Genomic DNA, 72,089 nt, shown 5'->3' with positions numbered 1-72,089 from the left:
GAGAAGGGAAAGTAGGCTACCAGATTTCAGAGAAGTCAATGTTAATATATTCTTTATGTTAAGTTTCCCTATTTTTAAAAATCTTTCCTGCATAAAAAATTCTGTTTGACCTGCTGAGTTCTCTGGATTTAGTTGGGTATGTGGGTTACTGAAAATGAGAAAGAAAATCAAGGTTCATGCCATTGGGTTGAAGGATGTTGGGAAGGAACGTCATGTTGCCCCAGGTTAGGTTTGGCTTCACCCTGCGAATGAATGAGACAGACAACAGACTTGGTGTTGTAGGAACTTTTGGGAGAGATGGGTAGAGGAAGCTCAAATTTAGACCACTAGACAGAGCACTGGTGTTTGATGGGCAGTCGATTACAGCATCTGCAGTTTTTGTGCTTCTCTGTTTTTCCTTCCAGATAACTCCTTGGCAACTTGTGCCCTTTGCACAGGGCGACTTTCTCCTGCACACAATTCAATTTGGAAGCCTCTGCAGAATCCCCTCAGAAAGGCATCCATCACTGGAGCAGCAGCTTATTCCTTGCTTATGCTGCTCCCTACATGAAACAGTGACTTTTCAAGGGCTACTCCTTGAAGGCAGAGCTATAAAGAATGGAGCTACCAATGCAGGAAGTTTGACTTAGATCACCTTCTACTCCTGAAGCAGACTAACATCACTTGTGTGGGCCTGCTAATTCTCTTTTCCAGGCCAATGAACACTGCAAGCTCTTTTCTAGAACTTTTGGCAACACTAGAAGGGAGATAGTCAACATCAGAGTTCTTGTCCAATGTGCACTTACAAGATGCTGAGATGTGCTTTTATATTGAGTATGGTAACATTTTGCAAGCTGCTTCTCTAATTGCATTAATTGCACTTCCTGCTATCCTTAATTATGGCTCATCTTTCCTGGATAGCACACAAAGCTAAGCTTTCATTGTATCTTGGTACACAGGGCAATGAACAGTTCAAGTGTTCATTGCATCCCATTGGCCTAATGATCAATGAGATGGAGACAAGAAGGTGAGCATGGGCTAAAGGGGAATACGTTGTCATGCCAGAGTGACATGATCCCAGGAATTTCTCACTTTTTCTCTGTTCCTGGTTTAAGTAAAACTAAAAAAAAACTATTTTATAGCCTTAATAAACTCAAACTGGAATCCTAATGACTTCCTTGTCATTATGCTCTGTAAAAATGCATAGAAATCCAACTGATCTATTGCTTTGAAACAGAAAACAAACTTGTCAGTTCAAATCTGGTGTGGAGGAAGAGAGAGATCTTCGGGTCCAGGTCCTAGATCCCTCAAGGATCCCATGCAAGTTGACAGGTTAGTTAAGAAGGCATGATGTGTGTTGGCCTTCATTAGTCAGGGGATTGAGTTCAAAAGTTGCAAATTAATGTCATAATTCCATAAAACTTTGGTTGGGCCACACTTAGAGCATTGTGTTCCATTCTGATTCTCTCATTATAGGAAGGATGTGAAAGCTTTTAAGAAGAAGTTGAGGAGATTAACCAGGATGTTGCTGGATTGGAGAACATGTCTAAATGAGCTAGGGATTCTCTCTTTGGAGTGGAGGAGGATGAGTGGCAATTTAATATAGGTGTTTAAGAAGATGAAAGGCATTAATAGAGTGGACATCCAGCATTGTTTTCCCACAGCAGCAATGGCCAATACCAATGGATATTTGTTTAAGGTGAGTGGAGGAAAATTTATGGGAGCTGCCAGAGGTTTATTTTTTGTTTGCACAGAGAGTGGTGGGTGCCTGGAATGGCTTTTCTGGGGGTGTTGGTGGTGGAGGCTGGTGCATAGGGATATTTAAAAGATTCTTAGATAGGATGCAGGAAAAATGGATGTAAGAAAAATGGAGAACTGTGGGCTTTGAGGGAGGGAAGGCTTAGATTGTTGTGGAGTAGGTTTATGTAGGTCGACACAACATCATGGGCTGAAAGTCCTCTACTGTACTTTACTGTTTTATTCCATTTAAACAAAGCCATGTTGGGACATGATTTAGAGGAAATGTCTCTGGTTCATTTTGTTTATAGTTTTATAGAAAATTGTGGAGAGACAAAGTTCATGTTGAAGGTGGGTTGAAGTAATGAAATTAATCAAATGAAAAAAATTGTTGGCATGTAATAGGGAGCCTGAAACTTGTTTGTTACATGATAATGGTGAGGAAAAAGACACATGGTGTCTTAGCTGAGCCAAATGATGGCCAGGAAATGTGTCCTTCCCCATTTAAAGGATGATACTTGCCAAGTGGTTGGAGACAAGCAACAGGCCATGATTCTGATCCATGAGCTTTCTGTTCCATATTGACCCCTGGAGTTAAGTTGCCCAATATCAACTTCCTGTCCCTGCTGCAACATTAGTTGAACATCCCACCAGTAAACATATTGTTGCAATCCCCACCCTGACCACTGCAGCTCTGGGTCCTGAGGTCTATGGATCTGGGCTACTGATCCAGGACCCAAGCATCCAATCCCAATCTCTAACATCCTCTTTTGACCCTTCAATTCCACTCCAATATTCTGATCAGTTATTATTCTGAAGTCATGATGCTTCTCCCTAGGATCTCAATATCGCCCTCAAAATCTGATGATTGCTCCAAAGAACTAGTAACCTCCACACCAACTCCACCACTATTAATTATAACTTAGCTCCACCATTCCATACCCAGACATTCATTCATGGTCCAACTTCAGAGAATGTAATTCTTCAATCACTACTGTCATCTTAGTTGACCAAGGTCCAACTTCTAGGTTTTGATTGCAAGATACTAATTTTGGACCACATATAAATCTTTTATTTGTGTATCACCTCTCAGCTTCTTTCTCTCCTTCCCTCCACTATAATTTGCCTGCCAGCCTGTGCTCCTTTCCCTCCACACCCCTTATTTGGGCCAATGGTGTCCTGGCAACCTTCAACAATATAGATGATCAAATTGCTGGCTGTGGGAGCTGATTCTAATCACAAAACCAGTGATATTGTCTCAAAGTATCTAATGTGCTGCAAAATTGCTTTGGGATGTTGTGGTGGGAGAACAAGTTTGAAGGATCCAAAGACAATCCTGGACACGTGTTAATACTAAATGGTGAACTTTGTTTACACGCGACTCAAATATTCCATAGCAATGCTCTGATACAAGTTAAATGAACTATAATTTAAGGGTTCAAATAAACAGCACCTCCCACCCCGCTCCCAACTATCAGGCACAACACACCAATTAACAAGGTTATATATGCAAGGATCGACAACGAGGTAGACAACAGACTCGCCAAGGCAAATAGCGCCTTTGGAAGACTGCACAAAAGAGTCTGGAAAAACAACCAACTGAAAAACCTCACAAAGATAAGCGTATACAGAGCCGTTGTCATACCCACACTCCTGTTCGGCTCCGAATCATGGGTCCTCTACCGGCATCACCTACGGCTCCTAGAACGCTTCCACCAGCGTTGTCTCCGCTCCATCCTCAACATTCATTGGAGCGCTTTCATCCCTAACGTTGAAGTACTCGAGATGGCAGAGGTCGACAGCATCGAGTCCACGCTGCTGAAGATCCAGCTGCGCTGGGTAGGTCGCGTCTCCAGAATGGAGGACCATCGCCTTCCCAAGATCGTGTTCTATGGCGAGCTCTCCACTGGCCACCGTGACAGAGGTGCACCAAAGAAAAGGTACAAGGACTGCCTAAAGAAATCTCTTGGTGCCTGCCACATTGACCACCGCCAGTGGGCTGATATCGCCTCAAACCGTGCATCTTGGCACCTCACAGTTTGGCGGGCAGCAACCTCCTTTGAAGAAGACCACAGAGCCCACCTCACTGACAAAAGGCAAAGGAGGAAAAACCCAACACCCAACCCCAACTAACCAATTTTCCCCTGCAACCGCTGCAACCGTGTCTGCCTGTCCCGCATCGGACTTGTCAGCCACCAACGAGCCTGCAGCTGACGTGGACATTTTACCCCGTCCATAAATCTTCATCCGCGAAGCCAAGCCAAAGAAAAAAAAAGCAGCCTGTGAGAGATAAGTAAAACTGATATAAAAATATGAAGATGAGGAGTATAAAGTTAGTTTGAATAAGATAAGGGTCTTCTAGCCTTAGACAGAATTACCAAGTTCTGCATATAAGAAGGTTGTAGCCCTGAGTGTCGGGAAGGTGTGAATTAGAACAAAGGCAGGTTTGTGAATAAGGACAATGACATGATGGGACACAGACAGGATACCCCCTGGTCCTCCAAGTTCAGACAGGATTGCCTAATGCCAAACTCATCCAGGAGGCATAAGAATGTAAGGGGGAGGGTACTTCTATACTGAAATCAACTGTATAAAAGTTGGGTGAGCCCCAGTGTATGTGTGTATTCCCAGGGTAAGGGGAAGCACCCAACTTTGCATTGTTGTATAATAAATGTTCTTTGTTCTTAATTTTTGTCTCGAGCAAATTCTGTGAACGTATTCCTGTTTGACCACTGCCAGTGGGCTGATCTCGCCTCCAACTGTGCATCTTGGCGCCTCACTGTTCGGCGGGCAGCAACCTCCTTTGAAGAAGACCGCAGAGCCCACCTCACTGACAAAAGACAAAGGAGGAAAAACCCAACACCCAACCCCAACCAACCAATTTTCCCTTGCAACCGCTGCAACCGTGCCTGCCTGCCCTGCATCGGACTTATCAGTCACCAACGAGCCTGCAGCAGATGTAGACCTACCCCTCCATAAATCTTCGTCCGCAAAGCTAAGCCAAAGATTCCTGTTTCTCACAAGCCCATGAGACATGCCATGAGGCTGCAAGCCTCCATTACAGATCTTACACCCTGCAGTCTCCTGCTCTGAGTCATCTCCTGCTCTCAGCAAAGTATAATCAAACAGAAGCTATAATCCTTAAGGCATTGCTAATTGCATTGCAACAATGACCACTATCATTACACCCTTCCCAGGTGCATGGCCACAAATAGCCCCCACCCTTCACTGGCACACACCTTACAATTCATCCTCCAGTGTTGCCCTCGGCTCACAATCTGTAATGAAGCTGAAGGATGGTTCCAAAGGAAAAAAGAGCTGGCTCATGTGCTGGGTTTTTATCCTGCATTGGGCTAGGTGGCCCGGGTAGGCCCATCATGGGTCCTCTACCGGCACCACCTACGGCTCCTAGAACGCTTCCACCAGCGTTGTCTCCGCTCCATCCTCAACATCCATTGGAGCGCTTACATCCCTAACATCGAAGTACTCGAGATGGCAGAGGTCGACAGCATCGAGTCCACGCTGCTGAAGATCCAGCTGCGCTGGATGGGTCACGTCTCCAGAATGGAGGACCATCGCCTTCCCAAGATCGTGTTATATGGCGAGCTCTCCACTGGCCACCGTGACAGAGGTGCACCAAAGAAAAGGTACAAGGACTGCCTAAAGAAATCTCTTGGTGCCTGCCACATTGACTACCGCCAGTGGGCTGATAACGCCTCAAACCGTGCATCTTGGCGCCTCACAGTTTGGCGGGCAGCAACCTCCTTTGAAGAAGACCGCAGAGCCCACCTCACTGACAAAAGGCAAAGGAGGAAAAACCCAACACCCAACCCCAACCAACCAATTTTCCCCTGCAACCGCTGCAATCGTGTCTGCCTGTCCCGCATCGGACTTGTCAGCCACAAACGAGCCTGCAGCTGACGTGGACTTTTTACCCCCTCCATAAATCTTCGTCCGCGAAGCCAAGCCAAAGAAGAAGGACCAATGGGAAAGTGCTTTAACCTGTTAAGTGGGTCTGACATTGATTGACAGGGATTGGTATTCCTGTGTGGGTGGTCAGATGACCCTTCAGTTTGCAAGGACATGGAGGCTGACTTTTGGCCTGATCAGCTGCCTGTCCGACCTGTTTATTTCTTTTCTACTTTAGATGGGGCCATTGAATATAGTGAATATGGTGCCTTTAATTTAAAAAAAATGCTTTTGTGTGTGTTAATCTTGTGGTCCTCCCAGTTTTGCAGTGTTGATATTATACTTAATAAAGACCAAATAATTATTCCACAGATGCCAGATACATTTTGTGGAATATGTAAAACAACCAGAACATTTCTATTAACATAGTACATCCTTCATATTTCCTATAGTTTTCTGGCTGGATATGAAATTACTTTAAATGATTGACAGGTTTGAATGAATTGTTTTTGTTATAAATATCCCTTAATTAAATGGGCCCCCTAACCTATTTATTGCTAATGCATTTTCTCCAAACCTGGCAGACTTGAAATTGTACTCAACTCGAGCAAGGTTAAGTGTAATTCAAGAGGAAACTCAAAATCAATTAATATGAAAATTGAAGAAGAAATAAGGGGAAGCTATTTGCTGTGGTGTATTTGGATTTGCAGAGACTTTCAGAAGTATTTCAAGAGTCTTTTAGGGCAGCAGAGTTGGCATAGTGGTGAGCGCAACACTATTGCAGCTCCAGCTTACAGTACCCAGGTTCGAATCCACCGCTGTTGGTAAGGAGATTGTTCATTCTTCCAATGTCCGCAGGAATTTTCTTTGGGTGTTACAGTTTCCTCCCACCTTCCAAAACATACGGTGTTTTGTAGGTTAATTGGAATATTTGGTGGCATGTGCTTGTGTGCCAGAAGGGCCTGCTACCATGCGCGTATGTCTGTAAAAGAAAGGTCATTTGGAGGAGACATGCTAAAAATTTGAGGGCAATGGAATTATGGGTAATGCCTGACCTGGATTGAGAGTCAGTTTTTGGACGGAAAATATAATAAACAAATCATTAGTAGATTGACAGGTTGTGATGAGTGGAGTCAGTTCTTGGCCCCAACATTCATAATCAATACAGATTTAGCTGAAATGGCATGTTTTGGAATATGATGATGACATTGAAGAAGGGATTGTGAGTGGGAATAAGAGCCAAAAGAGATTACAAGGGGATCTGGACAAACCAAGTGAGTGTGCAGGAACAGATGGAATATAACATAGAAAAATGTAAAGTGAACATAATTGAAATAGGATGTTTATCATATTGTCAAATTATTCGAGAGAGTGAACTGTTGCAAAGCATCAGGTCCTGATGGCATATCTGGCAAAATACATAAAATCTGTGCCAACCAATTAGCCAGAGTGTTCACAGACATTTTCAATCTCTCACTGCCGCAGTCGGAACTTCCCACCTGCTTCAAATGGGCATCAATCATCCAGCTGCCAAAGAAGAGCAGACTGAGCTGCCTCAATGACTAGCATGAGTAACACTCACATGTACTGTGATGAAATGCTTGAGAGGTTGGTCTTGGTCAGAGTGAACTTGTACCTAAGTAAAGGTCTGGACCCACTGCGATTTGCTTACCATCGCAATCATTCCACAGCAGTCAAAATATCACTGGCTCCCCACTCAGCTCTGGATCACCTAGACAACAGCAACTCGTACATATGGCTACTCTTCATCGACTATAGCTCAGCCTTTAACACCATTTTTCCTCAGTGTTGGTCACCAAGCTCCAAACTGGGGCTCTCCACCCACTCTGCAACTGGATCCTTGACTTGCTCATCAGAAGACCACAGTCAGTACTAATTGGAAACAATGTCTCCTCACTGACGATCAACACTGGCGCACCTTGAGGGTGAATGCTTAGCCCACTGCACTACTCACTATACACCCATGACTGTGAGGCCAGGCACAGTTCCAATGCTATCTGCAAATTTGCTGATGACACCACGGTTGTCGGCAGATTCACACACAGCATACTGGAGCGAGATCAATCAGCTAGTTGAGTGGTGACACAACAACGTTGCACTCAATGTTAGCAAAACCAAAGGGATAATTGTGGACTTCAGGAATATGGTGATATGCTATTACACCACTAGGTCACCAGGGGCCACCATCTGACGAACTTGTTGGCCAATTGGAGCTCATGCTCCTCCATTCTGACCTAGGCTTGCACAAAGGCAAGACCTAGCTGTATATATTAGTCTATTAAAACTAGCGTTTAACTTGCACTCTGTCTCGTGTGATTGATGCTAGTCACCATCAATTTAATAGACTAATATACAACCAGGATGGAAACTACTTCTGCCCTCGCCCACCCTCCCGACTCCACCAAAACCCAACTTAAGGACCTGGAAATGGAGATGGCTCCCACACATGTGCAACCGAGTACGGACCAGACAGAGAGCTGTGGGACCAAAATCGTGGGGGAGAGAGGGACTCACCCAGCAACCGTGGACTATGAGAGGGACAGAAGTATCCTGGAGCAGGTAAAGAGCGGCCAAGAGCCACACCTGTTAGTTAATTCACCGGAACTGGGACCGGCCATGCAACCTCCCGAGTTCCTGATTTATAATCAAGGATCGTGACAAGCGCAGGCAGAAGGCATATGGCAAGTCGCCCTTTCCTGATCATGATCTACTGCGTGGACGGGTTGCTACCCCTGAGACACCCTCAGCTAACTCCGATTCCCCAGAGGGGGCACAGACTTCCCCAGGACCAAGTGGCCGCATGGGGAAGGGATCAGGTTTAGTATGTGCCCGGCCCCCCCCAGCCACTGAATCAGAGGCTTAGGTTCAGCCAAGTGCTGAGGCCAGACAGGCTGGATAGAACTCGACCCCAGAACCCCTGGAGCAAGCACACACTTTGACCGGTGGCAGAGGTGTTTTTTTTAAATTATGTGGTGGTTGATGGGGCGTCAGAGGAAGAGATGTTAATGGTACTGCTAGCTCAGCTGGGGAATCATCCATACTCCCTTATACAGGATGCTAAGTCCTATCAAGAGGCTATGAGCACCTTGCAGAGACATCAGAATAAAGGGCACAGCGAGCTCCACTCCAGACACAGGCTCATAGCAAGTCGGGGAGTCTGTTAGAGATTTCATCCTCTCCATGAAAGACTTAGCAAGGGCATGTACTTTTAAAGCAGTATCAGCCCAAGAGTATGCGGATGACCTCATAAGGGACAGGATCGTAGCTGGCGTCAGATCTACAGAAATCAGACAAAGGCTGTTGGAAAAAGGGATAGTCAGACTGGAAGAGGCAGAGACTATTGCAGAGGCTCTGGAGGACTCTAGGAGAGAACTGGAAGAGTATACACTGTTCAACTCGTTACCCTGTCACAAGGAGAAGAATGCAAGTGATCAAGGGCAGCACATGGCAGCAGCAGCTCCACCAGAGCGTTCCAAGTGCCTTTTTTGCAGGCAGTCCAAGCACCCAAGAGCTCTCTGCCCAGCTACAAAAAAGGACTGTTCAAAATCTTGAGAGGACATTATGCAAAAGCCTGCAGAAGCCCCAAGGCTTCAGCTAAAGCCCTTTCTCATGCAAATGAGAGGCGGGAAAGCTCTTCTTCTTCTTCCTCCTCAGGTAGACAGTGTGGTGGTATGTTATTTTACACCATTAGGTCACCAGGGACTACCACCTGACGACCTTGTACATATAAACTGGTGGCAGCTCATTCTCATTCATTCTGGCCTAGGTTTGCACAGAGACAAGGCCTAGCTGTATATATTAGCCTATTAAAACTAATGTTTTACTTGCACTCTACCTCGTGTGGTTGATGCTAGTTGCCATGATTTAATAGGCTAATATATATCCAGAATGGATGTTACTTCTGCCCTGGCCCACACTCCCAACTCCTCTGAGGCCCAGCTTAGGAACCAAGAAATGGGGATGACGCCCGTGCACATGCCGCCAAGTGTGGACTGGACGGAGAGCTGCAGGACCGAAATTGCAGGAGATAGAGGGACTCACCCAGTGGTCATCATGGACTACGAGAGGGACCAAAGTATCCCAGAGCAGGTAAAGAGCAGCCAAGAGCACCGCCTGTTAGCTAATTCACCGGGACTGGGACTGGCCATGCAACCCACTGGGTTCCTAGTTTATAACCAAGGATCGCATCAAGCGTGAGTGGAGGGTGTACGACAAGTCGCCCTCCTGATCACAATTTATCGCCAGGACTGTGGGGATGGAATACTACCCCCGAGACACCCCCAACTATCCCCGATCCCCCAGAGGGGTCTATGTTTCCGCAGGATCGGGTGGCCACGTGGGAGAGGGATCAGGCTCGGTACACCCCCACCCCCCCAGCCACCGAATCAGAGGCTTAGGTTTACCCGTGCTGAGGCCCGACAGACTAGAGCTGGACCCCAGAACCCCCAGGGCAAGCATGTACTTCGGCCGATGGCAGAGATGTTTTTGAAATTTTGAAGGAGCGTCAGAAGAGGAGATGCAAATGCTACTGTTAGCTCAGCTGGGGGTTCACCTGTACTCGCTTATACAAGACGCTAAATCGTACCAAGAGGCGATGAGCACCCTACAGAGATATTATAATAGAGGGAACAGTGAGCTATACTCTAGGCAATGGCTTATGACCAGGTTGCAGCAGGCAGGGGAGTCTGTTAGAGATTTTATATGCTCTGAAAGACTTAGCAAGGCCCTATACTTTTAAGGCAGTATCACCCTAAGTGTATGCGGATGACCTTGTAAGGGACAGGATGGCGGCTGGTGTCAGATCTACAGAAATCAGACAAAGGCTGGAAAAGGGGATAGTTAAGCTGAAAGAGGCAGAGACTATTGCAAAGGCTCTGGAGGACACTAGGAGAGAACTAGAAGAGTACTCACTGCTGGACACGGTAGCCCCTCACAGGGAGAGGAATATGAGTGCTCAAGGGCAGCACATAGCAGCAGCAGCCCCAATGGGCAGCTCAAGCACCCCAGACCTCACTACCTGACTAGGGAAAAAGACTGTTCAAAGTGTGGAAAGAGAGGACATTATACGAAAGTCTGTCGAAGCCTCAAGGCTCCTGCCAAAGGCGGGAAAACTCTTCTTCTTCCTCCTCAGGCAGGTAGAAGCAGAGTGCCATGTGCTGTCGGCCATCTTGGGCATAGGACGCCAGACAGAGGACATCACTATCGGGGGATGAATATGATACAGAGTGCTTCTACGACCAGGATGCCGAGTACTACCAGAACGGAGAACATGCCATGCTGGTCTCTCTGCGTTTGAATCAGGTGAGTCCACACAATTTATCGGATGCTACTGTTAGTATTAAAATTAATGGGTCAAAAGTAAATTGCTTGATGGATAGTGGGAGTACTGAAAGTTTCATAGACCAGGGGCTGGTAGAATGCCTTGCTCTAAACACGTACCCAAGTGACCACCAGATTTTATTAGTGTCCAGCAGACACATAGCTCAAGTAAAATATTTCTTCATGGTCACACTGGCAAGACAGGGCACAGAGTACGAAGAATTTAAGTTGCTAGTTCTCCCACGCCTCTGTGCCACCATCCTTGTGGGGTTGGACTTCCAGGGCCAATTGAAAAGCATCATGACAGTACACAATGGGCCCCTTCCTCCACTGCTCCTTAAGAACAGGCAACACTAGCCTGACAGCCTTGAACATAGAACCACCCCCACTTTTCACGCACCTCACTCCCAACTGCACCCCAGTGGGCACCAAGAGCAGGAGGTACAGCCCGAGGGACAGAGATTTAATTAGAGCAGAAGTCCGCAGACTCCTACCGGAGGGCGTTATAGAAAAGAGCTTCAGCCCCTGGAGAGCACAAGTTGTTTTAGTGAGGTCAGGGGATCAGACGATCAACAAGTTTACGCAGCGGGATGCCTACCCACTACCACGTATTGCGGACGTGGTAAACAGCAATGCTCAGTAGAAAGTGTTCTCCACTATAGACCTCAAGGCAGCGTACCACCAGTTGCCCATTAGAGAGAGCGACCTCATATACACAGCGTTTGAGGTAGATGGCAGGTTGTATTAGTTTCTCCGTTTCCCCTTCGGCATCACCAACGGATGTCCCTGTTCCAGCGGGAACTGGACTGGATTGTAGATGAGTACCAACTCCAGGCTGTGTTCCCATACCTTGACAATGTTACGATTTGCAGCCACTCACAAGCTGTCCATGATATTAACCTTAAACATTATTTTTTCAGGTAGCAGAGGAATGCAATCTAACTTATAATAGGGAAAAATGCATCTTCAGCACTAGGAAACTGGCCATCCTGGGATATGTGGTACAGAACGGGGAAATCAGCCTGGACCCTGCCCACATCCGCCCGCTTCTAGACCACCCAATTCCACACTCACAGAAAACCTTAAAGAGATGTTTGGGATTTTTTGCATATTATGCACTGTGGGTCCCCAACTCTGCCGGCAGGACTTGCCCACTCATAAAAGCCTCATCTTTCCCTCTCTGCCCAGCAGCTATCAAAGCCTTCACAGATATTAGGGACCTGATTGCAAAAGCAATGCTGCAGTCCATAGATGAGACAATCCTGTTCCAAGTGGAGACTGATGCCTCAGATGTAGCACTAGATGCCACACTGAACCAGGAGGGGCGACCGGTAGCCTTTTTCTTGCGGATCCTACATGTAAGACACTCGGAAGTGGAGAAGGAGGCTCAAGCCATTGTGGAAGCGATAAGGCACTGGAGACATTACCTGGCATGTAAATGCTTCACCCTCATCACGGACCAATAATCTGTGGCTTTTATGTTCGACAACCAGAATAGGGAGAAGATAAAAAATGATAAAATCTTGAGCTGGTGGATAGAAATGTCTACGAAAAATTACGACGTTCTATACAGTCCTGGGAGGCTCAATGAACCCCCAGATGCGCTGTCCAGGGGCACCTGCGCGGCCCTCAACCACAGGTTCCAACTGCAGAGTTTGCACAATGAACTAGGCCACCCAGGAGTCGCTAGACTCCTCCACTTCATAAGGACCCAAAATCTCCCATTCTTGGTAGAGGAAGTAAGGACAGTAAACAAGACCTGTCTCATCTGTGCGGAACGCAAACCGCAGTTTTACTGGCCGGATAAAGCCACATTGATAAAAGCTACTAGACTTTTCGAGTGCCTCAGCCTCGACTTTAAAGGCCCGCTCCCTTCCTATGACAGGAACGTCTATTTCCTTAATGCCATAGACGAATACTCACGCTTCCCTTTTGCAATCCCATGCCCCGACGTATCGGCAGCCATGGTAATAAAGTGCCTGCAATCCATTTCCAGCATGTGTGGGTACTTCAGCTATATACACAGGGGTGCCACCTTTATGAGTGCCAAAGTCCAGCAGTACCTTCGGGATAGAGACATCGCCACCAGCCGCACCACAAGCTACAATCCCAGGGGTATTGGGCAAGCAGAAAGGGAAAATGCCACTATCTGGAAAACTGTCCTGTTGACCTTAAAGGCAAAAGACCTACCCGTGTCAAGATGGCAAGATGTGTTACCGGAGGATTTACATTCTATACACTTGCTGTTGTGTACCGCCACCAACATGACATCACATGACCGAATGTTATCTTTTTTGAGGAAAGCCATGATGGGCATGGTCCTGCCTAGATGGTTGATGACACCGGGACCGGCAGTCCTCCAGAAGTACTGCAGGCCCCACAAAACAGACCCACTGATGGAGCGAATGGAATTGAGGCACGTGAACCCCCACTACACATTCGTCACATTCAGGGAAGGACGAGAAGACTCGGTGGCCACCAGGGACTTTGCACTGGCCGGAATAATGGATGATGTGGGAGAGTCGCAAACCCCTACAGATCAGCACAAAGGATGACAGAGACCAGGACAGCCAACCATCATGTCACCCCAAAGGGCCCTGCCGAACAATACACCCCCAACAACCAGTACTCATACGGAAAGCCCTACACCCCCCTCAGTATACTCCCACCCTGCAAACGACAGGAAGCCCTACATAACCACAGCATACTCCTACCCAATGTCAGGACCCTCTGCCAATACCCTCTGCCAATACCCTCCACTCCCCCTGCCCCAGTACCCTAAAGGTCCAGGAGAAAAAGGAAAGCCTGTCAGATACTGGACTTATGAACTTACGGGCTGGGGGGGTGGGGGGGAAGTCAAAATCTTTTAAGAGGGTGTGAATGTGGTGATACGTTATTGTACCACTAGGTCACCAGGGGACACCACCTGACAACCTTGTAAATATAAGCCGATTGGAGCTCATGCTCCTTCATTCTGACCTAGGCTTGCACAGAAGCAAGACCTAGCCGTACTTTTTTTTCTTCTTTGGCTTGGCTTCGCGGACAAAGATTTATGGAGGGGTAAATGTCCACGTCAGCTGCAGGCTCATTTGTGGCTGAGAAGTCCGATGCGGGACAGGCAGACACGGTTGCAGCGGTTGCAGGGGAAAATTGGTTGGTTGGGGTTGGGTGTTGGGTTTTTCCTCTGGCTTTTGTCAGTGAGGTGGGCTCTGCGGTCTTCTTCAAAGGAGGTTGCTGCCCGCCGAACTGTGAGGCGCCAAGATGCACGGTTTGAGGTGATATCAGCCCACTGGCAGTGGTCAATGTGGCAGGCACAAAGAGATTTCTTTAGGCAATCCTTGTACCTCTTCTTTGGTGCACCTCTGTCACGGTGGCCAGTGGAGAGCTCGCCATATAACACGATCTTGGGAAGGCGATGGTCCTCCATTCTGGAGACGTGACCTACCCAGCGCAGTTGGATCTTCAGCAGCGTGGACTCGATGCTGTCGGCCTCTGCCATCTCGAGTACTTCGATGTTAGGGATGAAGTCGCTCCAATGAATGGTGAGGATGGAGTGGAGACAACGCTGGTGGAAACGTTCTCGGAGCTGTAGGTGATGCCAGTAGAGGACCCATGATTCGGAGCCGAACAGGAGTGTGGGTATGACAACAGCTCTGTGTACGCTAATCTTTGTGAGGTTTTTCAGTTGGTTGTTTTTCCATACTCTTTTGTGTAGTCTTCCAAAGGCGCTATTTGCCTTGGCGAGTCTGTTGTCTATCTCGTTGTCAATCCTTGCATCCGATGAAATGGTGCAGCCGAGATAGATAAACTGGTTGACCGTTTTGAGTTTTGTGTGCCCGATGGAGATGTGGGGGGGCTGGTAGTCATGGTGGGGAGCTAGCTGATGGAGGACCTCCGTTTTCTTCAGGCTGACTTCCAGGCCAAACATTTTGGCAGTTTCCGCAAAACAGGACGTCAAGCGCTGAAGATCTGGCTCTGAATGGGCAACTAAAGCGGCATTGTCTGCAAAGAGTAGCTCATGGACAAGTTTCTCTTGTGTCTTGGTGTGAGCTTGCAGGTGCCTCAGATTGAAGAGACTGCCATCCGTGCGGTACCGGATGTAAACAGCGTCTTCATTGTTGAGGTCTTTCATGGCTTGGTTCAGCATCATGCTGAAGAAGATTTAAAAGAGGGTTGGTGTGAGAACGCAGCCTTGCTTCACGCCATTGTTAATGGAGAAGGGTTCAGAGAGCTCCTTGCTGTATCTGACCCGACCTTGTTGGTTTTCGTGCAGTTGGATAACCATGTTGAGGAACTTTGGGGGGCATCCGAGGCGCTCTAGTATTTGCCAAAGCCCTTTCCTGCTCACGGTGTCGAAGGCTTTGGTGAGGTCAACAAAGGTGATGTAGAGTCCTTTGTTTTGTTCTCTGCACTTTTCTTGGAGCTGTCTGAGGGCAAAGACCATGTCAGTAGTTCCTCTGTTTGCGCGAAAGCCGCACTGTGATTCCGGGAGAACATTCTTGGCGACACTAGGTATTATTCTATTTTGGAGAATCCTAGCAAAGATTTTGCCTGCAATGGAGAGCAGCGTGATTCCCCTGTAGTTTGAGCAGTCTGATTTCTCGCCTTTGTTTTTGTACAGGGTGACGATGATGGCATCACGAAGGTCCTGAGGCAGCTTTCCTTGGTCCCAGCAGAGCTTGAATATATATTAGTCTATTAAAACTAGCGTTTAACTTGCGCTGTGTCTCGTGTGATTGATGCTAGTCACCATCAAGGAGGAAGTCAGGAGAACACAACTCAGTCCTCACTGAGGGGTCAGCAGTGGAGAGGATCAAGAACTTCAAATTCCTCGGTATGAATATCTCCAAGGATCTGTCCTGGAGCCTCCTTGTCATATGTAGAAGGTTCGCCTGTGGCTATACCACTGTGAGGAGTCCGAGGAGATTCGATATGTCTCTGAAGACTCTCAAAAATTTCTACAAGTAGACAGCGGAAAGCATTCTGGCTGGTTGCGCCACTGTCTGGTATGGAGGTACCAAAGCTCAGGACAAGACAAAACTCACTCAGTCTGCGACATCATGGGCATCAGTCTTCACTCCAACGAGCACATCTACAAGAGGCGGTGCTTTAAGAAGGCAATCTCTATCCTCAAGGACCCTCACCACTCAGCCCATGCCCTCTTCTCTCAGCTACCATCTGGACAAAGGTACAGGATCCTGAAGGCAAGCCCTTAGGGGCACAAGGACAGCTTCTTCCCATCTGCCGTCAGATTCCTGAATTAGCAATGAACCACTGACGCTGCCTGACTTGGACTCTTTCTTTTTCTTGCACTATTTTAAATTTTTTCATAAAGTGATTTAATTAAATGTTTGCACCATGATGCTGTCACAAAACAACAAATTCCGTGACATGTTCATGACAATATATTTAGATTCTGATACCGAATGAGTGGTGCTGATGTTCAAAGAAACCTAGGTGAGCTTGCACTTGGATCACTGAAAGGCAACATGCAGGCACACCCTTAATTAGGAAGAGAAATAATATGTTAGCATTTGCTTTAAGAGTTTATAGTTTTGGGAAGGCAATTTCAAAGTTTATTTCATACTTCTGGTCTCCTCTCTGAGGAGAGGATAGCTTGGAGGTTGTGAAGTGAAGGCTCACAATGCTGATTCCAGGGGTGGTGTGTGAATAAAGGAAGATTAAGTAGAGGAGGCTGCATTTTACGGAATTTGGGTGAATGAGAGGAGATCTCATTGAAACATCCAAAATGTTTGCAAAGTTTGATGTTAAATGCAGGCAAGATATATCCCCTTGATGGGGCGTCTCAGACAAGGGGTCACAGTTTCAGAATAAGGAGCAAGCTGCTTTGCGATGAGAAGAACTTCTTTAACTCGGGGGTCTAGTTCATTCAAAATATAGATTACTAGACATTAAAGGAATCAAGTGATATAGAGATTGTACTAAAAAAAACAGTGAGGAGGGAGCTCTTGATGAATGGTAGAGCAGTATCATTGAACCAGAGGTGTGTACTTCTGTTCACATTCAATGTTATTATGGTACTACCACTACGTGTATAGATGTATGTATGTGCTGGTCAGTCCCCTGAACCTGTGACTTCTCCCTCCCAGATATCCCCATAAAGGCTATTACGCCCAAACCCCTCCCTCAGTACCTGTTTTGGAACCGGGCCAGCAATGTGCAAGTTGTGCTGATACTTTAAGGTGATTAAAGCCTAATCATCACAATTCTCTTTCTTATTGTGATTGATTGGTAGAACAATTATACCCTTGGGTTCTCTTTGAAACATAGACATCAATCGGCTGCATCAAAAACTGCAACATATCTATATTGCACTAGCTCACAAGTTCACCCGGGGATTTGAAGGCGAAAGCAGTCCCCCACCCATGACACTTGCCAGTCTGAAGAGTAAGTTACCTCTGATTGCTCTTGACCTTGTTTGACAGCTGTTGGTAGCTCTGTTGAATTCTGTACATGTGACAAAAACAGTTCAGTTCAGTTCAATTAACCCAACATTTCCAATGCAGGAAACACACCAGTTTCTTGCTTCAGTAACTGTATGCAGCTTACCATGCTATTCTTTGGCTTGTATATGTAGCCGAATTGCATGGAGAGAGCAAAGGGGAACAGGTTTGAAAGAAATCAAAACTAAGAAGTTAAATATTAAAACTGCTATATTGCCAATTTTTTTTACAAGAACAAGAACAAGTTCTTGTTCTTCCTTCTGGTGTCTTGACCCCATCTTGGACCATACCTGTGCAGATTCGTGGAAATGTGCAGGAAACCTTTTTGGCAGTTCTTGAGTTCATTTAGTGATTTCCCTTTGAGAGTCTTTCACTTCTTCATGCAAACGAAAGTGACAGAGCTCATGCAGAAGATAAAATGAATAGCCTCAGCTTGTATCAGGCGCAAGTTGAACTGTGCAGGGTGGCAGCATCTGCCACATTCATGCAAGCAAAGAAAAAAACATGACATGAAGGTAAAAGAAAAATCAATATTCTCACATTCCAAAGACATAGGCAGTTAGTACAGGGTTAATTGGTCACATGGATATATTTAGGCACCCTGGTAAGGTCTGTTACCATGCTGTATCCCAAAATTAAAAATGTTTTGTTTCTGCCACTGCATGCTTTGTGGTAAATATTGAGCTTTGAAAATGTAATCATTAAGTTGTGTTGAAATGGAAAAACAGGGACGAAGAACAGAAAAATATAAACAGGATTAAACGTGGCTGACAAGATTACAGAAATATCTTGCTATTATTTGCTTCTTATTAAATAGGAAAAAAAAGTGCAAAATGGGGAAAAAAAAGTGGAAAAATAAATTACTATGTGAGGGAGAAAAACAATTACATCCAACAAGGCTGAGAAAGCTGTCCTCCTAAGGAAAGGAAATGCAAAGCAACTAAACACAGGAAAAATATCAAGCAGCAAATGCAGGCAGCAAGAGAGACACGTCATCCCAGTAGTTGTCACCGAGTTGCTTCCATTTCAAACCATTTTCAGTGCTTGATAATTCACTCCATTGACTGTGCCACGATCATAAGTCAGACACTGCACTTTCTGAGAAACATTTTTCAATACGGCCTGTTTAATTCCAACCTGAAGATGAATTTCAATCCTGAAGGCAATGCATTTCTCTGCCATTTCTATCATTTGACTTTGGAATTGTTTTCCCTGACCCACCGTGGTCCCCTACATGTGACTGAAAATCGAATAATGTTCATAGTAAAACATAAACATGAAATACTTGAGAAACACAAGAACTGGAGATGGTAGAATCTCAAGGAAATAATGAGAATGTGGAGGGATTCAAAATGTATCAATTTCTCTCCATGGATGATGCCTGATCTGCTGAGTCCCTCCAGCTTTTCTTTGTTTGAACACAAAACATTTGCTTTAATTTGTTTTTTCTCACAAAGTTAATGGCATCAAATTACACGTATGTAGTGGCTTTAGTATGGAGCATCGTTAAAGAATTGTAGTCACATGGGAGATGATAACAAAGTTGGGATGGTGGGAAGTTCTGCATGTTTCAAGGGTTGGGGGGGTGAGGTCAGAATGGATCACGTGAGTGGAGAAGTCAAGGTGGTTAATGTGATAACAAGGGCATCATATTTTGCTTGAATGAAATCCATTTAAGACTCTGATAACAGGAGGAAAGAAACTGTACATGAAGCTGGAGGTTTGTGTTTATACACATGCATAGAATGGGGGGGGGAAAAGAGAGCATGGGTTCGGTCCTTTAATATGTTGGCAGCTCTCGTGAAGCAGCAAGAGGTGTAGGATGGAAGGGAGATTGTTTTGTATGATGGCATGAGCCATGTTCACAGCTCTCTGTAGGTTCTGGCATTCTTGGGCAAAGCATTTCCAAAACTGTGCTGTGGTGTATCTGCACAGAATACTTTCTGCACACTGATAATGCTGAAGTCAAAAATGATATCAACATTTCAGCCATCACAGTGATGGGAGGTCATGTGGCTGTAGTTACAGGAGATCATGGGGGCTGCGGAGGCTATAGAAGGCCATGGGCTCTGGTTACAGGAGGTCATGGGGCTGTAAAGGTTACAGGAAATTGTGGGGCTGTGGTTATGTGAGGTTGTGGGACTGTGGAGGTTACAGGAGGTTGAGGGGCTTTAGAAGTTACAAGGTGGCATCAGGAGAATCAGCAAAATTGCATCTAATATTCTGTCTTTTCATTCAGGGAATTAGAAAGTGAGGTTGCAACACATGGCTTGTACTGAGGTCAGGTGATATTTTTGTTATAATGAAATTGGAAGGAGGAGCTGTTCGGGCTAAAGTGCTTTTGATACAAAACTGACATTCCATTTTCAAAGAATAATCAATTTTTAAATATTTGGTTTTGGAAAGGAATTAGATATATTGAAGATTGTTATGTAGGTAGAAGTTTAATGACATTTGATCAATTAAAAAATAAATATAGGATACAAAATAATATCCTTTTTTGTTCTTATAAATTATGGGCTTATTTGTGAGATAAACTGGGTTCAACAGTGCCATTACCAAAATATTGATATATTAAGAAATTTATTTTGGCTCTGTATACTTTATTGCAGAAGGGAATTATTAAAAATAAGCTCAGACAGCATTGGGAGACAGATTTAAATGTTACTATTGATGAAGTAAATTGGTTAGAGTTTTGTTGGGACAGTAATAACAAATACCATAAATGATAGATATAGGTTAGTTCAATACAATATTTTTTACATTAGTTATATTTCATCCCACAATAACTAAATAAACTGAAATCAGATCTATCTGATCAGTATTTTGGATGTGGTCAGGAGGTAGGTAGTTTTTTACATTCTACTTGGTCATGCTCCAAAGTGAGACTCTTTTGGTCAAATTTGGTGTTGTTGCGGTGCTATGGTGGCAGTACAACTCCCAGAAGGCATTGAACCAGCCATGTGATGTCAATGCATGATGACATCAGCGTGGTCGAGTGCGTGATTCACTCTAGAAACGCCTTGTGCGGTTTTTTTGTCAGGCCCATTGTGATTCCAGTGGCCACAATGGCGACCCCAACAGTCCAAAAACATATTTTTGGACAAACGTGGACTCTGCAGCCATTACTGTAAAGCTGCCACCTTTCTGGACAGCTGAACCCAAAATGTGGTTCCAAGAGAATGAAGCGCAGTTTCAATTTGCAAGGTTGAACCAGACACCACTTGTTATTACCATCTCGTCAGTGCCCTGGACCAGACAGTCGCTGGTGACTTCCTATGGGATCCACCACATACCAGCAAGTATGACACTTTGAAAGCACTGTTATTACATATATATGGTATGTCCCATAGGGAAAGGGCAGCCAAACCACTACATTTCGATGGGTTGGGAGACCATGCCCCTTCAGAACTAATGGATGAAATGCTGTCCCTAGCAGCCGGTGAAAGGCCCAATATGTTATTAGAGTGTCTCTTTTTAGAGCTAATGCCAGATGATATTAGGCTCTTGTTATCCAAGTGTTAATTTGAAGACCCAAGGGCTGTAGCGGCAGAGGAGGACATTCTATGGCTGGCTAAAAAACACAGCGAGGAAAAACAAGTCTGCTCAACCAACCCCTCTGATATTGACATCGTGTCATACTCTAGAGCTCTTAGAACATCACTCCCTTCAAGCAGACAACACCCCAAGACAAGTAAGCAGGACACCTTGTCTTGGTGTTATTACCACAGGCATAGGGGAGTAAATGCCCGCAAGTGCCTTCCACCCTGCTCCTATGCAGGAAATGCCCAGGCCAACCACCAATAAGGGCTTCAGCAGTTGGTGAGAAACCTGCAAGCCTAATATCCCAGCAAAAAATTCTGGTTAACACGGATTCAGAAGTAACTGTATCTCCACCTATTGGTTTTGACACACGCCATCCTCTCCCGGACCTGCAACTATGAACAGTTAACAGTTCCAACATCCCGACCTTTGCATGGTGCAGATTTTCTTTGGACTCATTCATTCCTCGTCGACTTAAAAGAGCGTCAGCTAATAGATGGAACTACTTTTCAGGCTATCCCTCTGGCAGATGCTATATCCCTGCTCTGCACCTTCAAACATTAAATAAACCAATGGATGAATTCTCCAAGCTGTTAAAAGATTTCCCTGAGATTACTACTCTACAATGTTTTGCCTCCACTGCAAAGCACAGTGTTACTCACCGCATTTGTACTATCCATGCTAAAGTGCGCCACTTGCCTCGAGAGAAGCTGCATTTAGCTAGGAAGAGTTTGCCAAGGTTGAGGAACTAGGCATAATTTGTGGGGCTGATAGTCCCTGGGCATCTCCATTACATATGGTCCTGAAACACAATAGAGATTGGCGACCATGTGGAGATTACAGGAGGCTTAACAATGCCACAATTCCTGATCGTTATTCAATACCTCATTGTAGTGAACTGAGATTCACTGGTAGTGTGTTGTACTTATGGCCAGCTCTGCCCCCATCTGCTCACATATAACACTGGTTTCCCGTCTAAACCCAGAACCCTTCTGAAGACTACTGTGAGACCCTACCCATAGCTATGTTGATAAAACATTTGTTCACCCTCCAGTCGTGAGAGCTTTTATTCACGCTACAATTTTATTAGCTTATTCCCTAAGAATGGAAGTGCTACTCAAACCAGGCATGCTGCTAATAGACCCTCTGTCCCTTGATATGGCTGAGGAATTCACATACTAGGCCTACCTGAATGTGACCAGAGATGTCATCCACACTGATGAACTCAGGAGGTCCACATTCATTTCAAGGGTAGGAAAGAAAAGGTATGCAGTCATCAGGGACTGCACTACATATGATTCTGCCATTGAGGCTTTGAAGGCTCGGTATCTGAAGTCACAAAATGAGGCCCTAGCAAGGCATTGACTCGCTCTACATTGCCAATGGCCGGGAGAGACAGTCGATGACTACCTGCTGGATCTGTGGATGCTTGCCAAGAAGTGCAGGTACAAAGCGACTATAGGCTGCATTCATGAAGAAGAACAGATCCTGGACACTCTAGTCACGGGGGTCCCCTCAAGGAACAAGAGGCAGTGACTACTCGAGTCGGGTAAGAGGGACCTGACTAGTCATTTTGAATTGGCCAAATCATTGGAAAAGGGCAAGCTCGAGAATGACGACCTCAAAGCCAGTGAGCTCGCTCACCCAGGTGACAGTTTCCAAAGACTGGTTTCTCCGCTACTCCAGCCCTAATGGCTTGGCTGCCGTTTCCTGCGCTAGGGAGAACTCACATGCTTTTTCTGCAGCAAGAGCCAGGATCCCCAATCTCATTGCCCGGCTAAAGACTCTGTTTGTTCCAGCTGTGGCAAGAAAGGGCACTGGGCGAGGATTTGCCATGCGAGGGGATGCCCGGGAAGTCTGCAGCCTGCACCGCTCCCAGATCTGATTCCAGCCCCAAGCCATCTGCTCCGAATTCACCCGAACCCACTTGCTGCACTACACGCCGATGGAGGGTGGCTGTGAGGAAATGGCACGAAAAGGCTCGGCAGACATCTTGCTGTGACCCAAATTCAAACTCGGCTTCATCATAGTCAGAGTAAGAAGGAGGGCGGCCATCTTATCCATGCAGGGCAACCCAGGACAGTGGGGTCCACTTTAGTGAGGAGTATGGAGTCTCCAGGGACCTAGCCTCAATGGTTCTAGATCAGGACAGAGCTCACCAGCTCAGCAACTCTATTCCACTAAATGCCTAATTGACACGGGCTCTACTGAAAGCTTCATAGACTAACGGACTGTGCAAAAATACAACCTGAAGATGTATCCTTCCAATTATCACATAGTCCTTGCATCTCATTCACGTTCTACACATATTCAACAACATTGTATAGTACATCTGTCGTTTAAAGGGGGGATTTCTGTAAGATTCACCTGTGTGTACTTGGTAAATTGTGTGCTCTGATGTTGTTGGACCTGGATTCCTGTGTCACCTTAAAAACATGACCTTGGAGTATTCTGGTCCCCTCCCCCCCCCCCCATAACAGATTGGAATAGAGGGCCCCTAAAATCTGAACCCACATGCAGCCTCTCCACACTGAATATTGACCCCCCACCTCCCCGAATTTGACCCCAGACAGCAAACGTATTGCTACCAAGAGCAGGAGGTAGAGCACAGCAAACCGAGATTTCATAATATCTCTGCTCAACAAAGGTATCATTGAACCTAGCACCAGGCCATGGAGAGCACAAATGGTAGTGGTAAAGGGGGAAAACAAGTCCAGGCCAGTAATTGACTATAGCCAAACTATTAATCGGTACACACTCCTGGATGCATACTTACGCCTCGCATTTTTGACATGGTGAATGATATTCCGTAGTATCGGATCTATTCGACCTTTGACCTGAAAGCTGCTTATCACCAGCTGTCAATCTGTTCCGAGGACCATCCATATACGGCATTTGAGGCTAACGGTCATCTCTATCAATTCCGGAGGGTCCCTTTCGGTATTACTAACAGGGTTTCTATCTTCCAGAGGCAGATGGACAGAATGGTGGATGAGTATGGGTTGAAGGCTACCTTCCCCTACCTCAATAATGGCACCATTTGTGGCCATACCTTGGAAGACCATGATGCCAACCTCCAGAGCTTTCTCCATGTGGTGAAAGCCCTGAACCTCACTAATAACTCTTTCAAGTTTGTGTTCAGGACTAAACATCTGGCTAACCTGGGCTACTTGGTAGAGAATTGCATCATCAGCCTTGACTCCAAAAGGATGTGCCCCCTGATAGAGCTCCCAATTCCCAGGACCTCAAAGGCTTTGAGGAGATGCCTGGGATTTTTCTCATTTTACACCCAGTGCATCCCTCAATACGCTGATAAGATTTGCCTTCTCTTAAATGCCACTAATTTCCCCCTCTCGGCTGAAGCTCAAACGGCTTTTAACTACCTCGGAAATCGCATTGCAAAAGACACCATGCACGCAATGGACAAGAATGTACCTTTTGTTAGGTCTGCTTTGTTCATGAATGAGTGAGACAAACACCAGACTGAGCCGAAATCAGGGTTCTTTGTTCTTTATTACCGGATTGTAACACTTGCGACTAACAATGTTAGTCGGAGAATGCATTCTGCCGTTATCAGCAAAATGGTGATTTTTATACCCTTGGATACATGCTTAGAACATCATCATATCATTACTTGTCAAATGACTAAAACTGTTGCTATCCTTTCCCTGCTAGCTTCCTGCCTCTCAATCCATCAATGTCTCTCTTATCTTGTAAGTACAAGGATGCATTCACATCTTGTTACAGCCCTGCACAGGGTAACTCCTTACACATTCCCATCTCATGATGTTTTACCTTACACTTTCCAAATGGAAAACAATGCTTTGGATGTCGCCCTGGCCACTACGCTCAACCAGGCAGGCAGGTAAGTAACATTCTCCTCTCGGACATTGCAAGTCCACAAGTTCTGGAACTCCTCTGTGGAAATGGAGGATCAAGCCATTGCAGTAGCCGTGAGGCACTGGAGACACTACCTGGCTGGTAGGAAACTTACGCTCCTCACTGACCAGCGCTCGGTCGCATTCATGTTTAGCAATGTCAAGAGGAGCAAAATCAAGAATGACAAGATTGCTAGGTGGAGGATCGAGCTCTCCACATACAATTATGACATTGCCTATCAGCCAGGAGCCCTTAATGACCCTCCAGATGCCTTATCCAGAGGAAGCTGTGCCTCTGCACACACCAGCCATCTGCAGCCTATGCATAATGAGCTCTGCCACCCAGGGTTACCCGCATGGCTCATTTTGTCAAGGTGCGCAATCTGCCCTACTTCATGGAAGATGTCAAGGAAATGACCAGGTCTTGCCAGGTCTGCATGGAGTGCAAGCCACACTTATATCGCCTGGCAAAGGTGCACCTGATCAAGTCATCCAGGCCCTTCAAAAGGCTCAGTGTCAATTTTAAGGGACATCTCCCCTTCATGAACAGGAACACTTTCTTGTCTCATTGATGAGTACTCCTACTTCCTGTTCACCATTCTATGTTCAGACAGCCCACTCGTCAGTCATAAAGGCCCTAGAATCCATTTTTGCCATGTTTGAGTATCTTGGCTATATTCATAGCGTCCAGGGCTCATCCTTTATGAATGACGAGCTACAGCAGTGCCTACTAGCAAAGGAGAACTTGTGGCACCAGGTTCCTATTCTAGATTCTTACTTTTCTTATGTTTTCTTAATATTTCATTTCTTTTTTTTCTTTTGGGGTTAGTTTAGTGGGGGGAGGGGTTTGGGAGATTGGGGATTTTATCGTCATGCAATAGATTGGACATTAATATTTGATTGTTATATTTTGCACTCAGATATTATTACATATATGGAAAACTTTTAAATAAATTAAAAAAAAAAGTGAGATCTTTGTTGCAGTCTTCAAACATCTCGTCAAAGTGCATTTTCCATGGCATAGAACTCTGCATTGATTTTAAAAAATTTCTTTCTGAAATAATGTCATAGAATATCAACCTCACTTCTGGCAATGTTTTATTTCTACGCCTCACATTATCTATCTGTTTTTGTCAGAGATTGATGGAAAGTGAAATGTGCGTGCTAACTCCAAAAGACATTTGATCTTTAAAAGTTTCTGAAGTAATCTTCAAACACTGGTAAAAATGGTATCCGAAATGCTGATCACAAGGAAAGAACGTACATTTGAAATCTTGAATGACGTTCATAAAATTGCTTACAACATGTATTATTAAGAAATGTACTTGTCAATTATGAGGACTGCCTATTGCTGCGTCATACATGAGGCAATCCCCTACAATGCAATGATGACATGTCTGAATGAAGAATGATTTGACCCATGAATCATGTTGAAATTTATTTATTTATTAACCATTGACAGATGCTAAAAGTCTTTCAGATGTGAAAATCTATTAGTTCTTGTCTACCACCATGAAATGCAATCTGTCAGTCTGCCTAATTTCTCTTATATTCTCTAATTTATGTTGACAGCCATATTGAATAAATAGTAATTTTATTTTCTGAGGTTAGTCCTTCAAACCATGATAGATCGTTTTAAAAATTTTGAAGAATGATTTACCAATTTGCTGCACTCATGCAATATATTGAAAGGATAATTCATCACTATATTTTCATTTTAATTTTAAAATAAATAACTTCCACGGTTACAAATCACTTTAACTTGTGATGACATGGTTCAAAGCGTTATTAATTTCTGGGAAATGCTTAGTCCAGATCCTCAGTATCCTTATGACCTGGCATTGTAAAGGCTCTGGGGAGATTCTGCATTTATTGGTGATGTGTGAATATTCTTTATTGTTTGTGCTGACAACTGGTACAAGAAGTGATCGGAAATCTAATTTTAAAAAAATGTTGAGATTGACTGTTACCCATACATGTTCCAGTATGTGGTTCTTTCACTTTATTCCACCCTAACCTTAATATACCACCCTCCGATGTCCGATGTCCCACTTTGAAACCCTGCCAGAACGGTTATCAAAATACTTCAGCTAACATCCTTGGGAGCGGGGTGGGGTGGTAGTATAATCTGTCTCCCCTCTAATCTTCTCAATTCATCTTTTGATCAATATTCTCCATTACCTCTCCACTGTCATCCAGTAGGACTATATAATCCATCTTTTAAAAAAAATCACATCTTTCTATTCCCGGACTGGGAAAAAAAAAGTGATCCATTGTCAGCCGATTTCAGAAACACATTGCTGCTTGTCTTTTGCTCACATTCCTTGAACTCCAAACCAAACAGTACTGTGAAATGATGTTTAGCACCCCGCAACACTTTCAGGGGTAATTAAGGATGGAAATTAAAAGATGGCATTGTCAGGGCTTCCTTATACCATGTTAAATTACTGTGATTTCCCTTGGAGACCAAGTCAAAATTTGTTTATGCTCTTATTGGATTTCCAGAGGTCAATTGATCAGATGCCACAAAAAGCTGAGGGGTTACCTTTGAGGTATAAAAGATCATGAGGGACATAGATAAAGTAGAGTCAATGTCTTTTCCCCAGGATACGGGAGATTTAAAAATCTATAGTTGAGGTTTAAGGTGAGAGGGAAAAAAAAAAACTATTTTCCTTCAGCTTAGACTGTATATGAAATGAGCTGCCAGAGGATGGGGATAATTATGACACTTAAAAAACCAGAAAATCATGAGTGGAATAGATCAGGTTAACCTGCAATCTTTGGCCCAGAGTCAGGGAAATCAGCAACCACAGGAGATAGATTTAAGGTGAGGGTGTAGAGATTTAATAGGACCCTGTGAGGTAGCTACTTTGCAGAGGCTGGTGGATGTATGGAACGAGCTGCTAGAAGAGGTGGCTGGTACTATTGCAATGTTTAAGACAAAATTGGACAGATTTTGGATGGATAGGATGAGTTTAAAGGGATATGGACCAAACCCAGGCAGATGGGAGTAGTGAGGACGGGACATTTTGGTCAGCATGGGCAAGTTGCACCAATGGGCCTGTTTCCGCACTGTCTGACTTTGACATAATTAGCACCAAATGTGAATTTAAAGCTTTTATTTTCTCCCACCTTAAGAGAAAGGAATGCTTTTAGTAGCAGTAATTATGAATTCTCTGAAGTGGAGCATTCAAAATAAATTCTGAAAGTTCAAGTTCATTGGCACGTTATGGAGTAAAACACGAAAGTCTGCGGACGTCGAGATTAAAGTAAAAACACAAAGCTGGTGACACTCAGCTGGTCAAACAGTGCACTTAATGTAGCAAAGATAAAGATACATAACCAATGTTTTGGGCCTAAACGCTGCATCAAGGTACGAACAAAATGTTGGCATGCGCTCCCGCTGTGGCCTTTTCTACATTAGAGAGATTGGACGCAGACTGGGAGATCACTTCGCCAAACACCTTCACTCCATCCACGTCAATGACAGAGACCTCTTAGTGGCCAATCATTTCAATTCTGTGCCCCACTTCCAAACTGACATGCCTGTCCATGTCTCATACACTGCTAAACCAACACCATCTGTAAATTGGAGGAGCGACACCTAATATTCCATCAGGGCCCTCTCCATCCAGAAGCATTAACATCAACTTCTCTGGTTTCTGTTGGAATATCCCCCATTCTCCCTCTCTTTCCTATCCCTATCTTTTTTCCTCCAGCTCCACACTCCATTCTCTCTCCATACACAGAGCCATCTCCCCTCCCCTATTTGCTGTTGTGCCCTCCCTCCCTTACCCACCTGTTAGCTCTTGCCCGTGGGCCTATGCTCCTCCCAATGCCCCTGTCACCACCATTCAGGTGTATGCCTACATTTTGCTCATACCTTGATGATGGTCTCAGGCCTGTGGCTTAGCCAGGATTTGACACTAGGGGGAGCAGGAGCACATACAAATAGTGTCATGACCATGGCTGTACACGGGCACACACATTTGCAACCAATGCACCATGGAAATTAATGTGCGCAAATCCACGACGCATACAATTTTAAATTCATTGTACATTTTTATTTTGTATTTAACAAAGCTAAGACAATATCCTCTTTCATCTAGGTTTCATTCTATCAAAGCTCAGGGTACCTTTGGGAACCTAGCCCCCTCTGCTCTAACCCCTATCCCTCCTCACTCTCTCCCGCCTAAAGTCCCACTCTCATCCTTCCAAAACCCACTCAGCTCCTCATCCATCCCTTCCTTCTCTCTCTCCAGCCCCTTCATTCTCTTTTCCCTTCCCTTCTTTTCATATCCTCCCTCTACCTCTCCCTTCCACTCTTCGCTGCCAACTCACCCACCTCTCCTCCCTCCCCAACCCACCCACCCCTCCTCCATCCTTTTCTCCCACCAAGCACACCTACACATGACCAAATGTCACAAGAAAAATACAATCTTTCTCTCGGTACTAGAACACAAAAAGATATAATGTGACAAATTTAGTCTTGATTACAGTAAATCTTCAGCTATGGTACTACAGCTGATCACCCAAATCCAGTACCTGCCTTGGCTAAATACACCTTATTCTCAGGGTATTTTTTCTGAGCCAGATACACTTTACCTAATGACTGATGTGTTTGATAATAACCCTCAATGCTGTGGGCTGCCAGAACCTTGATTGCCTTCACGTTCCTGTTTCGCCAGGACGGCAGGACTAGCGTCATCAGTCCTGGGAAGCAACATCTCCCAATCTGATCCCACAGACCATTCCCCACCATTCCAATGGAACACAGGATGCCCTCTCATTGCACGCTGGCGTCTGTCTCGCAGCTCGCCTTGGAGCTGTCCTTCAGAAAGCTTTCAAAAGCTCCACTGAGTCCTTTGTCAAACGGCTCACTTATGGCTGACTTTGTGCTTCAATAAGATGTCGGGCTGGAATTGGTACCAAATGTTGATAATGAAATTCACTTTTGTTTGTCGATGCCTGAAAAGTGTGATCAGGCACAACTGAAGCTGCTTCATTTGGTCCTGAGGGCGAGCTTGCCTGCAGCTGGAGTTGGTGTTACCAGTGTGTCTGGTTAAATTTTTTTTGGTAATAAGCAAGCACAGTTTTCCACAGAGCCCGCAATACTATTTATCTTATAGTTTTGGGTGTTTATCAGAGCTAGATTGAAATCTTGTGTAAATCAATGATTATCTGAAAAAAATCTACTTCAGAAAGCTTTCTGAGTTAGGTCAGTCAGTACCACTTTATGTGACTTCCACTCGTCCTTTCATTCCCACACTGCTCCTCCCTCCATGTCTCAGGGAAATGTCAGGGCAGACTTTGAAACTGACCTCCTTGTTTCTTCCATGAATTCAAAGCTCAGTATGGTTATTTTCATGTCCTGCTTTAACAGACAAGGATTGAGTTGTGTACTAGGAGTGTGAGGGGATGTTACTTGTTGCCATTGGTGGGATCCAATGGGTGCAAATCTTGGTTATTTTATTCTGGTTGGAGCACTGCTTATCATTGGAAGGAGACCTGTAACATCAGACTGATAATCACTATCAGGGTGTTTAAAAAAAGGGAAACATCAAATATTTATAATTGTGATTTGATTTTAAAAATAGCTTCCATAAATTGCAATAGTTGCAATGCCATTTTAAAATAGTAAATCCAGTGCTAAACTATGTTTTCAAAACCACTTAAAAAAAACAATAAGGTCACATTACAACTGGAATCTAACACTGAATAGCCAGTGCCTTTTCTTTTTGCTTTATTGAAGTTATTATCTCATCTGTTCATGAGGGAAGGAGAGATGGGGAGTGAAGGAGCCTAGCGCAGACCAGAAGAAGTGAAAATGTGATGTAGGAGGGCCATGGGGTTGAGGCACTGCCAGGCTGTAAAGGCAGGGGAGTGGTTGCTCCCCCTAATCCCCCCAGCTACACCCCTGGCTCAGGCCTGAAACACTGGTTTTGTATCTTTATCTTGGCTACATAACTTTATCTTTGCTACGCTGTTTGACCTGCTGAGTTTTTATGGTCAACTTGGTTCTTTGGTGAACAGTCTAGTGAGTCAACTCTAACATTTATACAGTGGAGGAGCAAGCCCATGACAGTTTGTGTTGCTATGGCTATGAGGAAGAAACTGTCTCCCAGCCGGTTGGCGTATGATGGAAGGAGAGAGAAAAAGAGTGTCTGAGGTGTGATGCATTCTTCAAGATGTTGGCTGCTTTACTTTGGCAGTGGGAGGTGTAGATGGAGTTGATGGAGTGTCATGTTCTGAGCTGCATTTACTGCCTTTTGCAGCTTCCGAACTTCTTGCATGCCACACTGTGATGCATGCAGCTAGTATGTTTTTGAGAGGTGGAGGGATATGCCAAACTTCTTTACCTTGTAAGAAAGTAGGGATGTTGGTGTACTTTCTTGAACATCACATCAATGGGATTGATGTTGATCAGGTTGCAGGAAATATTTATCTCCAAGAACTTGAAGCTACCTCTTGTCTCCATCTCATCCCCATTGATGTGTAGACAGCTTTGCACAGATGCTTCCTGGCCTGCTGAGTGTTTCTAACATTTTCTGCTCAAACAAGGGTGAAGGAGAGAGAGAGAGAGGGTGGGGAGAGAGAGGGGAGAGATAGAGGAGAGGGAAGAGATAGAGGAGAGGGAGAGGAAAGAGATAGAGGAGAGAGAGAGGAGGGTAGAGAAAGTGGGGGGTAGAAAGGGAGGGGAGAGAGATATTTTTCATCCTTTTTCGCATGGAAATGAACATATTCTACTGTCCAATGATATCCCTCAGAGTGAAGAAAGTGATTCATGCCTGAATGCATATCCTATAGGACTAATATGCACCATCAACCACTTTAGTCACATCACAGGCACATCATTGCAGTCTTTTGCAACATTGGAAGTCCAGACTTCCAATGCAATGAGCTGGATGTTGCTCACGAAGCCTTGCTGCCTCTGCTATTCTTCCCTTTGATCCCTTCAATGTTTATCACAGAGCTAACATTCTTTTTTGTTGAATATTTTATTTTGGTTTTCATAGCCTCATAAAGCAACTCAAACAACCAACACCATATTTTTCAACATTCATGTAATATACAGAGTCTGTATTTATCCCTCCCCCTCCCTTGCCCCCAAACATATAATCATATAAATTATAAAAATACAAGTGGGGTTCACAGCCCCCAAAGGTATGGAATAAAAAGAAAGAACTAAAAAAAACAAAACTGAAAAAAAAAAACTAACTAAAAAGTGCACGTCACCTGTGCCCTGTCCCATTTCCTTCATTCCACTCCTTTCCCTGCTGGGACAGATTTTTATAGCATCCATATTTCAAAAGGAGGGGGAACTAGGCAAAACTCCGTGCCCATGTATTTCAAATAGGGATGTCACACTTTAATGGATGTGTCATATTTCCTCCTTAGATTGTAAATGATTTTCTCCAATGCATTTCTATATTCCATCGTGTGGTATTTAGTTGGGAATCAGATTTCCATATGATTGCTATAGACTTCCTGGCTACCCCCAAGGCAAACTTCATGAACTAAATTTGATATTGGGACAGTCTAAAACTCATGTTCCCAATGTTTCCCAGAAGGTACAATTCTGGATCTCGTGGAAAATCCTTTGTAATTTGTTTTCAGAATGTCCCCCAGGTCCTCTCTATGCACGTGTACATAGCCAGGTAGAGTGGACAAAGGTACCAATCTCCACATCACACCGAAGGCACATTTCCAAATTTTGCGGTTTTGATTTATGTAATTTTTTGTGGTGTGAGGTACAACTGGTGCAAGAAGTTTTATTGCACCAATCTGTATCTGGTGTAAATAACGCCCGCCACACTGTCCAGACATAGGTCTTGCCACCACTCTTCATTGATTGTTGTGGCCAAGTCTGATTCCCATCTCTCCCTCGACCTGTGTAAGCCCATCTTCCGGCCCATCACTTTGGAATATGTAATACATCTTAGAGATAAATCTACACGCATTCACCTGTCGAATTAGAATCTCCACATTACTACATCTAGGTAGTAATTTTTCCCTTAAGAAAGATCTTATTTGCAGATAGCAGAAGACTACTCTATTCGGCAAACGATATTTGTTCCTCAGGTGCTCGCATGAAATGAACTACCTTTGTTTATAACAGTCCTCGATACACTTGATCCCTTTCTGGCACTGACGCCCAGACTGAGACTGAGTCACTGGTATATAGGCCTTTATTCACAATGGACCTCATCCTGTGCCATGACCTGGGCTTTCTGGGGAAGGTCAAAGAGGGAAGGGCCACAGGTAAAGTCACAGAATGAGGCAGAACCAGGTAATCAGGAATACAGCAGTTCAGCAGTTCATCACAGGCACCAGGTGTCCAGGATCTTATGACCCAGAGTCAAGGGTATTATTTGTTCTGAGTCAAAAGCATTTTAGGAGATAACCTCACCTTCCATCCAATACATTGATTTATTCTTTACCATATCTGGTATATAATTTAGTATGGCGTTATCTGTTTTCTTTGAAATTAATTTAGTGTCAGAGCTACTATTCTTAGCCATCTGCCCTCTCCCATATAACTTCTCAGCTCCTTTCTCTTCCAACCTTTCATCTGTATCTACCAATGACCTTCTCTGTTAGCCTCCCCCCTTTCCTTCCTCCCTTCTCTCCCTATCCCCTTTCACCCAACGTCTTATCAGGCATCTACATTCCTGATGAAGGGCCCAGGCCAAAAACATTGATTACCCTTTCAACCCTTTAAATGTTGTACGACCTGCTGAGTTTCTCCGACATGTTTGTACGATGTTCAAGCATTATCTCTTTACAGCAGGAAATGTTCAGAATCAAAATCAGGTTTATTGTCATGAAGATTTGTCAGAAACCTTGTTGTTTTGTGGCAGATGTATTATGCAGGACAGGATGCAAAATTATTATAAATTGCAATGCTGTAAATATGATATCTTAAAAAAGTGCAAAAAAGGAAAGTGAAGTAGTATTTATAGGTTTGTTTTCCATTCAGAAATCTGATGATGGAGGGGAAGAAGCTGTTTTTGTAACACTGAGTGTGTGTCTTTAGGCTCCTGTACCTCTTGATGGTAGCAGTGAGAAAAGGGTAAGACTGGGTCATTGGTGCTAGAGGTTGTTTTCTTGAGGCACCGCTTCATGAAGATGTTCTTAATGAGTGAAGACTAATGGCCATGATGTCCTTGGCTGTGTTTAAGACCTTCTGTAGCCTGTTCCTAACCTGTGCAATGGCACTTCCATGCCAGGCAATGATGCAACCAATCAGAATGCTCTTCATCGTACACTTGTAGAAATTTGCAAGAGTCATTGGTGACATACCAAATCTCCTCAAATTCCTCATGAAATATATCTGCTGGTATGTCTTCTTCAATTCCATTGACATGATAGCCCCAAGATATGTCTTCAAAGATTTTGATATCCAGGTCTTTGAAGTTTTCCACTACTGACCCCTCGATGAGGACTGGTTTATGTTCTCCTGGTCTCCTCTTCCTGAGTCCACAATCCATTCCATTGTTTTGCTGACGTGGAGTGCAAGGCTGTTGTTGTGACATCTCTCAATCAGCTGATCTATTTTGTCCTGTATGTTTCCACATTGGCATCTGTGATTCTGCCAAAACTGTGGTGTCATCAGCAAATTTGTAGGTGACATTTGAATTATGCCTAGCCATACATTCATGGTGTTACAGAGTTCTGTGTTGTGTATTGGCCTATGTGTTGTGTGGTTTTATGTTAAAAAGTGACAGTTTGCCTTAGAGAGCCAAGGTGAAGGTGGACTCCTAAGAGAGTGGGAGACAGACTGAGCATATGCAGAAAAAGAAAAAAAAATCTGGACTTGGATGATAAACCACCACTGGGGGTGCTGTGGAGTGGAAGAAGGCCCAGAGCATGAGTCATTGTCTGGAGGACAGTTTAGAATGTTGGGATTTCAAAAAGGATGAATATTCTGAAGGCAGCCAGAAGGATCTGGACCAAGCCAGTTGTTCCTCTCTCTGCAAGCAACACAAGACAACTTTGAATTTTGTACTCTCTCTCTCTCTCTCTCTCTCTCTCTCTCTCTCTCTCTCTCTCTCTCCTCTCTCAAAGATATTTTGGCTTCAGTTTACCAAACAAACTGAATTTTGTTTATGATCTTTGCTTCAGTTGAGATCGAAGTTTTGTGTTTGTTTTGTGTCTAAGTTTTTCTGTGGGCTGGTTGGAAATATAACTTAGACTTTAATTATATATGTTATATTTAGGCTGGGGAATTTATTAGTTTTATACTGTTATAGAAATTTGCATAGTAACCAGTGGGCATTGTTATAAAAGGGGGGATTTTGAATGAAAGTTTGAAGGTGAATTTTTTTTGTTAATAAAGTAATTGTTCATCTTTACCCCTGTGTGATATGCCGCCTTCTTTGTGGTTGCTGGTTTGATCTTGTAACAGTGGGTGTAGAGAGAGTAATGCAGTGGTCTGAGCACACATCCTTGAGCTGCACCTGTGTTGATTGTCAGTGAGAAGCAGGTGTTATTACTGATCCTCACTGACTGTGGTCTTCCGATGAGGAACTCAAGGATCAAGTTGCAGAGGGAGGTGCAGAGGCCCAGGTTTTGAATCTTGGTAATCAATACTGAGGGGTTGATAGCGCTGAAAGCTGATTTTTAATTGATGAAAAGTTGCCTGATCTAGGTATTGCTGTTGTCAAGGTGATACAGGACTCAGTGAAAAGCCAGTGAGATTGTATCTGCTGGGGAATGATTGTGGAATTAGGCAAATTGCATGGGTCCAAGTCTTTGCTTATGTATGAGTTCATTCCAGTCATGACCAATCTCTCAAAGCATTTCATCACAGTTAGATGTGAAGAGTGTGAGTTGAATAACATAGAGTATGCAAAATAAAAAGGTGCTCTCTGGAACTAAGGCAAAATCTGAGAGAATATGGTTGTAAGAGGGGCAGAAATTGACAGTCTTGGGAGAGTGGGGAATGCTGGTCAGAAAATGACAGCTAAGGATCTATGGGGAGAGGGAAGGGGTGGAAGTGACAGCCAATATCCACACAAGTTATGGGTGGGTGGGTATGTTTTAAAAAGAAGGGCAGTGTTGAATGGTCAGATGACTGGGGATCAGAAATGGTTGCAGTTGCATTCCCATCCAGAAAAAAGAAACACTCTCCAATTTTATCTTAATTTCTAGGTGAAATAAATTATTTTTGAAACTTTCTAAATCTTTAATTCAAAAGATGAGTTAAAATTATTCCTTCCTGTCCACATTGTCTGAGCCTGAATTGGGATTTTATTTTTGTTGAACAAGAAGTCTTCAGATTCTGGTGCTGATTGCAGTACACAAATGTGCTGGAGAAAACCCGAAAAAGGGCCCAGGACTGAAACCTAGGTTACCCTTTTCTTCTTATGGCTGCTGCGTGACCTGTTGAATTTCTTCAGCACTTTTGTATATTGGGGTTTAATCTCCTGTGGTGAACTGCATTAATCTGGCTCTGCCCCGTCCTGTGACTACACCCATGGATCCTCCCTCTTGATCGTGTATAAAGGCTCCAACACCATAACCCTTCCCCAGAATGCCTAGGTCACAGCACAGGATGACCTTCAAGTTTATTGTAAATAAAAAACTATATTTCTGTAACTCTCATCTTTTGAGTTATTGATTTATTTGAGTTATTGCAGCATTGGAGTATTCCCATATACAGGAAGAATATAGATGATTTGGAGGTTGGAGAGGAAATTTAACAGGTTGGTGTATGGACAACATGACATCTGAAGTAAGGTTGAGGGTGGTCTATAGGTAATGGGGACAGCCAGCACCCTCTTCTTTGGGTGACAATAGCAAATAACAGAGGTCATCTCATTTAGGTAGGGTGGAGGAAAGTTTAGGGGAGATGTCAGAGTTCATGTTTTTACATAGAGGGTGGTGGGTGCCTGGAATTTGTTGCCAGGGGTGGTGGTGGAGGTTGGTATCATAGGTACATTCAAAATACTCTTCAATAGGCACATGGAGTGTTAGAGAAATAAAGGGTTATTTGTGTGTGATAGGGAAGATTTAGATTGTTATCGATTCTATTTACATACATCGGCACATCGTGGGCTGAAGGGCCTGTAGTGTGCTCTTGTGTTCTATAAGTAATTTTTTAATACTAAATGGTCAAAGGTCTTACATTGTAACTGAACTTCTTCAGCAAGAGGTTTGTAAATCTATAGAATTTGTTGCCACAGGCCATCTTGGAGGCCAGGTTATTGGATGTAATTAGAAATTGATAGGTTCTTGATTAGCCAGGGCATCAAAGATTATGGGGAGAAGGCTGGGTTGTGGGGCTGGGTGGGAAAATAGATTGGCTCATGATTAAATGGTGGGGTAGACACAGTGGACTGAATGGCCTATTTCTGCTCCTATATCTTAGGGTCTTATAATCTTAATTGAAAGAAGTGTTTGATTAAATTAAATATATTGGGGATAATAATTATCTGTGAGTTTAACCACCCTCTTCAAGAAGGTTTCTTTGTCCCTTGGCTCCTTTATGTTGAAACTATGGAGAAAATATTTAAGCGTCCACTTTGTCAAACCACCACAGGATCTCGTGGATAAATAAGATCACTCCTCATTGTTCAAAACTCTGAAAAATACTGAACCAACTTTCTTAGCCTTTGTTGAGAGCTTATTCTCAAGAATTAAAGTGGTGAGTCTCGAGGAGAAACACACTAAAACTCAGAACATTCTTTTTAAGTCCTTAAATTTAAATTCCATTTGCCCAAACTCTTTACTGCTAATATAGTGACAGAAGTCCCCATTCTGATATCAGATGTATCAGTGAGAGAGTAAAGACAGTTAGGGCTGTCTGTGAATATTGCTATTTTCATTTAGAAAGCAATAAACTGGATGCTGCTATTTTTTCTAAAATGAAATTTTGGCTCGAATTAAGTTGATATTAATTCAGCAACAATATTTCTCTCCACTGTTTTGAATCAGCCCTCTTCCTTGGCAAAATAAGGGCTAAGGTATGCACACATTGGGTTTCAATGTGTGATTGTTGGCTGCAAGACAACCTTGATGTTAAAATGATAAACAAAGTTCCAGAATGGAGAGTTCAGTGAATCACCAACTTATAGCACTGAGGGAGGGTTAAATATTTGTTCACATTACTTCAAAAGAGATAGTAGTAAGAGCACAAAATGCAGGAAATACTCAGCAGGTCAAGGAGCAGAGAGGAATTAAGTGAACATTTTGGGATGATGTCTGTTCATCACAGCTTTCTCACCTCAATCTTGCTTCACTTATGTATGAAAAAGAGAGGCTGAAACTTTGCTGAGTGCCCTGAACCAATGTCACTTCATCTCCTCTTTCCACAGATGCTGGTTGATCTACTGAGTATTTCGAGCATTTTCTCTTTTAATTTCAGATTCCCAGCATTGATATCTTTTGTGCTTTTCTGCTGTGGTGCTGACAGCTTCTTAATCTCTTCTAGGGTTCAGAACCATATAGCAGGGAAAAAAAAGATAGTTTTCTTGTAGATATTTAATTTTTTTTATTTACAACACGGTGGCAGGGCTTTCCCACCAACAAACCCATGTTGCCCAAATATCCCGATTAACGCTTTTATGTTTTGAAAGATGGGAGGAAACCCTTGCAGGTTACAGGGATTATTGGAACGTAATACTACATTTAGGATGTAACTTGCATGAAATTTTCTCTACCATAAGGAAGACAGAGATTCACCACTTCATCCAGTGCCCCCTCACAGAAATGAGCAAGGAATGAACTTGCAAACCCTGGTTTACAAGACCAGTGCTGTAACCACTGAGCTATCAGTCTAAGGATAGGGGGGAAGCTATTTAGGTTTACTCGAAGAGTTGTGAACTTGTTAAATGTTTGCTGAAACTGCATATTTTTAAAGCGTAAGCATTAAAATCCCATTCTTTGTCTTAAGAGTTGTGGCTGCTCATAACTCCCAGTCAACACTAACAAATAATCTCTGGCTTCTTTGCCTGTGTTAATCAGGATAACGGGTTTATTCTAGTCTGCAGCTATTATAGTTTTTGTTCACTGCTGCTTGTGTGAAAGTCTCACAATCTGCTGACTCAAAGACATGCACTTCATCTACTTTCCCTTTTAATGGGAGCATGAACACCGGTAATGGCCATTTGCAAGTTTCATCAAAATGCAGGTTTCTCATGTCCTTACTGTGACCTTCCAGGCAGCCTTCTGCCAGGAGTTAACAGGAAAGTCAGCAGACACTGTGATTGTAGTGTAAATCTCTCCAGCACTTTTGCGCATTGCTCTTCCGCCAGGTGTGCCTTGCTGTTGCCATGAGGGATGAGGGGGTTGGGGGGGGGGAAGGGAGGAAATCAGGACCAGTGAAGGGACTATTCTTAAATAGCCTTCCAAGGTCCTCCCATCCTTCTGCATGATTTAGGAACATAGGAACATAGGAAGTAGGAACAGGAGTAGGCCAAAAATGGCCCATCGAGCCTGCTCCGCCATTCAATACTGTGAGAGATGAGTAAAACTGATATAAAAATATGAAGATGAGGAAACTAATATAGATATATGGATAAATGAATAAAGCCAGTATGAACAGGATAAGAAATGGATATTAGAATGTAGGAAGCAGAGTCAGTCTGAGTAAGATAAGAATCTTCTGGCCTTTAGACAGAATCAGCAAGTCCGTATGAATGAGATAAGGATAGACAATAGATAATAGAATGTAGGAAGTAGAGTTAGTCTGAATAAGATAAGGGTCTCCTAGCCCTGACAGAATTACCAAGTTCTGCATATGAAATTAGTAAGGCCTAGACAGTATTAGCAAGTTCTACATATGAAGAGGCAGGTTTGTGAATAAGGACAATGAGGATAATGAGGATACCCCCTGGTCCTCCAAGTTCACAGAAACAGCATGTAGGCAGGCAGGATTGCCTAATGCCAAACCTATCCAGGAGGCAGAAGAATGTAAGGGGGAGGGTATTCCTATACTGAAATAAACTGTATAAAAGTTGGGTGAGCCCCAGTGTGTGTGTGTACTCCCAGGGTAAGGGGAAGCACTCAACTTTGCATTGTTGTATAATAAATGTTCTTTGTTCTCAATTTTTGTCTTGAGCAAATTCTGTGAAGGTACTTCTGTTTCTAACAAATGGGGTCTCGTCCGGGATCCAACTTCCTCCACTGACAGAGTGCCCGACGACGGGGGTAGGTGCACCCCAGCTGATTCAGCTTGACTCTCGGACGAAGGGTGACTGGTCAGTGGATGAAGCGAGTGAAATCCGAGAAGAGGCATTGAGAACAAACAACGAGAGGACATTAAGGAAGCACGCTAGAGCTAGCTACTGGATCTCGGTAAGAGAAATTTTACTTACCTGTTAGTATGGGAGGTGTGAGTAGTAAGGAAGAGAGTCCTAATGAAGGATGGAAGGATCAGATAACCAAGCAAAGTCCGTTAGGATTAATGTTATCTGATTGGGGTGCGGGGAGAACCCGTGGGAAAGACAAACTGACCATGGTCAGGTATTGCTGTTTGGAATGGGTTAAAAGTCCGATAAAAGGGAGTTCAGTATATTGGTCAAAGCTCGGATCCGAGGATGACTGAATGTGTCAGGCATTGAACATCTGGCTCTATCAAAACCAAAGAGATAATCTTGAGAGCAGGGAATATGCAGCCTGCTGGCTCAGGGGATCGTTTGATCAACTGGTTTGAATGAAAAGGAATGCAAGGACAAGAAAGACAAGAAAGATAAGGAACCTTTTGTCCCTGAAACACAAGGATGGGATGTGTTACATTCCCTTCCTCCACTTTATGCTCCTCCTAATCCGGCTCCTATCTTTCCTCTCTCTCCTATGCTCTACCCTTCTGCACCTTCCCCTCCTCCCCCACAGCTAAAGAAAGGAGAAGAAAGTAGGGGTGGTATGATGACCCGTTCACAAAGTACTAGATTACCACCCTATTGACAAGAGAGGGAGGAGACTTTGATTCAAAACAGTGTGAGACCCTCCGGGAGGGAAGGGCAGAACCCTTTGATTCATTTCCCGGAGAGCAGGAATCTAGACATTATAAAGGAGAGGATAAGCCAGAAATTAACTGGATGAGACCTTTACGGGAAGTTCCCATGGGAGAGGGTCTCGGTTTTGTAAATGTGCCTCTGACTAGTACGGAGGTGCGTAATTTTAAGAGAGAATGCCCAATAAACAGAAAGGAAAGGCTAAGATTTTGATGCAGGCAGTCAAGGAAGTCGTGGAGGGACAGCAAGGAAAGGGTAGGGGCTGTGTGCCAGCTCCTGGACATTGGGAGGAGCTCCTGGAGTGGGAGAGTAGAGACCAGAGCAGGGGCAAGGGTAGAGGGGAATTCCGGGGACGACGACTGTTCCCGGGACCTCGTGGTAATCCCGGTAGGAATTGGGAAACAGGAGCATTAGTTTGCTACCATTGTAAAAGGAGGGACATTTTAAGAGAGAGTGCCCAATGCAAGCCAGAGAGACGCAACCTTACACACTGATGTGTTGGAATATAGGGGTTAATTAATCATAGAAAGTATGTAGAATATATGCTTATGTACTATTCAGTTTGTATACATGAATCCAGTACTATGTAACAATTTAATATTTACCTCATGGTGAAGGGAAAGAGTAATGTAAGTAAGGGGCAGCAACAGTATGTAGCAAAGTTGGCTGATTACAGTAGGTTTAGAATTGCCTGCTCCCAAAATACAAAAGAAAGGATATGTATGAAACAATTTAGTAGGAATGTTAAGGCAAAAGGAGGTGTTGATTAGCACAAACAAAAAGAATCCTGACAGAGACTGTCAGAAACAAAGAGAATGGAATCAGTAAGAAGACAGAAGGAGGTGTTGAGTAGAACAGAAGAATATGGCCAGATGAGAACAAAGAAATAATTAGAAATATCTGGGGTATGAATTGATTTCTGATCAAAACAACAGGATATTCTGACCTTGAGGATTAAGATGGGAGCTCTACACCCCAGATAACTGCAGAGCAGGAAATTACGTGATAAATCTTATGCAAGAAATCTAGCAAAGAAAGCCAACTTTTGTTCTGTATGATAGTGAAATCTAGCAAAGGAAGCCAACTTTTGTTCTGTATAAGGTTGAGCTATATAAACTGTAGAGACTGGACAGTAGAGGTCAGTCTTGGGGAATAGCTCACTGTGCAGGTGACCTATGAACTAACGACTGAACCAGAGCTCTGTTAAGCTTTATTCTTATGCTGTGTAATAAACTGATTCTCCTATCACTTCATTTAACAAACACGCTGGACTCAGATGACACATAGACTAAATTAAGGGTAGGGTAAAGCCAGAGTCCGACAGATGGAAGCAGATTATGAATAGGGGGGGGGGGGGGTCACGGTTCTCAGTCAATACACTCCGTGGGGCTTCACGTAGAACCATTGGTAAATTTAAGCATAGAACCCCACAGTGACAAGATGACCTTTTTAGTAGATTCTGGGACAGCCCGGTCTAGTACTTTACAACCACCTGAGGGTGTTAAGATAGAGGGGACCGTGATGATTTCGGGAGTAGGAGGAAGAGACTTTACAGTCCCTGTATTAAGAGATGTAAGAATACAAATGGAAGAAAAGATAATAACAGAGGATATTTTACTAGTTCCCCAAGCTGGAGTTTGTTTGTTAGGACGAGATTTACAGGACCAATTGGCTATCGGCACCAGACCACAGGAATCAGGTATCGGGGTTCAATTGTATGTATTAAGCGAGGAAGATTGAGAACTAATAAATCCTGGAGTATGGGCAGAAAGAGGCAATAGAGGAGTGTTAGATATTCCTCCCCTGCAAGTTACTTTAAAAGATTCTGAACAAGTAATTAGACGAAAACAGTATCCAAATCCGATGGCTGGCCGAAAGGGGCTGCAGCCAGGAATTGACCAGTTGGTGAAAGATGGTATACTCGAACCTTGTATGTCACCTTTTAATATCCCAATTTTACCTGTCAAAAACCAGACGGTACCTATCGATTAGTGCAGGACTTGAGGGAGCTGAACAAAATTATTCTCACCCGTCACCCGGTTGTACCTAATCCCTATACAATAATGGGTAAAATCGATCCCCATAGTAAATGGTTTAGTGTGATTAACCTCAAAGATGCTTTCTGGACCTGTCCATTAGCAACAGAGAGCAGAGACTTGTTTGCCTTTGAATGGGAAAATCCTTTTACTGGACGTAAGAATCAATACCGGTGGACGGTCCTTCCCCAGGGCTTTACAGAATCACCAAATTTATTTGGCCAGGTCTTAGAACAAATACTAGATGAGGCTCCTCGGAGAGAGAATTGTCAGTTGATACAATATGTTGATGATTTGTTAATTACGGGAAAAACGTATGAATTAGCTAAACAGTATACTGGTGAACTTTTGAATTTTCTGGAGAATAAGGGTCTTAGGGTGAGCGATTCCAAATTACAATTTGTTCAATCAGAAGTTAAATATTTAGGACATCTGGTAAGTCAGGGAGCTAGGAAAATAAGTCCAGAAAGGATACGTGGTATTCTACAGATTCCCCCTCCCAAGAATGCCCAAGAACTTAGGAAATTCCTTGGTTTAGTGGAATACTGTAGAATCTGGATTGAAAATTATTCTAGCCTGGTCAGATTTCTCTATGATAAACTCACGATTCTAGGGGGCAAAGCTGTTGTCTGGACAGAGGAAGAGATTAAAGATTTTAACTTGGTGAAACAGCGCCTTATTAGTGCCCCAGTGTTGGCTCTACCCAACCTAAACAAGCCATTTGACCTATATACCAATGCAAAAGGAGGTGTAGCCACCGGAGTACTAACACAAGAGAGGGCAGGCTGTAGACAGCTAGTTGCTTTTCTGTCAAAAGTTTTAGACCCTGTTTGTCGTGGTTGGCCAGAGTGTGTGCAAGCCATCGCAGCCACTGCTATTTTAGTTGAGGAAGGATGAAAGATTACGTTTGGTGCCCCGATGATAGTTCACATCCCTCACACAGTTCGCAATATTCTCTTACAACGTGCTGGAAGGTGGCTCACAGACTCTAGAATTTTAAAATATGAAGCGATCCTAATGGATAGGGATGATTTGACCCTGATTACGAATAAAGAACACAATCCAGCAGCTTTCTTGGTTTCTCCAAATTCTGACAATACCATAAATGAGTTAGAGCATGTATGTTTAGAGGTAATAGATTTACAGACCAAAATTAGAGAGGATTTAAGCGATGAGCCTTTACAGGAGGGTGAAAGGTGGTTTATTGATGGATCTTCCCATTACATTGATGACACTCGCTATAGCGGGTATAGTGTAGTGGATGGGAAAGAAGGAGTGGTGATTGAAGCCGGTCGCCTCCCCGGTCATTGGTCAGCACAATCTTGTGAATTGTATGCCCTCTGTAGAGCACTCCAGGGTCTAGAGAACAAGGTGGGCACGATCTACACAGACTCAAAGTACGCTTTTGGTGTAGTGCACACCTTTGGGAAGATCTGGAAAGAGCGGGGAATGATAACTGGAAAAGGACAAAAGTTGATCCATGAAAACTTAATTGTCCAATCTCTAGATGCTCTTACATTACCTGAGGAAATAGCTGTAGTTCATGTACGGGGCCATCAAAGTGGTGACAGTCCTGAAGCACAGGGGAACAGACAGGCAGATGCAGCTGCCAAACAGGCTGCGCTCACGGAGAAAATAGACATGCAGCTGTTACTGCCCACCCCTGGAGTATCCTATTCATTCTATTAAACCTGGTGATTGGGTATATGTAAAAGCATGGCAAGATCACCAACTAAAACCTGTCTGGGATGGCCCCTATTGTGTACTTTTGATTACAGTGACTGGCGTGCGAATGAAAGAAAAGGGATGGAGCCACATCGAACGAATTAAACGAGCTGCTGAACCACAGACTAATGACATTGATAATCTACCCTCCACCTGGCGGGCAGTCCTTCATCCTTCTGATCTGAAAGTTACACTACGCCGAGAAAAAGTGCTGTAATGTTGTTTTTACCATTTATTGTATTGTTTACTTGTTGGTTCCCAATTTTTGGGACATCACTAAATTACTGACAATGTATTAAGTCCTCCTGGAATAGGGGCAGCAGAGGTGACAATTATTTACCTTTAGAATGTAGACAGGGCATAGATATAAAGTATAGTAGTCATAGTGGGGTATGGGTTAATATAGGATCCCAACATGGACCAGGGGAACAGAACGGCTCTAGAGGAGTAGATTTGATTTGTATTTTGGCCTCTGCAGGTATTAAAAAGAGGAGTTTTAAAGAGATAGCACAAAGAAGATGGTGGGACAATGACAGACAGAATGTTAGTCAGGATTGTACATGTAGCAGAGATAGAGTGAATACATATGCTAATGTTCACAGACAAGCTGCAACTCACAGGTTCAGTGACAAGAAACACCCCTCCCCAACTTGGTCTCCTGTAAATCATCCTTTGGGTCACACAGACATTCGGAATGTTAAGAACCACCACTGTAAAGGGAGTTCCAGTTGTAAACGACATAAGCTGCTCCAGAACACCACAGTTGCTTGGCATTTAAATTGTTTAATCAGACTCCAGCCTTGGAGATCATCACCGAACAGACAGTGATGACCCTGAATTTATGGGCTGAAGAAAGACGACAGATACGAGCCACAGTTCAACAAAACCGCCTGGCTCTCGATTACTCGTTGGCTGCTGAAGGCAACGTTTGTGAAAGACTGGTTAATGACAATGCTCACAACGGTCAGGCGGTTAAAGACACTTCTTCAGGAGTTCGAAAATCTTCCCATGCCCAGGTTCAGATGTGGCAACCTTGGTCCGGTGTGGGATGGACTAGACTTTTTATTGGTAACTGGAGTCTGATACCCACTGTTCTGACCATTATGGTGCTCCCCTGCCTAACGACTTGTGTGCAGTATTTAATTAATCGAACCCCTCGTCAGAACACTATAACCCAAAGGATGTATGTTTCCCTAATTCTGTCTAATGATGCTGAGACTGCAGTTCGTTTACTGACCAGCTGGGAAAAAGACCAAGTTTGCAAGTAATACATTCCAGTTGAGAGATCAGTAACACTGATCATTGTGAGAGATCAGTATCACTGATCTAAAAGAAAAGTGAGGATTGTGAGAGATGAGTAAAACTGATATAAAAATATGAAGATGAAGAAACTAATATAGATATATGGGTAAATGAATAAAGCCAGTATGAACAGGATAAGAAATGGATATTAGAACGTAGGAAGCAGAGTCAGTCTGAGTAAGATAAGAATCTTCTAGCCTTTAGACAGAATCAGCAAGTTCACCTATGAATGAGATAAGGATAGACAATAGATAATGGAATGTAGGAAGTAGAGTTAGTCTGAATAAGATAAGGGTCTCCTAGCCCTAGACAGAATTACCAAGTTCTGCATATGAAATTAGTAAGCCCTAGACAGTATTTGCAAGTTCTGCATATGCTGCGCTGGGTGGGTCACGTCTCCAGAATGGAGGACCATCGCCTTCCCAAGATCGTGTTATATGGCGAGCTCTCCACTGGCCACCGTGACAGAGGTGCACCAAAGAAAAGGTACATGGACTGCCTAAAGAAATCTCTTGGTGCCTGCCACATTGACCACCGCCAGTGGGCTGATATCGCCTCAAACCGTGCATCTTGGCGCCTCACAGTTTGGTGGGCAGCAACCTCCTTTGAAGAAGACCGCAGAGCCCACCTCACTGACAAAAGGCAAAGGAGGAAAAACCCAACACCCAACCCCAACCAACCAATTTTCCCCTGCAGCCGCTGCAACCGTGTCTGCCTGTCCCGCATCGGACTTGTCAGCCACAAACGAGCCTGCAGCTGACGTGGACTTTTACCCCCTCCATAAATCTTCGTCCGCGAAGCCAAGCCAAAGAAAGAAAGATATGAAGAGGCTGTAGCCCTGAGAGTTGGGAAGGTGTAAATTAGAACAAAGACAGGTTTGCGAATAAGGACAATGAGGATAATGACATGATGAGACACCGACAGGATACCCCCTGGTCCTCCAAGTTCACAGAAACAGCATGTAGGCAGGCAGGATTGCCTAATGCCAAAACTATCCAGGAGGCAGAAGAATGTAAGGGGGAGGGTATTCCTATACTGAAATAGACTGTATAAAAGTTGGGTGAGCCCCAGTGTATGTGTGTATTCCCAGGGTAAGGGGAAGGACCCAACTTTGCATTGTTGTATAATAAATGTTCTTTGTTCTCAATTTTTGTCTCGAGCAATTTCTGTGAAGGTACTTCTGTTTCTAACAATATGATCATGGCTGATCTAATTTATGACCTAACTCCACCTACCTGCCTTCTCCCCATATCCCCTAATTCCTTTATCATGTAAAAATTTATCTAACCGTATTTTAAATATGTTTAATGAGGCAGCCTCAACCACTTCCCTGGTTAGAGAATTCCAAACATTTACTACTCTCTGGGAAAAACTATTTTTCCTCATCTCTGTCCTAAATCTACTCCCCCGAATCTTGAGACTGTGTCCTCTCATTTTAGTTTCCCCGGCCAGCTCAAAAAACCTTCCTACATCTATCCTCTCCATACCCTTCATAATCCTATATGTTTCTATAAGATCTCCTCTCATTCTTCTGAACTCGAGCGAATAGAATCCTAGATGATTTAATCTTTCATCATAAGTCAACCCCTTGATCCCAGGGATCAACCTAGTAAACCTCTCTGGACCGTCTCCAAAGCCAATATATCCTTCCTCAAATATGGAGACCAGAACTGGACACAATACTCCAGGTGCGGTCTCACCAGTACCTTATACAGTTGCAACATTACCTCCCTACTCCTGAATTCAATTCCTCTAGCGATGAAGGCCAACATTCCATTTGCCTTCTTAATAACCTGCTGCACCTGCAACCTAACTTTTTGCGATTCATGCACAAGCACTCCCAAGTCCCTCTGCACAACAGCATGCTGTAGTTTTTCACCCTTTAAATAATATTCAGCTCTTTTATTTTTCTTGCCAAAGTGGATAACCTCACACTTACTAACATTGTACTCCATCTGCCAGACCTTTGCCCACTCATCCAGCTTAACTATATCCCTCTGCAGACTCTCCACATCCTCATTACAATTTGCTCTTCCACTCAATTTGGTGTCATCCGCAAACTTGGCTACACCACATTTTGTCCCCTCCTCCAAGTCATCAATGTAAATGATGAACAGTTGTGGGCCTAACACTGACCCCTGCGGCACCCCACTTACCACTCTCTGCCAACCTGAAAAACTCCCATTTATCCCGACTCTCTGCCTCCTGCCAGACAACCAATTTTCAATCCAGGCCAATATACTTCCCTGGACTCCACTTTCCTGTAACTTACTGAGAAGTCTCTTGTGCGGCACCTTATCAAACGCTTTCTGGAAATCCAAATATACAACATCAACCTGTTCCCCTCTATCCACTGCACCCATTATATCCTCAAAGAATCCTAACAAGTTTGTCAAACAAGATCTTCCCTTTCTAAAACCATGCTGCGTCTGCCTGATTGAACCCTTACGTTCCAAAAGTTTCAATCTCCACTTTCCATTGTGGATTCCACTTATTCTTTGCAGAATGCAGATTCGCTAACATGTGTGAAGAAGGATGCAAGGGTTCTAGTTACTGTTTCATATCTAGCAGTAATGTGGCATTGTTGTGTTTCCTTTCAATACTAAATTACTTATCTGCTCTCCCAGAAAAAAAACATAAAACATAGCAGAAGTATAGTATTTTTTTTGTAAAGATATATATAGGGTCCTTTTTCATGAATAGTACAGATTAATATGATAGGAGGGTTTATCATCAGATGTAGAACCATAATACAAAACATCATGAAAACAGGCCCTTTGGCCATCTAGTCTGTGCTGTACTAATTGTACTACCTGATCCCAGTGACCTGTGCCTGTACCATATTTCTCTACACTACCTACTCCTGCTATCATCTGCAAACTTCAAGTCAGTCCACATTCTTATAATCTTTAAATCACAAAGCTATTCATTCCATCATCTAAATCATTGATTTCCAACATAAAAAGAAACAGCCCCAACACCGAATACCACTAGCAACTGGCAGCCAACAAGAATATGATCCCTGTATTCTAACTCTCTGCTTCCTGCTCTACCGTCGTTAGTATGTCCCTCTTATCTTGTTAAGTAGCCTCATGTGTGGCACCCTGGCAAAGATCTTCTGAAAATCCAAATATGCAACTTCCACTGCCTCTCCTTTATCCAGCCTCCTTATCATTTCTTCAAAGAATTCCAGTAGGTTTGCCAAGATTTGCCTTGAAGGAAACCATGCTGGCATTGGCTTATCTTGTTCTGAGCCTCCATGTTCTCCATAACCTCATCCTTCACAATCAATTCCAACTCCTTCCCAATCATTGATGTCAGGCTAACAGGTCCACAATGTGCTTGCTGCTGTCTCCCGTACTTCTTGAGTAATGGAGTGTTATTTGCAATTTTCCAGTCTTCTGGGACCATATCTATTGATTTCTAAAAAATCATTACCAATGCCTCCACAAACTTTGCAGCAACTTCTTTCATAACCCACAGATGCAATCCATCTAGTCTGGGATATCTATCTAGCCTTGGACCATTCAGCTTTCTAAGCCCTTCCTCCTTTGTAAGACTAACTGCACTCACTACCCTTCGCTGACACCCTTGGACATCTGGTACACAGCTAACATCTTCCACAGGGAAGACTGATGCAAAATACTCATTTAGCTCCTCTACCATCTCCTTGTCTCCCATTATTATTTCACTGGTGCCATTTTCTAATGGTTCTATATCTACTCTCACCTCTCTTTCACTCTTTATATACACGAAGAAGCATTTTGTATAATTTTTGATACTATTTTCAAGTGTTTTTTCATACTTCATCTTTTCTCTCATATTTTAGTTGCTTTCTGCAAGTTCTCAGTCTATCTTCCTACGAATTTTTGCTTTCTTGAATGTCTTCTCTTGTTTTTACATTGGCTTTGACTTCCTTTGTCAGCTACAATTGTGACATTTTTCCATTCGAATAGTTCCTTTTTTTTGTTGCATATCTATCCTGCACACTCCTCATTTCTTGCAGGAATCCATCCATGTCACTTTGCAGTCCTTCCTATTAGTGTCCCCTTCCAATCTACTTTGGTCAGTTCCTCTCTCATGCCACTGTAATTCCCTTTACTCCATTGAAATACCAACACATCTGACTTTAGTTTCTCCCTGTTAATCTAAAATTAAACTCAATCATATTGTGATATTGTGAACCCCTAATGGTTCGTTTATTCTAAACTCTCGAAACACATCTGGTGCATTACATAACACCCAAACCAGTACAGCTGCTCCCCTAATGTGCTCATTAACAAGCTGATCTAAAAAGCTATATTATAGGCAATCTACAAATTCTATCTCTTGAGACCCAATTCCAACAAGATTTTCCCAATCTACTTGCTTAGTAAAATCCCCCTGACTACAATAACGTCGCCTCCCATTATTCTTTTGTACGGACACCTCCCAACATTTTTCCATTCCTTGATGAAGGGCTCTCACTCGAAATGTTGGTTATGTATTTTTAACTTTATTGACCTGCTGAGTTTCTCCAGCTTTGTGTTTTGACTTCAACCACGGCGTCTGCAGATTTTTGTGTTTTAGTACTAATAACATTGCCCTTCTGACAAACCCTTTCTATTTGCTGTTGTAATTTGTTGAACACAACCCAGCTACTGTTTGGACAACTGTATCTAATTACCAATAGTGTATTTTACCCTTTCCATTTCTTAAACCCATCCACAATGATTCTATATCTTCTGATCTTATGTTATCTCTTTCTAATGATTTAATGTTATTCTTTAACAACAAAACCACACCACCACCTCTGCTTACCTGCCTATGCTTTCAATACACTGTGCATCCTTGGAGATGTAGCTCCTTATGACATCTATCCTTTAGCCATGACTCTATGGCCACAACATCATACCTGCCAAACTGTAGCAAAATTCCAAGGTCATCCATTTTATTTTTAATGCAATGTGCATTGGGAAAAAAATATCTGTGCTTTCTGCCTGAAGAGGTTGTGACCAGAGTAATGGGTTCCTTTATGATGTTAGTTGCCCTCATGAAGTACATCATTTGGATGTCTTCAATAGGGAGGTCGGTCCCCCTAACGAACTCTGCTAGTTTGCCATTTTTTCAGTCTTCTGCATTCCTGAGTGCTCAATTTTCCAAATGACGCTGTGATGAAAGAGTTTGAAAGAGTGGTCTGTGATATGTAAAATCCCCTCAGACTTCTTGGAATGTGGATGCATTAGTGTGCTGTCTTCGCAGCTTCCTTGGTGGTGCAGAAGAGATACTCTGACATATGAACTCCCAGGAATATGAAGGCACCCTCTACCCTTCTACCACTGTCCCATCAATGAAGACAGTCCCTTGGCCTCCCTTTCATAAAGGCCAGAATAAGTACGTAGGACTTGCTGACCAAGGTTGGCTGATTATAATTGGAGATATAATGTTTCCAACATTAATATTGTGACTATAATTTTAAAAATATGTTATTCATAACTATAGACACTGGATAGCTTGAAGCCATGAAAAATTCCACATCAATTGAATTTCTTTATTTAATTCCTTGATCTTAATGCAAAGGAAATGAAATAAATACACACTTTGGCCAAAAACTCAGAACACTACCAACTATTTACATAGCAGAATAATCTCAAGGAAACATTAACAGGAAATTTCTGCTTCTCCCAATTGCCTGCAAACATTTATCAGCCATGATATCAAAAGGAAATGATAAAGGAGATTAATCCATTTCCACAGTCAAGCAATTATCACTCAAAATCCATGGATGCTGCTTGCTGAGAAAAATCTGTGCATGCTTCCTTGGTATTGTGTGATTTCAGGATATGTGGCCACCATATGGCTGACTGTTCTCTTGATGTAAGGTGGTCCATAATATACCATCGAATCTTGGTTTGGCAGGATTGACATGTGAAGAAAGCCTAGATAGATTACTATTATACTCACTGAGATTTAGAAGAATGAGAGGAATTCATCGAGGCACATAGAATTCTGACAGGACTAGTCAGTTTAGATGCAGCAATATATTCTTGATGTTGGGGAAATCCAGAACAATGGGTCACCATTTCAGGATAAGGGGATGCCATTTTGGATCGAGATGAGGAGAAACTTCTTCACTTAGAAAATTGTGAATTTGTGCAACTCCCTGCCACAGAAAGTTGTTGAGGACTGTTCACAAGATATATTCAAAAGAGAGTTAGATGTGGCCCTTATGACTAAAGGGATTGGGGGGGGGGGGGGGCGGGGGGGTTTGCAGAGAGAAAGAACTGAGGGCACATGATCAGCTATGGTGATATTGAATGGTGGTGCAGACTGGCCTTCTCCTGTTCCTGTTTTCGATGATTCTATAATTATTGTAGTAGACTTCTACTTTGTTGTCCTATATTTTTGTTTCCCCTCAAGTTATATTTGCAAATGGTCAGCCATTTGTTCAACATAAATCTTTATTTTTAAGCTAAACATGCATTTTCTCAAAAGTTGCTCATAGGTGGTTCCAACAGTTAAAAGCAGAATATTTAATAATCATGTATTGTTCCATTTGGATTAGAAATTCAGGACAATATTTACAAAAAGAAAATAATCTAGCCAGAATTATGCTTGGGTGAAGTTGATCTACTTGGAATAAACAATAAAGTATTTAATTTTATTTTGAGTGGAATGTATCTTTCGTAACTGTGTTATAGCAAAAACACACACTCCTTTTGAGCAGTTAATGTTTCTAAATTGATTAGCTTTTATCGCTGTTAACTTTAAACCCATGTAAACATTAACAAAGAAATTTACAAAATGTGAATTCAGGAGTTGGAGTAATCATTTAATCTTCCATTCAGCCCTCACAATTTAAAGATACAGCATGGTAACAGGCCCTTACAGCCTGTGAGGCTGTGCCACCCAAATGCACTCATATGACCAATTCGCCTACCAACCCCATTTATCGGAGGAAACTAGAGCACCCTTGGAAAACGTATATGGTCGCAGGATTGTACATTGTCAAATGTGCATGTGCACTAAAGTTCTTACTTGCTGTAGCCGAACAGGTAGTTAATAAAGTACTTGATAATAAAGATTGATGTGGCTGGCAATTTCCAAATTCAACCAAAAGATTGGCCTGCAAAATACGTCTACTTCAATGATCATAGAATTATAGAAAACAGGAGCAGGAGAAGGCCATTCAGCCCTTCAATGGCTGATCATGTGACCTCAGTGCTCTATTCCTGCTTTCTCTCCATACGCCTTGATCCCTTTAGACTTAAATGCCACACCCCACACCCTTCTGAATATATATAGTATATAATGAACTGGCCACAACTATTTTCTATTTTAGGGAGTTCCACAAGTTCACAACTCTTCGAGTAAACCTAAATAGCTTCCCCCTATCCTTAGACTATGACCCCTTGGTCTGGACTTCCCAACACGTGGAACATTCTTCCTGCATCTAACTTTTATTGCAGTAATCTGTCAAAATTTTACGTATCTCAATTATATCTCCTCTCATACTTCTAAATTCCAATGAGTATGAGCTTTGTCTATCCCGTCTTTCTTCATGCATCTGTCCTGCCCTACCAGGATTAAGTGGCATATTGTGGACCATTTTACCCATTGTCAAAGAGCCCAGAGAAAATTAAGCTATGGTGGGTGGGGAGTCATATATCCTAAGATCACACAATACATAAGGAATTATGCATCATTCATTGATTTTGAGGAATAATATTGGCTTGTCTGCAAAATTGTCTGTGGTAATTTGAACCCAAGTCACTGGCACTTATTAGTGTTGAGCTCGCCGCTACACCAACGGTGCTACCTTGATATAATGATATTGAGTATATTGTTAAATACATTGTACAATGTACAGATGCACCCACATTCTTATTTCCTGCAGCCAAACAGATACTTCATAAAAACTCTACTTTAGCAGACATTGAACTAAATTTAAAAGAAATACTAAATACAAAAGATAGGCGACTGTGAATATTTATTGTCTACCTAAGTGCAAGGTAAGAAGTGGTGCTTCAATCGTGCAGACTGGTCTTTTACTGGGTGACGGTGTAATTTATGATTAGTGCAGTCAGGAGAGGTTCAAGAGCCTCACTGCTGTTGGAACTGTTCTTTAACCTGAAGGTTCTAGTCTTCAGGCTTCTGTCCCTTCTTCCTGAATCTTGAAAATTTTGGGTATTGGTTCTAATGAGATTCCTGCACTTTCTAATGCAAAATTATACCAGGCCTCTCTTCACTCAACTGTAATTTGATCAGTGATCACTGACAAGGAAAAGATGTATCCTTCTTGATATATATCTCAATATTTTTTCACTATGTCTAGTCATCACAGGAAATAAAAGGGCGAACTCTTGAAAAATGCTACTTCTGTGAGAAGAGCTGGCACCCCAGAGAGAAGTGCCCGGCTCAATTTGCTACCTGCAGTTATTGTGGGAAACTCGGGGCACTTCGCCAAAGCACGTAAGGCAAAAAGTACTCCCACTGATAAGAAGAAGAAAAAGAGAAGCACCAAGAAAATGCATCCTGGAGCTGCAGGAATGGAAGACAACTATGAAAAGGGGGAATCTTCTGACGGGCAGGCTGAATCGACTTCAAGTGATGGCGAGGTGAGATCCCCTGTGATAGCTCAATTGACTATAAAGCTTGGGGGATGTTACAGACTGGAACGGTCGACTATGAAGTGGGAGGTGAATGGTGAGACTCTTGATTGTCTAATAGACTCGGGGAGTACTGACAACTACATCCTTGAGAAAGTTGCCAGAACCTTAAATTTGCGGAGATATCCAGTGAACCGAAAGATATCGATGGCTTGTAGTGAACTTACAAACACTGTACTGGATAAGTATAAAGTTACTTTAAATTTGCAGGGACATTGCCTTGCTAATTTGTGGCTCTTTATTATGCCAGAGCTCTGCGCCCCTGCGTTACTGGGGTAAGATATTCAATCTCAGATGAACAGTGTAGTGTTAAATTTCGGTGGGCTACTACCCACACTTACCATCCGCTGCATTAGTTATTGCGGTCTGTCCACATTAAAGATCAAAGCTCCTTCCCTTTTCAGTGATTTATCTCCTGAGTGTCAGCCGATTGCTACTAAGAGCCGTACTTACAGCAAAGAGGATCGTGATTTTATCAAAGTTGAGACCCAGAGACTGCTTAAAGAGGGACTAATAGGTTCAATTACTCCCGTGGTGGGCCCAAGTGGTAGTCGTGAAAATTCACACTAAGAGACGACTGGCTATTGACTACAGGCAATCAACTGTTACATTAACCTGGATGCCAACCCCCTGCCACATATCAATGAAATAACCATATAACCATTTACGGAGCAGAAACAGGCCATGTCGGCCTTTCAAGTCCTCACGGGTTCACTAGAACAACTCCACTAGCTCAAACCTCCCGCTCACCGCCAATAACCCTCCAACCCCCTCACCTCCATGTACACATCCAACCTTATCCTTAATGACAGAAGGGATCCTGACACAACTATCTCATTCCATTCTGATGATTAATCAGATAGCGCAATACAAAGTGTACTCCATTATCGACCTCAAAACAGCTTATCACCAAATCCCCATTAAGGAAAGGGAAAAAGGGAACAGCCCTATTCGGCTTTTCAGGCTGATGGGGGCTTATACCAGTTTAAAAGGGTACCTTTTGGTGTCACTAATGGTATGTCCATGTTTCAGAGGGAAATGGATGAGATTGTTAGGACGTATGAGTTACAGGGTACATTTCCCTATCTGGATAATGTCACTATCTGTGGGAAAACACAGGCTGAGCACGACATCAACTTAAATAAATTTTTAGCTACAGCTAAACAACTCAACCTTATATTTAATGAGGGCAAATGTGTGTTCAACGTGACAGAGCTACCCATTCTGGGCTACATTGTCTGCAAGGGCGAAATCTGCCCCGACCCGGAAAGAATGGCTGCCCTTAAGAAGTTACCACCCCCCAGACTCAGCAAAGCCCTTAAAAGGTATATGGGATTCTTTTCCTACTACTGCAAATGGGTTCGGGTCTACGCCACAAAGGCACAACGCCCTCTGTTTGACACTAAATCTTTTCCTCTCTCTCCAATGGCCTTGAAGGCTTTCAAGAGAATTAAAGCTGATATTGCCAAAGCTGCACTCTTGTCCATTGACGAGGATGTCCCATTCCAAGAGGAAACTGATGCCTCAGATTGTGCCTTGGCACAAACCCTTAATCAAAAGGGCAGACCCGTGGCATTCTTCTCCCACACGTTACGCGGACCTGAAAGTAAACATCCTGCCATTGAAAAAGAAACCCAGGCTATTATTGAAGTTGTTCGCTACTGGAGACATTTTCTGGCTAGCAGAAAATTTACTCTTGTCACTGATCAGAAATCTGTAGCTTACATGTTCAGTACTAAACACAAAAATAAAATCAAGAACGATAAGATGACATGCTGGTGAATAGAACTCTCAACTTATAATTATGAGATCCAGTACAGACTGGGCAGGTTAAATCATCCCTCTGACGCATTGTCACGACCTGCTGCTGGTGCTCAAAAGAGATCCTAGCAGACTGTGCCATCCAGGAGTCACAAGTTTCTTCCACTATGTAAGGGCTAACAACCTTCCTTACTCTCTGGAAGAAGTCAGGAAACTGACTAAAAGCTGTCCTGTTTGCACAGATGCAAACTGCAATACTTCAAAGCTCTGGAGGCCTCTCTCATCAAGCCATCCCAACCTTTTGAGAGGATTGGCTTAGATTTTAAAGGGCCGTTACCTTCCAAGAACAAAAATGTATATTTCCTTACTGTAATTGATGAATATTCCAGGTTTCCCTTTGTGATACCCTGCCCTGACGTCTCTTCAGCGTCTGTCATTAAGTCACGTGACATAATTTTCAGCATTTTTGGTTTTCCCAATTACATTCATACCGATAGGGACTCAGCATTCATGAGCGCTGAACTGCGGCGAGCCTTGCTACGGAAGGGGATTGCCACCAGCCGTACCATGAGCTATAACCCGCAGGGCAATGGGCAGGTCAAAAGGGCTAATGCTACAGTCAGGAAGACTGTTAATCTTGCTTTAAAAACACATTTTTACCCTGTTACTTGGTGGCAGGAGGGGCTGCCTGAGGCACTACATTCTATTCAGTCTTTATTGTGTAATGCAACAAATCAAACACCTCATGAACCTATGTTTGTCTTTCCTAGGAAATCAGGAACTGTGATGGACTGGCCAGCCTGTTTATCTGAGCCTGGAACCATGCTGCTGAAGAGCCATGCTCGGGCGAGTAAAACAGATCCCCTAGTCCAACCAGTTCAGCTACTGCATACCAACCCCAACTACACTCATGTTAAATTCCCAGATGGGAGTACTGACACTGTACCCCTAAGAGATCTGGCCTCGCCTGGTTCGTCCCTTCCACACGCCCCTACTCAGAGTGAGACTGAGATACTGGGCTCACTCACCTCCCCCCCCTAGTCTGTGCCCCAGTAAGCTTTCAGATGGCCATGCTGAGGTTCCACTGCCTCACGCTGGCGATTCTGGAGTGGGTCCAGAAGTCAGTCCTTCCCACACTACTGACCCAGGATCTGTACCAGTTCCCAAGGTTGCAAAGGAGCCACCTGTTTTGAGAAGAAGCACCAGAATTCGTAAACAACCTGATAGGCTGACATATTCATAAAACATCTCATTATATTTCGATTGCTTGCTAGATACTAGCATAATTTGGCTGTTAGAGTATTCTCAAGGCCAAACATGGTATCCATTGCTTGCTTCAGTCTTTCCTAGCAGCTGTCCTTTTGATTTTAACTCTTCTTCTGCCGGGGGGTGGGGAGACTGTGGTGAATGTCTGCCAAGCTGCCTGTCTCCCCTCTGGTGAGCCTTGCTGTACTAACATTGGCTGTGCATTATCTCTACTGTTAAGGACACTCCCTTTGGATATAACTGTATATGCACCTATTGTCTTTCATTATTGTACCATGAGTTTCTGCTAATAAAAGCCATGATTATTGTTTGACCACATCGTCTTTGTCTACTTCATCAACTGGAGCTTCTTGAGTCTGATATGGCAGGAAAGAAAGTGTCCTTGAATCTGATGGTGTAAAATCTCACACTCCGGAACCTTCTTGTTGGAAAGGGATAGTTTACTTTGTGGACAGAGCCCAGAATGCTTGTACAGATCTCAAATGGATACCTTGAACTGGATTAGCCTCATTTTGTGCTCACAGTAATTGTTTGTCTGGCACCTTCCCACACATAGCACTTTAGGTTCCATTTCTTAATCCTTGCAGCAAGCTTTGAAATGCCTGCCACATGTGCTTTCCCCTGCACTAACCATCAATACTCTCACCACCAATTCCTGGTCAACTATCACAAAGGTCCAACGACAAAGAATGGAGGTGCGACACCATGCAAAACCTAATGAGCATTGGGGTCTTACTTCAGCTTACAATTAACCCCAATTCCATTATCATGGATGGTTATATAGGATGCCCTCTAGTTAGGACAGTGTTTTGTACCTACAAACTGTTCGCTACACATGCTGAAGAAGAAAGACATGCAGCAATACTATGTTCCCACCTGAAAGAAAATAACTGCAGCTTCATGGCAGCCAGCAAGACTATCCCCACTCATCACCTTTGTCTACCAAGTACTCATCTGTATGAATGTGGTGTCCATAAGATAGGTGTTAGTAACCTGGGGAGGACCTGTGGATGATTTACCTTGGATCCACTTGCATTTGGAAAGGCAAGCACTAGTTGGGAGTAGTCAGCATGGCTGTGGCGGGAAATCAGTTCCTCACCAACTTGATTGAAGTTTTTGAAGAGATTCACCAAGAACATTGATGAGGACAGAGTAGTAGACATTTTCTACAGGAACTTAGCAAGATCCTGCATGCTAGGCTGGGATGGTGAGTCAGACTGCATGAAATCTGGGATGAGCAGGGCAGTCGGATACAAAATTGGTTTGACGGTAGGAGGCAGAGGGTGGTAGTGGAGGGTTTGGAGGCGTGTAACCAGTGAAATCAGTGTTAGACGCACAATTGTTTGTTAACTTTATTAATGATTGGGATAACAATGTGGTTAGCATGGTTAGTAAATTTGCAGATGACACCATAATTGGTCGCATTGTGGACAGTGAAGAAGATTGCCTAAGATTACAACATGGTGCAGATGAACTGGAAAAAAGAATGGAAGGTGGAATTTTAGCATGCTTGCTTTCATCAATCAGGTCACTGAGTTACAGCAGGAATGTCGGGTTACAGCTATGCAAGACATTGTGGAGAATACACTTGGAGCTTTTCTGGTCATCCAACAATAGGAACTATATTAAAATCCTGGAAAGGGTGCAAAACATATTCATGAGTCTGTTGCCAGGACCAGTAGGCTTAAATTTGAGGAGATGCTGGATAGGCTGGGATGTTTCTCTGTGGAGCATAGGAGGCTGAGGAGGGACCTTATTGGTGTTTATAAAATCCTGAGGGACATAGATGACGTAAATCATCACAGTCTTTTCCCCCATGAATGGGGAATCTAAATCCAGAGGGCATAGATTTAAAACGAGAGGGGTAAAATTTAAGATGAGAGGGGTTAGATTTAAAAAGGATTTGAGGGGCACCCTCTTCATACAGAGGGTGATGGGTATGTGGAACTAACTGCCAGAGGAAGTGGTAGAGACAGAGACAATGAAAACATTTAAAAGACTTATAGTTAGGGAGACAGATAGGAAAGGTTTGAAGGGGATATGGGCCAAAGGCAGGCAAGTGGGACTAGCTTGATTGATGTGGGGATGTTGGGACAAACAGCCTGCTTCTCTGGGTTGTAGAACTCTTTTGATGTTATCCAGTGAAAGCTTCTGCAAACGTGTCCATTCATGCCAGCAATCAGGCTATTAACTCTGTCACTCTGTCGCAATTAAAAAAAAACTTGTTGCTTTAGTTAAAAAAAACTGTGGAAGCAGGCACAATTCCGACATTCAAAAGACATTTGGAGAGCTTTATGGAGAGGAAATCGATCAAATGCAGGCAAGTGGGACTAGCCCAGAATGTCTGTTTGGTCAGCATGGATGGGTTGGGTTGAAGAGCTTTGCTATAAGACTCTGTGACTCTAGGTGCAAAGTTGACATGTGCATGTTAAAATGGACTCCAGGTTTTCCCATTGCAATAATGAGGCAACAGGCCCTTAAGGCCTATGAAACCCGTGCTGCCCAATTACACCTAATTGACTCACAACCCCTGTACATTTTTAAGGGTGGAAGGAGACCTGAGCACCCGGAGAAAACCCACGCAGACACAGGGAGAACTCTTTGCAGACAGTGTGCTGATTCGAACCACAATCAGTGTCGCTGTAACAGTGTCACACTAACTGCTACGCTAAATGTACCATCGCCTTTGTGACAAGAATTAAGATTTATGGGGAAAATTTCTGCTGGATAAACTGTTCACTCCTTTTATTTTTAAACTTTTGGCTAAGAGGCAGGGTCAGGAGCCCTGAGTTGCAAATTGCTGTGGCAAAGGGGCCTATGAGTCTTCTGTAGATCTGGAGGTGATGCTGGAACTGCCTGCTGGAGGAATAAGAGGGTTTGGTACAGTGGAGCAGATCAGCTCTGAGTACTCTGAGAGAAGGGATTAAATTAGAATGGAGCACCTGGTGAGTGGCATGTATTTAGTGGAAGGAGGACTAAAGTGCTTGCATCATAGCCTGGTTTAGTAATTCATGTGCCCAGGAATGCAAAAGACTGCAGAAGGTAGCAAACATAGCCAGGCCCATCACTGGCTCCAACCTCTCTTCTGTTGCAGACATCTATGTGAGGTGTTGGCTCAAGAAGGAACCCAACATCATAAAAGACTCCCATCGCCCTGGTCACAACCTCTTCTCACTGCTCCCTTTGGCACCTCCAGGTTCAAGAACAGTTTCTTTCCAACAGGTTGCCATGCTCCAATGGGGTGTGGGGTTGCTATGGTGATAACCTGTTGATAAAGCTTGATAGGTAAATGAAGTCATGAAGAGAAATTACAAACAATAAAGCATACAAAAATGGTGAAACACAGAGCTTAAACAATATCCTAGAGACAGTGTTACCAAGACAAGCAAATCAGATTTACTATTCCAGTTGGATGGCCTACAGCAGTTCTGGCCAGTTCTGAATCAAATGAAAATCAGGTATCTGAAAGTGCTGCATTTAAATTATGTTGATAGAGGATGAGATGCTATTCCTTGAGCTCACATAGGGACTCATTGTAAGAGTGTAGGAGGCAGCAGATAAATAGGTCAGAGTGGTATTGCAATGGAAAATTAAAGTGATATTCTTGGAAAGTCAAGTTGTTAAACCCAACCTAGCTCTTGGCTCATTGTGTATATTTGTACTCTTCACAACCATGAAAGACTGGATAAGAAGAAATGCCGTTATATTCATAGAGTCATCGAGCAAAGAAACTGCCCATCAACTGCCCATCAAGATGGTTCTAACCTTCAAGCACCTATTTTACACTAATCCCATTTTATTCTCCCCACATTCCTATTAACTAGCCCATGGTTCTATGACTTAACTTCACCCTGGAGGGAATTTACAGTGGCCAATCAACCTACCATCCTGGGAGGTGGGAGAAATGCAGAACCCCCAGGGGAAGCACTTGCAGGGAAATACCATGCTGAGAGTTCTGGAGATCTGGGCTGAACCCAAGTCACTGGAGTTTTTTGATGATCCTTGACAAAGACCATAGGACCATAAGATAGAGCAGCACAAGTAGTCCGCTCCACCATTCTATTGTGAGCCGATCCATTATTATTATTATTCTTATTCAAAATAAGTCATACAATCCAAATACAAGTAAATACATACTATTTTTCTCATATAATCCCCCACCCCAACCCTAATCCCTCCTACCCCAAAAGAAAGAAAAGAAAAAGAATAGAAGAGGAGACATTACAACCAACTACTATTGCCATCGTTTGGTGCAACACAAATGGCCATGGGGAAAAAAATCTATTAAAAATTCAATGCCTTATAAATACTCAACATCACATTCCTGCTTTTATATTCTATTCCTCTACATATAAATGGCAGCATTGCATTCGCCTTCTTCACCACTGCTTCAAAGAGCATCAGAGGGTAACTAAGAAAGTCATAAGAGAGGGGAAAATGAAGTACGAGAGGAAATTAGCAAATAATATAATGGAGGATAGCAAAAGCTTTTTTAAATATGTGAAGAGGAAGAAATTGGTTCGGTCTAAAATTGGTCCATTAAGAATGGAAAAGGGTGAAATTATTACTGGAAACAAGGAGATGGCTGAGGAATTTAATAATACTTGGCAACTGTCTTCACCAAGGAGGATATAGGTTATGGTCAGTTAGGGGGTAGTGGTCATGCGGGAACTTGGGGAACTTTCCTGGGGAAGTAGGGGATCTAATGGATATCCGGATCCAGAAACAGGAGGTTGTGAGTAAATTGTTGGGACTGAGGGCTGATAAATCCCCAGGGCCTGATGGGCTGCATCCCAGAGTGCTTAAAGAAGTTGCTATGGAAATTGTGGAAGCACTGGTCGACATTTTCCAAAGTTCCATAGATTCGGGGGAAGTCCCTGAGGATTGGAAAGTGGCTGATGTGGTGCCGATTTTTAAGAAGGGAGGGAGGGAGAAAACGAGAAATTATAGACCGGTCAGCCTGACGTCGGTGGTGGGGAAGATATTGGAGTCTATCATAAAAGGAGTAATAGCAGAACACTTAGGCAGAAATAATAGTATAAGGGCTAGTCAGCATGGATTCCTTAAGGGTAAGTCATGCTTGACTAACCTTCTGGAATTTTTCGAGGATGTGACAAAGAGGATGGACTTGGAAGAGCCAGTGGATGTGGTGTATTTGGACTTCCAGAAGGCCTTTGATAATGTACCGCATGGGAGATTAGTGGGCAAGATCAGGGAGCAGGGTGTTGGAGGTAAGGTGCTGACATGGATAGGAAATTGGTTAAGAAATAGGAAACAAAGGGTTGGGGTAAGCGGGTCTTTTTCAGGATGGTAGGATGTGACGAGTGGAGTGCCGCAGGGATCGGTATTGTGTCCTCAGTTGTTTGTAATTTATGTAAATGATTTGGATGAGGGGATTATTAATAACTTGAGCAAATTTGCAGATGACACGAAACTGAGTGGCGGTGTGGTGTGTGAGGAGGATGTCAGGAAAATGCAGAGGGACTTGGACAGGTTGGGGGAGTGGGCTGCTGAATGGAAGATGACGTTCAATATAAGCAAATGTGAGGTTATCCATTTTGGGGGCAATAAAAGGAAAGCTGAGTATTATTTAAATGGAGACAAGCTAGGGAGTGGGGAGGAGCAAATGGATCTGGGAGTACTTGTTCACCGGTCACTGAAGACTAGCATGCAGGTTCAGAAAGCTGTGAAGAAGGCTAATGGCATGTTGGCTTTCATAAAGAGGGGATTGGAGTATAGGAACAGAGATGCCCTTCTGCAGTTGTACAGGGCCCTGGTGAGACCCCATCTGGAGTATTGCGTCCAGTTCTGGTCTCCAATTTTGAGGAAGGACATACTAGCTATAGAGGGTGTGCAGCGCAGATTTACAAGGTTAGTTCCAGGGATGGCGGGGTTGACATATGCTGAAAGGCTAGAAAAACTGGACTTGTATCCGATGGAGTTTAGAAGGATGAGGGGGACATGATTGAGGTAGACAAAATTATCAGGGGGGTAGACAGGGTGAAGTCGGATTACTTGTTCCCAATGATGGGGGAGACGAGGACTAGAGGGCATAGTTTAAGAATACAGGGTAGGCCCTTTAGGACGGAGATGAGAAAACATTTTTTTACCCAGAGAAGTGTGAATCTGTGGAATGCTCTGCCACAGAGGATGGTAGAGGCAGATTCGCTGATTATGTTCAAAAGAGAGTTAGATAAGACTCTAGTGGGCAAAGGAGTTAAGGGTTATGGGGATAAGGCTGGAAAGGGGTACTGATGGTAGTGATCAGCCATGATCTGTAAAATGGCGGTGCTGGCTCGACAGGCCGAAGGGCCTACTCCAGCTCCTATTGTCTATTGTCTATTGTCTATTGTCTATTGTCTATTAACCTTTAGCTTATTCTGCACAAGGACTCCCAAGTCCCTTTGCATATCTGAATTTTGAAGTTTCTCCCTTGCCAAAAAAAAGTTGCCCTTTTATTCCTTCTACCAAAGTGCATGGCTGTACAGTTACCAACATTGAATTTAATTTCCCACTTCTCTGCCCATTCTCCCAATATACCTAAGCCTCTCTGCTTTCTCCTCACTACTTGCCCCTACACCTATCTTTGTATCATCTGCAAATTTACTCACAAAGCCATTTATTCTGCAATCAAAATCATTAAAATACAATGCAAAAAGAAGTGGCCCCAACACCTACCCCTGCAGAACACTCCTGGTAATGGGTAGCCAGCCAGAATAGGATCCCTTTATTCCTGCTCTCTGCTGCCGATCAGCCAATGCTAATATCCTTCCTGTAATTCCATGGGCTCTCATTTGGTGAAGCAGCTTTGTGTGCATCACCCTGTCAAAGGCCTTTTGAAAGACCAAATATACAGCATCCACAGCATGTCCTTTGTCTAGCCTGCTTGTGATTTCCTCAAAAAATTACAGCAGGTTTGTCAGGCAAGATTTTCTCTTGAGGAAACCATGCTGATTTTGGCCTATCTTTTCATGTGCCTCCAGCCACCCCCTAATCTCATCCCCGACAATTATCTATAACAACTTCCCCCAATCTTGCCAGAATCTATTGATTCTTGAAGATCATTAATGCCTCCACAATCTCTATAATTACTCACGTGAATAGGGTGGTGAAGAAGGCTTTTAGTATGCTGGCCTTCATCAATCATTGCATGGAATATAGGAGTTGGGAGGTGATGTTGAGATTGTATAAGACGTTGGTGCGGCCTAATTTGGAGTTCTGTGTGCAGTTCTGGTGGCCTAATTCTTTGGCTTGGCTTCGCGGACGAAGATTTATGGAGGGGGTAAAAAAGTCCACGTCAGCTGCAGGCTCGTTTGTGGCTGACCAGTCCGATGCGGGACAGGCAGACACGATTGCAGCGGTTGCAAGGGAAAATTGGTTGGTTGGGGTTGGGTGTTGGGTTTTTCCTCCTTTGCCTTTTGTCAGTGAGGTGGGCTCTGCGGTCTTCTTCAAAGGAGGCTGCTGCCCGCCAAACTGTGAGGCGCCAAGATGCACGGTTTGAGGCGTTATCAGCCCACTGGCGGTGGTCAATGTGGCAGGCACCAAGAGATTTCTTTAGGCAGTCCTTGTACCTTTTCTTTGGTGCACCTCTGTCACGGTGGCCAGTGGAGAGCTCGCCATATAATACGATCTTGGGAAGGCGATGGTCCTCCATTCTGGAGACGTGACCCATCCAGCGCAGCTGGATCTTCAGCAGCGTGGACTCGATGCTGTCGACCTCTGCCATCTCGAGTACCTCGACGTTAGGGGTGTGAGCGCTCCAATGGATGTTGAGGATGGAGCGGAGACAACGCTGGTGGAAGCGTTCTAGGAGCCGTAGGTGGTGCCGGTAGAGGACCCATGATTCGGAGCCGAACAGGAGTGTGGGTATGACAACGGCTCTGTATACGCTTATCTTTGTGAGGTTTTTCAGTTGGTTGTTTTTCCAGACTCTTTTGTGTAGTCTTCCAAAGGCGCTATTTGCCTTGGCGAGTCTGTTGTCTATCTCATTGTCGATCCTTGCATCTGATGAAATGGTGCAGCCGAGATAGGTAAACTGGTTGACCGTTTTGAGTTTTGTGTGCCCGATGGAGATGTGGGGGGGCTGGTAGTCATGGTGGGGAGCTGGCTGATGGAGGACCTCAGTTTTCTTCAGGCTGACTTCCAGGCCAAACATTTTGGCAGTTTCCGCAAAGCAGGACGTCAAGCGCTGAAGAGCTGGCTCTGAATGGGCAACTAAAGCGGCATCATCTGCAAAGAGTAGTTAGGAAGGATATAAACAGAGTGGAGAGAGTGCAGAGAAGGTTTACCTGGGTTTAAGCATCTAGAGTATAGGGAGAGATTGGACAGATTAGGTCTTTATTCTTTGGAGCGTAGAAGGTTGAGAGGGGATTTGATGGAAGTATTTAAGATTATGAAAGGGATAGACAGAGTGGATGTGGATAGACTATTTCCGTTAAGAGGAGGAAAGATTAAAACAAGAGGACATGAGTTAAGAATTAAGGGGCAGAGGTTTAGAGGTAACATGAGGGGGAACTTCTTTACTCAGAGAGTGGTAGTCGTGTGGAATGAGCTTCCGGGAGAAATAGTGGCAGCGGAGTCAATTGTATTATTTAAGAAAAGGTTGGACAGGTATATGGATGAGAAGAAGATGGAGGGTTATGGGCATTGTGCAGGGAGGTGGGACTAGAAAGGGGTGTTTGGTTCGGTGCGGACTAGAAGGGCCTAATGGCCTGTTTCTGTGCTGTAATTGTTATGTTATGTTATGTTATGTTCTTTCAGAACTCAAGGGTGAATTCTATCTACCTTTGACCTTTCAACTTAGCAAGCACTTTCTCTCTGATGACCATGACTGTCCTCACCTCTTTTTCCTCACATGCTTGAAAGTCCGGTATACTTCTCATGTCTTCCACTGTGAAGACTGATGTAAAATAGTCATTTAATTCCTCTGCCATCTCCCTGTCTCCTATTATAATTTCAACAGCATTATCTTCTATCTCTCATGCAAATACAACTTCTCATAAGCCCACCCCTTTGGATTGTAAAATTCTTGGATGAATTCCCTGTGAATATGCCGCAGATACTGAAGCCAGTTTCCATGTTGTGGTGGTGATCTTCCTGATCCAGTCATCTACCTTCACTCGTACTAATGGTCTGCAAAACAAGGCACCAAAAATGTATGGATGGCTTAGTGGTATCACATCCCTATTACAGTGCCAGTGACCTGCGTTCAAATCCATTGCTGTCTGTAAGGAGTTTGAATGTTCTCCCCCTATCGGTGCGTTTCTTCCCACCTTTCAAAACAAACAAGATTCATAGGCTAATTGAGGTATTTGGGCAGAACAGGCTTGTGGGCTGGAATGGCTTGTTACTGTGCTGTATGTCTAAATTAAAAAAAATACTTTACAAGTTACTTTGCACCTTCTGCTGTAGTTACAGGGCTATTATTTGAACTAGGTTTTATGGGACTCCACTTTGCACCTTCTGCTGTAGTTACAGGGCTATTATTTGAATTAGGTTTTATGGGATTCCACTTTGCACCTTCTGCTGTAGTTACAGGGCTATTATTTGAATTAGGTTTTTTGGGACTCCACTCAAGTATGTTGTCATGGGTCCAGCTTGTTATCCCAAACATAGTACAGCAATAAAAATCCTGTGCAAGACTGCAGAATTAGAGAGTTGCAAAGGGGGATCAATTATTTTACTCAGTGAGGTTCATTCAAGAGTCTGATGACAGAGGGAAAGAGACTGTTCTTGAATCTGCTGGTACGTGATCTCACATACTTGAATCTTCTTCCCTGCAGGAAGTGAGGCACGGGGAGGTGAAGAGAGTGTGACTGGGGGTTGGATTTATCTTTTAATATGTTGGCACTTTTCTAAGGCAGCAAAGCTTGCTGAGGGCCACAGGGAAAATATTTAATAAGAACCAGACTGACAAATGGAAACATTTTAACTCATAGAAACACAAATGCAGAGATATATACCATTTTGTAACTGTAAAGTTTCTCTTACTTTTCCAGGGAATCTCAAGAACTAATGATTTTAACCAAACATAAATTGACATCAATCGTTTTTTTAAACTAATTATGACACATTGTGAATTTTATTTATCTAACAAGATGTCAATAGTACAGGATTGCACAAGTACACTGTCGTCAATATGAATTTCTTACGAACAACCAAAAATATGTCAGTGGTTCTTAACTAACTGCTAATACTCAGATTGCGTGTTCTTGACATTGGAGGGATGAATAACAGTCAACTCGTGTTAATACATTATTTCAATTTGATTTCATACAAATGTATCAAAATTAAAAACTGATGTTTAAGCAGCTGCATTTTCAAAGCAATGTGTACAAAATAAAAATATTAACTCAGGGGGATTGACAGGTGGGCCAGTGATAAATTGAGGAGAGATAACTCATTCACGCAACCATTATAATTCATTCAAGTTATTGGACTCCAGAATCCTCTAATTGACTAAATGGGGCAGAGCCCTCATTTCTATTGCCAGGAATAGAATGCTGGCATTAGAAAACAGATGGAAATTGGAGTATATGTTCTTTCCCGTCATAATTGCCTGCGTTCATTTTATTTGTGACAATAATTGGAAAATATGTGGCTGGGAGGTGTCTGTTTTCCACCAGTGTCAGCCTTTAAGAGGAGGAATTCTCAGAGGAAATCATTCCAGCAATAATATATACTGTAGCTCGATTCACAGTTAGCTCATTGATGTTCTTGACTACAGGAAATAAAACTTCATTTACTCCTTCAGGCCACAGGAGGAGGGAGAACAAGCTTGGTGATTTGATGCCACTGCAGGTCTTTTCCTGCAGTCACAGACCTCATCCACATGCTGTCATCTCTCTCAACAACAAATATGGCCAATTCCCCTCCTAACCCCTTATATCTTTGGAATATGGGAGTAAACTGGGGCATCTGGAGACTGCGGATGTTGGAATCTGGTCCAAACAATGAGCTGCTGGAACAAATCCGCAGGCCCATGGGGAGAAGCACATGGATTCAGATTCCTCTAAGAGTGTACATTATCTGTGTGCAACATGGATCTTATGCCTTGAAGTACACTTTGTGATTCCTTAAGGGTGCATTTTGAGATTCCTTTACTGTCATGTAAAAAAACGCAGAATGTGAAAATGCACAAAATTCATCAACTTTTGCCTGGTGTTAGGTCACGCACAGAAACGCTTTCAATTTGTACTGATTGTGGCCTTCTGATAAGGAAGTCAAGGATCCAGTTGTAGAGCAGTTGCAGATGCCCAGGGCTGGAGCTTGTTGAATTTTGTGGGCGGGTTTATTCAAATTCATTGTATCACCAATCAGCATTAGGGTCAACTTCAACACTGGCCAGAAAATTCAGACCTCATTGATAACAAAGCTCATTGTTCATTCTTAACGGTTCAAGCAAAATGTAATGTTTATTATAGTGTTCCTTGGCAACATCTGCAGGTGTACCGTCGAAAACATACCTGCTGGATGCATCTCAGTGTGAAATGGGAGCTGCTTTACTCAAGATTAAAAGAAGCTAAAGAAGACATAGAATGCAAATTAGAACAACACACAAACTCATCCTCTCCACAGACTCCATCTACACCTCCTGCTGCCTGGGAAAGCCAGCTAACGTACAGAATAACACATCCTATTTGTACCAATGACAGAGGCAGGAGTACAGCAGAGGTCCTGCAAAGTAAGTTTAGGGAGTTAGGACTGTTACAAAAGAGTCTGAAAAGCAGGATAACCAAAGTGGTAACCTTTGGATTACTCCTGGTGCCACGAGTGATGGAAGATCAGAATAGGAAGATCATGCAGATCATCTTGTGGCTGAAGAGATGCCGCAGGGGACAGGGTTTCACGTTTTTGGACCATTGGAACCTTTTCGGGGGAAGGGATCACCTGTCCAAGTGGGATGGATTTCACCTGAACTTAAGGGAAACCAATATCCTGATACAGAAGTGTGGTAATGCTGTTGGGGGAGGGTGGGGGAGGGGGGTTTAAACGAGATTCAGAAGGGGGGTGCGTACCAAAGTGAAGAAGCAGAGGAAGAGGTGATAGCTGCTCAAGAAGGAACAGCTAGTCAGGAGGATGTGTGGAAGGGCAGGTAGATACGGCGAAATTGAAGCATGGGAATGCTTTGAAATATGCATTTGAGAGTCAAATGAAACAAAGGGCTAAAGGTTTTGTGTTTAAATGCACACAGTATAAGATATAAAATGGAAACATGGAGATTGCAGGACAGACAGATAAGGAGAATGGGCAGAGATGTAGCAAATGAAATATAACTTTGAATGGTACAGTCATGTCCTTTGGTAGAAAAAACAAACAGGCAGGCTATTTTTTATAAATGGGAAATATGAAAAAAACCCAGTGGCAAAAGGACCTGTGCATCTGCAAGCAGGATGACCTAATGGCAAACTTGCATGTTGAGATGGTGAATGAAATGCTGACATTCATCAGATTCAGAGTTCAGATTGATTGTCAGAGTACATACATGAGATCACATACAACCCTGAGATTCTCTTATCTGTTGGTGAGGCAGAATTACCACTTATTGGTAGTGAAAAAAAACTGTAGTGTATACATGTAAACAAATAAATAACTGTAAACAGATAACACGTAAACAAACTGACTGCAATAATGAGAGAATAAAAAATCAATAGAGTGAAAAAGAGTCCCTGATTGAGTTTATTGTTAAGGAGTCTGATGGTGGAGGGGTAGCAGCTGTTCCTGAACCAGATGGTGTGAGTCTTGTGGCACCTATACCTCTTTCCTAATGGCAGCAGCAAGAACAGACTATGTGCTGGTTGGGGTGAATCCTTGATGATTGCTGCTGCTCCCCGACGTCAACATTCCCTGTAGGTGTTCTCTATGGTGGGGATGGGGGGGGGGTGCAGTTTGCCTGTGATGTCCTAGACTGTGTCCACCACTGTTTGAAGGACTTGACGCTCAGGAGTATTGGTGTCACCGTACCAGACTATGATTCAGCCATTCAGCACACTTTCCACCATACACCTGTCGAAAATTGCCAGTGTTTCTGATGTCATACCAAGGCTCTGCAAACTCCTGTGGAAGTAGAGGCACTTAGGTTCTTTCTTCACGATGCCATTAGTGTGTTGGGTCCAGGAAAGATCATCCGCGATAGTGACTCCCAACAATTTAAGTTTGCTCACCCTCTCCACCTCTGATCTCCTAATGATCATTGGATTGTATACCTCTGGTTTTCTCTTACTGGTCAACAATCAGCACCTTGGTTTTGGTGAAAATGAGTATATGGTGCCATTGAGTATTGAATATACTGAAAGTGCAGGGATGTGATGCTGAGGCTTTATAAGGCACTGGTGAGACCTCACTTGGAACATTGTGAGCACTTTTGGGCACCTCATTTAAGAAAAGATGTGCTGACATTGGAGAGGGTTCAAAGAAGGTTCACAAGGATGATTCTGGGAATGAAAGGGTTATTATAAGAGGAGTAATTGACAGTTCTTGGCCTGCATTAATTGGAAATTAGGAGAATGAGGGATCTCATTGAAACATTTTCAATTTTGAAAGGTGTGGACAGAGTAAATGTAGAAAGGTCACTTACCATGGTGGAAGAATCTAAGAGAAGAGTGCACAACTTCAGGATTGAAGGGGATCTGCTTAGAGCAGAGATGTGTAGGATGTTTTTTAACCAGAGGTAACCTGTAGAATTTGGAATTTGTGCCACAGGCCGTTGTGGAGGCCAGGTGGATTTAAGTCAGAGATTGATAGGTTCATGATTAGTCAAGGCATCAAAATTTATGGGGAGAAGACTGGGCAGTGGTGCTGAGTGGGCAAATGAATCAGGTCATGGTATATGGCAGGGCAGATTCAATGGGATGAATAGTCTATTTTTACTCCTTATGTCCTATGGTCTTATAGTCTCATTCCTCTCTAGACACACTCCCTTCTTCCTCCTCCCTTCAGGGAGAAGGCTCAAAAGTGTGAAAGCAGGCACCAATAATCTTAAAGATAGTTTCATCCCTGCAGCCATTCAGCTCTTGAATGAATCAAAAACAGTGCCATCATGCTGCCCTTGCTTAGTACCAATTGATCCTTCTTTTCTTTGTACTGTACCTCGAGCTCAGCAAAGGACATGGACCCACTTCAATTCACCTATCACAACAGCAGACACTGGCAGATGCCATCTGTTTGGCTCTCCCTTAGATGACCCAGACCACAGGAACACATATCAGACTGTTATACTGTCATACTCAATCAATACCTCTAAAACAGATTATCTGGTCATTATGCTTTGTAAAAATTAACTGTTTGGTTTTCTACATTACAACAGAGACTATACTACTGATCTATGTCACTGGCCATCTTTGTCTTTGGAATTTTCTGCAGCTAGGTTGGTTAGGTGCTACTTAAATGAGCATCTTACTTTTCTTGGTGATTGTTTTTGACATGGTTCACATTGAAACCCATTTGAGAAATTAAATAACCCTATATCAAAAGGCCATTGTCATCAGTATAATCAGCAGAGGGGAGATTTTTGACAACAAAGATCAAAGAAATTCGATGTCCA

General features: G+C 43.4%; 1 long non-coding RNA gene across 1 annotated transcript; it reads right to left on the bottom strand.

Moving 5' to 3' along the window:
• Positions 1 to 17,351: 17,351 nt before the first annotated feature.
• On the bottom strand, positions 17,352 to 50,786 carry LOC138759921 (uncharacterized). Its single transcript, XR_011355228.1, has 3 exons — positions 50,673 to 50,786; positions 17,720 to 17,902; positions 17,352 to 17,433 (listed from the first exon to the last, which is right to left on the bottom strand). It is a non-coding gene; the product is annotated as an uncharacterized lncRNA (long non-coding RNA).
• Positions 50,787 to 72,089: the final 21,303 nt, after the last annotated feature.

The sequence above is a fragment of the Narcine bancroftii genome, chromosome 4 (assembly GCF_036971445.1).
Source record: "Narcine bancroftii isolate sNarBan1 chromosome 4, sNarBan1.hap1, whole genome shotgun sequence".
Taxonomy (NCBI): Eukaryota; Metazoa; Chordata; class Chondrichthyes; order Torpediniformes; family Narcinidae; genus Narcine; species Narcine bancroftii.
This window is presented reverse-complemented; position numbering and strand designations above follow the sequence as displayed.